We start from the raw sequence: 70609 nt of genomic DNA on the forward strand, positions 1-70609 counted from the left end.
AACTTGGATCCGACCTGCTGAACCAGGAAGAAGCAAGCTTCTTGGTCAGACAAGCTTCGTGGAGTAGAGGACATGTCACTGACATCGACATGGTGGCATTCAACGTTCACTGGCCTATTCCACTTCCAGCGCTTGTTGCAGGACTGATCGGTCAAAAAGCCCACGCATGGCATGACGGACGGCCAGAACATACCGGCGCAGAGCAACTCATGCTAGCGATCATCGGAGTCTCGTATTGTGCCTGGAACCCCAGAACATGTGCGCTGGGACTGACATCACTCCAGCAAATAAGACCATGGCCTCATCGTCATCTACGAGATCCTGGAACCGTTCCAGTAACTGTTCACAGCATAGATAATTGTCTTGAGGTTTATGAGCGAAAGAACATCGTCGTCCTCCGGATTCTGCTCAACTCAATGGTGAACCAACCCGTGAGTAACCTCCTTCATCAGTTGTCACGACTGCATATCCTGATGGAGCCAAAATTGTCTAGTGATTGGGAACGTCGACACCCGACCGAAATTCAAGGCGCAAAACATCATGAATCCGATCTTCCATCATTGCCACAGAGAACACCAGAGGAGCGATACATGTTTGGATTTCTCCTACAGCGTTCGGAACTCAATAAGCGGCAACTTCGGATTTTAGGGGACGCAGGCCAATGGCAACTGGCCTATGAGTTAGGTTTCCATTACCTAGAAGAACTAGACAATGGCTCCTCGACGATTTCATCTAGTTGAATGTGCAAGAGAGGGTAGTTTGAAGTAGCAAACATTTGTATTATATGCTTTAGAAATAATAGTATAGTTCCATGGAACTTTGTAAATACTTTGAATTAGGTTAACTTATTTTTTGAGAGTTTTGTTTACAGATCCGGAACTCAGAGTGCGTGGCAAAGAGAAGCCCCAAGAAGGATAACATCATCGAGGAGTGAGGGCTTGACGCGCGACTTCGCCATGACGCCCACTGAAGTCCTGATCGTGCAGTTTTTTGTTATGAATCTGATTATGTGTATATGTATTTGTACAGGTTATTATTTGATTCAATCCCTAGTGGACGAACTTCTTATGTTAGCGAATTTTGTGTTTACTTGTTTAGTTCAGCAACCCGTGGTGAGAGCTCTTAATAACACGAGTGACGAGCACGTGGTCTAATTTAGCTATGCCTTCAGCAAGGGGGGATGTCACAACCCAAGGGTGTGATTTTAGTTTGTGTGTGCTTCAGCACTGCTAAATTATTTCCCGCCACTCGGAGCTTTCTTTGCAGGGTGCATTTCTGATCTGCAAAGAGGGAAATGCACGGTGCAAAGGAGTTCCCACCACCCGCATGCAAATTTGTGTCCCACTATTGGCCAGTTCTAAATTATTCCTATGTGGCGGCTAGCGATTGGCTTGCTAGCCGTATAAGAGGCTTGAGTGGTTTCCGCCCAAGTTGGAGGACTCCACAACCATCTGGAGAGAGAAAAAGAGAAAGAGGAGGGCTTCACGTCTTGTGAAGCACTCTAAGCGCTGCGGAGCCTATCGGACCCAGTGCGTGTACCTTAAGAAGGCTATGGGGGTCTGATCAGCCTCTAGCCTCTCCCCGTCACCGAACGATCCCTCAACGAACCCCTTCCCTGCGCGCAAGTTCCACGGAGCCTAGCAGACTTCATGTGAGTGTATTCAGAGCTCTCTGCTTCGAGTTATTTTCTTCAGTTGACATGACGGGCTTGTGGTTTAGAGCCTTCAACCGGATTGGGCTAGAAGGTTCGCATGGAAGGAACTCTAGTCCGCCTCTCTTCTTTTCTGTCTGTAACCGCAACTCAAGCAAGTTTTCCTGCCTGCACCGCGACCATCTTTGGTGTAAGTAAAATAATCTTTAATCAACCGCTAAGCTTCCGTGCCTAATTCTAGCGCGCCGCCTGCATTCCCTGACCCGGTGTGTCCGGGCTGCTGGCCACAGCCCGCCGTGCGCCCCCGAGGGCCTCGGACCGCTCCCAGCCTGCACAGTATTCTGCATTGCCCTAGTGGCAACAGCTAAATGGTGTTTTAATCGTTGTTGTTGTAAATCTGTTCATGCTATGCAAGTTAAATTTATAGATCCCTCCCCGTTTCCTGATGTAGCGCATGTGGCTTTAGCATCTCAATTGTAGCCATCATAGTGCTTCAGCAAGCAAGGGGTGGAATGTGACAGCTGAAATTATGTCTATGTGATAAAGGTGCTTGCTGAAGGCTCTATGAAGATTAGACTGAGTATTTTTCTGTATTTGTTTAGATATTAAGCTATATGTTGTCGCTAAAAGTCTAATTCAAGTTTAAGATGTAGTGAGGCCTTGTATAAAGTAAGGCCTAGTAAATTTAGCAAAGCCTTGAAGTAGTAAGGCCTTGTGGCCTAGTTAGAAGTACCTAATCAAAGGAATGCAAAGCTTGTACTCCAATTGGTCAGTCTGAGGACAGTTGAAGTAAAAGGAATGTGAGTAGTTGTACGTTATCAGAACCGTTCAGAAGCTTTAAATTGGCTGGAATATCTGGAAACCATTCAGAAGGAAGATACAGCTCTGTGAAAAGGATTAGTTAGCTGTTGCCTAGATCAGTGGGCCTGTGGACCTCGAGGAGCCCAAGTACTGTATTCCAGGGTCCTTCCTGGTACCCTTTGGACAGTGCTGTTCAGGGATGCCTGACTTCGCTGAACTTTGTGGAAAGAGAAGCTTGCTGTGTATCAGGCATCAGAGGGGACTCCGATAAGTTCATAGATTCATAGATGTTAGGGTCGGAAGGGACCTCAATAGATCATCGAGTCCGACCCCCTGCATAAGCAGGAAAGAGTGCTGGGTCTAGATGACCCCAGCTAGATACTCATCTAACCTCCTCTTGAAGACCCCCAGGGTAGGGGGAGAGCACCACCTCCCTTGGGAGCCCGTTCCAGACCTTGGCCACTCGAACTGGGAAGAAGTTCTTCCTAATGTCCAGTCTAAATCTGCTCTCTGCTAGCTTGTGCCCATTATTTCTTGTAACCCCCGGGGGCGCCTTGGTGAATAAAACCTCACCAATTGAAGTTTCTACCCGACATTGAGGCTCTTCGGAGAGCAATGCAGTCACTGATAACCAGCAGACATTGCCTCTCATTGCAGGGCAGGAAACACCTCCTGAAACACCTTCCAATGATGAGCATACATGATGTCACCCTTCAATGGTTCCTGCTTCAACCCTGCAACATTCCTCCTTGTTGGCATCCCCGGGCTTGAATCCTTGCACATGTGGATCTCGGTCCCCTTCTGCTCCATGTATGTCATTGCCCTCCTGGGGAACTGCACCATCCTCTTCATCATCAAGACAGAACAGAGCCTGCATGAGCCCATGTACGTTTTCCTCTCCATGTTGGCCATCATTGACCTGGTCCTCTCCACCTCCACCATCCCCAAGCTGCTGAGCATCTTCTGGTTTAACACCTGGGAAATCAGCTTCAGTGCCTGCCTCCTCCAGATGTTCGTCATTCACTCCTTTTCCACCATAGAGTCTGGGATCTTCGTGGCCATGGCCTTCGACCGGTATGTGGCCATCTGCAAGCCCTTGAGACACAAAACCATCCTAACCAATGCGATCATCATGGCTATTGGGCTTGCAGCCGTGACCCGCGGAGTACTGTACATCTTCCCTCTGCCCCTGCTCACCACACGGTACGCGTGCTACCGGACCAATGTCATTGCCCACTCCTACTGCGAACACATGGCTGTGGTGATGCTGGTGTGTGAAGACATCACCATCAGCAACCTCTATGGCTTGGCCATTGGCTTCTTAGTGCTGGTCATGGACTCGCTTGTCATCCTCCTGTCCTACTTCATGATCCTGCGAGCCGTCCTCCGGCTTGCCTCCATTGATGCCCGCCTCAAGACTTTCAGCACCTGCGTCTCCCACCTCTGTGCCATCTTGGCTTTCTACACACCCATTGTGGCATCATCCATGACGCACCGCTTTGGGCGGCATGTGTCTCCTCACATTCACATCCTGCTAGCCAACTTCTACCTCCTTGTGCCGCCCATGCTCAACCCCATAGTGTATGGTGCCAGGACCAAGAAGATACGGCACAGGGTGCTCAAGCTCTTGTGTCCCAGGAAACACTTCCTCTGAACACCAGGAAGCAAGCACCTTCTTTGAGAAATTGCTTCAGCATGTCTTTATCTACTGCAGTCTCTGGAAAGACCAAGATCCACATCTACAACACAGTCATCATCTCCACTCTCCACTACGGATGTGAAACGTGGGTGATCAACCATTGTCATCTAAAGAGTCTGGAGAGGTATCATCAATGATGCCGCCCAAAAATCCTCCACTTCCAGTGGGGAGATCTCTGCACAAATGCAAGTGTCATTGTTGAAGCCAATGTTACCAGCATTGAGTTGGTGATCTTCAAGCACCAACTTTGCTGGACCAGATATTGTTTGCCTGTCTCTTGCCTCCCAAAACAAGAGCTCTACTCCCAATTTAGTAAGAGCAAAAGGTCTCACGGAGGCCAGAGGAAATGCTACAAGGACACACTGAAGACACCTCTCGAGAAAAGGGATGCCGACATCAAGAGTTGGGAAGAGCTTGCTGTCAACCAACTCCAATGGTGCCACAACCTCAACCAAGCAACAGCCCATTTTGAGATAATGTGTCTTGCCCTCAAAGCAGAGAAAAGAGAGTAGAGGAAGGAAAAGGAAAGGCTCCCCATCCTGAAACCTACTCTTCCCTCTAGAAAGACCTGCAACTTCTGTGGACAGATCTGTGGCTCAAGGACTGGACTCTTCAGTCACCTCCAGACCCATCAGTCAGCCATGGTAGAAATCAACCTCAAATTGAGGGATTGCTGATGACAATGACCTCCAAATGCTGCTTCTGCCCAGTTCTGCACTGAAGGGCAGTGGACAAAGGGGCAGATCTATGCACAAGGATGGTGGGTCGGTTGCATTGCTGGCATGCCCCAGCGGGGTGAACCCAGCAAGCACGGGGCACAATAGCTGTGGAGACACAGTGGCATGGACTTTATAACCACGATACCAAGTCCAAAGCGCTCCTGTGTAGGTACTCTGGTAGCTAGCACCTGATAAAGCCTTCCTGGCTGCATCTTCACTGCTCCAGTGATCTATCCAGGCTCACACAGGGATGTTATACATCACAGTCACACCTTCATCCTGCAATGTCAACATGCCTGTGTCTCGTACACATGGAGCATTTGATTACCCTTGGGGATTAAGTGCTGGTGAGGGAAAGAGGGGACCCAGGGTCAGTTCCCAGCTCTGCCACACTTCCCTAGTGTCCCTTGGTCAAGTCATTTCACCTAATTTGTGTCTATCACTCACATGTGAGCAACCAGACTCTCCTACTTGCTGGGGCACGGTGCAGGTAAAGGATGGGGTTAGTGGAAATCAGTGAAATTTGAGCGGAAATCTCCTTTTTAAATTTGCATTTGCAAGGTGCTCTGCTGCCATAGTAAGTGTCCTGATATAAGGACCTAGCACTTGGATGCTTATCTTGCTGGGGTGAAGGAAGGAAAAGGAAAAAGGAGGAAGGAGGACCCAGGAAACTCTAAGTCTATTAGTCTTACCTTGGTCCTGGGGAAGCTCTCTGACAAAATTATCCAGGAGCACATCTGTGAGGGACCAGCAGGGGACATTATGCTTAGGGGCAACCAACATGGGTTCATTAGAGGCAGGTCCTGTCAGACCAACCTGGTGGCCTTCTACGACCAGGTCACAAAAGCCTTGGATACAGGTGTTGCAGTGGATGTAGTCTTTCTGGACTTAAGAAAGGACTTTGACACTGATGTAGACATGCCATGGTTAAAAAACTGAAATAAAGTAAAAAATAAGCTAAAAAGCCTTGAGGCAAAGGCTCGGCAAGGCACTCAGTTGGCTTTCCACGCTTGAGAGGGTGGGCAAATCATCAGTCTGACTATCAATGTGCCTGAGCCTTATAAATGGTTTGATGTAATTTGTAGTATTTGTGTGTCACCTGGTGCCACCTCAACTACTTGGCTAACCGTCTTAAGCAACATAGTATTTGTCACAACCCAAGGGTGTGATTTTTGTTTGGGTGTGCTTCGGCACTGCTAAATTGTTTCCCAGCACTCGGAGCTTTCTTTGCAGGGTGCATTTCTGATCTGCAAAGAGGGAAATGTACGGTGCAAAGGAGTTCCCGCCACCCGCATGCAAATTTGTGTCCCACTATTGGCCAGTTCTAAATTGTTCCCACATGGCAGCTAGCGATTGGCTTGCTAGCCGTGTAAGAGGCTTGAGTGGTTTCCGCCCAAGTTGGAGGACTCCACAACCATCTGGAGGGAGAAAAAGAGAAAGAGGAGGGCTTCACGTTTTGTGAAGCACTCTAAGCGCTGCGGAGCCTATCGGACCCAGTGTGTGTACCTTAAGAAGGCTATGGGGGTCTGATCAGCCTCTAGCCTCTCCCCGTTGCCGAACGATCCCTTGACGAACCCCTTCCCTGCGCGCAAGTTCCACGGAGCCTAGCAAACTTTGTGTGAGTGTATTCAGAGCTCTCTGCTTCGAGTTATTTTCTTCGGTTGACACGACAGGCTCGCGGTTTAGAGCCTTCAACTGGATTGGGCTAGAAGGTTCGCATGGAAGGAACTCTAGTCCGCCTCTCTTCTTTTCTGTCTGTAACCGCAACTCAAGCAAGTTTTCCTGCCTGCACCGCGACCATCTTTGGTGTAAGTAAAATGATCTTTAATCAATCGCTAAGCTTCCGTGCCTAATTCTAGCGCGCTGCCTGCATTCCCCGACCCGGCATGTCTGGGCTGCTGGCCACAGTCCGCCGTGCACCCCCGAGGGCCTCGGACCGCTCCTGGCCCGCACATGGCGATGAGGATGGGATCAGGAGAAGGCACGCTGCAGCTAGAATTAGTTAAGAACTGCCCTTGGCACAGTGGAAAACGCCAAGTAGAAAGCTTTATGGAGCTGGAGGCACATATCGCTTACCACCAGGCGGGCGGAACGGGTGAGAGATTTATCAGCGGACGTCTTTCACTGAAGGGAGAAGAGGGAGCTTCCGAAGACGGAGCCCAGAAAGAGAGGGAAGTGTATTTGCACCCCGCAGCATTCGGGTGTATAATGAGTGATGAGCCGGTCCTGTTCAGGCCCCTCGACACTGTGTCCTTCGCCAGAGTCAACCCGGCGGGCGCAGTGAACCCGACCCTCACCAAGGAGTGTGCCCGTTGCCTAAGATATGCTCGGGAGAGTGAAGAACCGGTCCCAATTGACCGGTTCTCCCCCTTCATGCTGGTGTCTAGATTAAGGGGTTGCGAGCTTCCATCCGAGCTCCACGAAGATCTGGAGACGGAGGAACGTGCTGCGGATGAGAGGGTGGCCCCACAATACGACAAGGGGGGAGTACTGACTGCAACTTTCCGTACGATAACTGATTTAATGCAAAAGAATTTAAGTTTGAAAGCCCAGCTGCGTGTGGCCGTTCAAGCGGTCAAAGAAGTGGCTGCGAAAAAGAATCCTGAAACGCCATGACAAGATGGCGCCGAGCAAGAGGGAGACTGCGTGGAAGAACCGGAAGAGAAGGGTGGAGCTTCGGAGGAACCCGCGAGAGTTCGGTCAGCGACTCTGTCCACCGATGCAGCGTCACTTCCGGCGACCACGCCCACCAATTTAGCGTCGCTTTCAGCGACCACGCCTTCTTGCCGATGGAAGGGAGAATCGAGCGGAGGAGTGCATCCGCCCCTCCTGCCTGAAGTAATAACAGCAGCAGTGACTCCCGCAGCAGTAGTCCAGCCTGTAACAACAACTAACCGAGTTGCTACTGCCTACTATGCTCGCAGCAGAACTGAACTACAGGATTTGTGCAGAGAATCAAGAATCCAACCTGAAGAGACTCTAGCTGTGTGGTTGGGACGTTTGGTTGTGGAACTTGGATCCGACCTGCTGAACCAGGAAGAAGCAAGCTTCTTGGTCAGACAAGCTTCGTGGAGTAGAGGACATGTCACTGACATCGACATGGTGGCATTCAACGTTCACTGGCCTATTCCACTTCCAGCGCTTGTTGCAGGACTGATCGGTCAAAAAGCCCACGCATGGCATGACGGACGGCCAGAACATACCGGCGCAGAGCAACTCATGCTAGCGATCATCGGAGTCTCGTATTGTGCCTGGAACCCCAGAACATGTGCGCTGGGACTGACATCACTCCAGCAAATAAGACCATGGCCTCATCGTCATCTACGAGATCCTGGAACCGTTCCAGTAACTGTTCACAGCATAGATAATTGTCTTGAGGTTTATGAGCGAAAGAACATCGTCGTCCTCCGGATTCTGCTCAACTCAATGGTGAACCAACCCGTGAGTAACCTCCTTCATCAGTTGTCACGACTGCATATCCTGATGGAGCCAAAATTGTCTAGTGATTGGGAACGTCGACACCCGACCGAAATTCAAGGCGCAAAACATCATGAATCCGATCTTCCATCATTGCCACAGAGAACACCAGAGGAGCGATACATGTTTGGATTTCTCCTACAGCGTTCGGAACTCAATAAGCGGCAACTTCGGATTTTAGGGGACGCAGGCCAATGGCAACTGGCCTATGAGTTAGGTTTCCATTACCTAGAAGAACTAGACAATGGCTCCTCGACGATTTCATCTAGTTGAATGTGCAAGAGAGGGTAGTTTGAAGTAGCAAACATTTGTATTATATGCTTTAGAAATAATAGTATAGTTCCATGGAACTTTGTAAATACTTTGAATTAGGTTAACTTATTTTTTGAGAGTTTTGTTTACAGATCCGGAACTCAGAGTGCGTGGCAAAGAGAAGCCCCAAGAAGGATAACATCATCGAGGAGTGAGGGCTTGACGCGCGACTTCGCCATGACGCCCACTGAAGTCCTGATCGTGCAGTTTTTTGTTATGAATCTGATTATGTGTATATGTATTTGTACAGGTTATTATTTGATTCAATCCCTAGTGGACGAACTTCTTATGTTAGCGAATTTTGTGTTTACTTGTTTAGTTCAGCAACCCGTGGTGAGAGCTCTTAATAACACGAGTGACGAGCACGTGGTCTAATTTAGCTATGCCTTCAGCAAGGGGGGATGTCACAACCCAAGGGTGTGATTTTAGTTTGTGTGTGCTTCAGCACTGCTAAATTATTTCCCGCCACTCGGAGCTTTCTTTGCAGGGTGCATTTCTGATCTGCAAAGAGGGAAATGCACGGTGCAAAGGAGTTCCCACCACCCGCATGCAAATTTGTGTCCCACTATTGGCCAGTTCTAAATTATTCCTATGTGGCGGCTAGCGATTGGCTTGCTAGCCGTATAAGAGGCTTGAGTGGTTTCCGCCCAAGTTGGAGGACTCCACAACCATCTGGAGAGAGAAAAAGAGAAAGAGGAGGGCTTCACGTCTTGTGAAGCACTCTAAGCGCTGCGGAGCCTATCGGACCCAGTGCGTGTACCTTAAGAAGGCTATGGGGGTCTGATCAGCCTCTAGCCTCTCCCCGTCACCGAACGATCCCTCAACGAACCCCTTCCCTGCGCGCAAGTTCCACGGAGCCTAGCAGACTTCATGTGAGTGTATTCAGAGCTCTCTGCTTCGAGTTATTTTCTTCAGTTGACATGACGGGCTTGTGGTTTAGAGCCTTCAACCGGATTGGGCTAGAAGGTTCGCATGGAAGGAACTCTAGTCCGCCTCTCTTCTTTTCTGTCTGTAACCGCAACTCAAGCAAGTTTTCCTGCCTGCACCGCGACCATCTTTGGTGTAAGTAAAATAATCTTTAATCAACCGCTAAGCTTCCGTGCCTAATTCTAGCGCGCCGCCTGCATTCCCTGACCCGGTGTGTCCGGGCTGCTGGCCACAGCCCGCCGTGCGCCCCCGAGGGCCTCGGACCGCTCCCAGCCTGCACAGTATTCTGCATTGCCCTAGTGGCAACAGCTAAATGGTGTTTTAATCGTTGTTGTTGTAAATCTGTTCATGCTATGCAAGTTAAATTTATAGATCCCTCCCCGTTTCCTGATGTAGCGCATGTGGCTTTAGCATCTCAATTGTAGCCATCATAGTGCTTCAGCAAGCAAGGGGTGGAATGTGACAGCTGAAATTATGTCTATGTGATAAAGGTGCTTGCTGAAGGCTCTATGAAGATTAGACTGAGTATTTTTCTGTATTTGTTTAGATATTAAGCTATATGTTGTCGCTAAAAGTCTAATTCAAGTTTAAGATGTAGTGAGGCCTTGTATAAAGTAAGGCCTAGTAAATTTAGCAAAGCCTTGAAGTAGTAAGGCCTTGTGGCCTAGTTAGAAGTACCTAATCAAAGGAATGCAAAGCTTGTACTCCAATTGGTCAGTCTGAGGACAGTTGAAGTAAAAGGAATGTGAGTAGTTGTACGTTATCAGAACCGTTCAGAAGCTTTAAATTGGCTGGAATATCTGGAAACCATTCAGAAGGAAGATACAGCTCTGTGAAAAGGATTAGTTAGCTGTTGCCTAGATCAGTGGGCCTGTGGACCTCGAGGAGCCCAAGTACTGTATTCCAGGGTCCTTCCTGGTACCCTTTGGACAGTGCTGTTCAGGGATGCCTGACTTCGCTGAACTTTGTGGAAAGAGAAGCTTGCTGTGTATCAGGCATCAGAGGGGACTCCGATAAGTTCATAGATTCATAGATGTTAGGGTCGGAAGGGACCTCAATAGATCATCGAGTCCGACCCCCTGCATAAGCAGGAAAGAGTGCTGGGTCTAGATGACCCCAGCTAGATACTCATCTAACCTCCTCTTGAAGACCCCCAGGGTAGGGGGAGAGCACCACCTCCCTTGGGAGCCCGTTCCAGACCTTGGCCACTCGAACTGGGAAGAAGTTCTTCCTAATGTCCAGTCTAAATCTGCTCTCTGCTAGCTTGTGCCCATTATTTCTTGTAACCCCCGGGGGCGCCTTGGTGAATAAAACCTCACCAATTGAAGTTTCTACCCGACATTGAGGCTCTTCGGAGAGCAATGCAGTCACTGATAACCAGCAGACATTGCCTCTCATTGCAGGGCAGGAAACACCTCCTGAAACACCTTCCAATGATGAGCATACATGATGTCACCCTTCAATGGTTCCTGCTTCAACCCTGCAACATTCCTCCTTGTTGGCATCCCCGGGCTTGAATCCTTGCACATGTGGATCTCGGTCCCCTTCTGCTCCATGTATGTCATTGCCCTCCTGGGGAACTGCACCATCCTCTTCATCATCAAGACAGAACAGAGCCTGCATGAGCCCATGTACGTTTTCCTCTCCATGTTGGCCATCATTGACCTGGTCCTCTCCACCTCCACCATCCCCAAGCTGCTGAGCATCTTCTGGTTTAACACCTGGGAAATCAGCTTCAGTGCCTGCCTCCTCCAGATGTTCGTCATTCACTCCTTTTCCACCATAGAGTCTGGGATCTTCGTGGCCATGGCCTTCGACCGGTATGTGGCCATCTGCAAGCCCTTGAGACACAAAACCATCCTAACCAATGCGATCATCATGGCTATTGGGCTTGCAGCCATGACCCGCGGAGTACTGTACATCTTCCCTCTGCCCCTGCTCACCACACGGTACGCGTGCTACCGGACCAATGTCATTGCCCACTCCTACTGCGAACACATGGCTGTGGTGATGCTGGTGTGTGAAGACATCACCATCAGCAACCTCTATGGCTTGGCCATTGGCTTCTTAGTGCTGGTCATGGACTCGCTTGTCATCCTCCTGTCCTACTTCATGATCCTGCGAGCCGTCCTCCGGCTTGCCTCCATTGATGCCCGCCTCAAGACTTTCAGCACCTGCGTCTCCCACCTCTGTGCCATCTTGGCTTTCTACACACCCATTGTGGCATCATCCATGACGCACCGCTTTGGGCGGCATGTGTCTCCTCACATTCACATCCTGCTAGCCAACTTCTACCTCCTTGTGCCGCCCATGCTCAACCCCATAGTGTATGGTGCCAGGACCAAGAAGATACGGCACAGGGTGCTCAAGCTCTTGTGTCCCAGGAAACACTTCCTCTGAACACCAGGAAGCAAGCACCTTCTTTGAGAAATTGCTTCAGCATGTCTTTATCTACTGCAGTCTCTGGAAAGACCAAGATCCACATCTACAACACAGTCATCATCTCCACTCTCCACTACGGATGTGAAACGTGGGTGATCAACCATTGTCATCTAAAGAGTCTGGAGAGGTATCATCAATGATGCCGCCCAAAAATCCTCCACTTCCAGTGGGGAGATCTCTGCACAAATGCAAGTGTCATTGTTGAAGCCAATGTTACCAGCATTGAGTTGGTGATCTTCAAGCACCAACTTTGCTGGACCAGATATTGTTTGCCTGTCTCTTGCCTCCCAAAACAAGAGCTCTACTCCCAATTTAGTAAGAGCAAAAGGTCTCACGGAGGCCAGAGGAAATGCTACAAGGACACACTGAAGACACCTCTCGAGAAAAGGGATGCCGACATCAAGAGTTGGGAAGAGCTTGCTGTCAACCAACTCCAATGGTGCCACAACCTCAACCAAGCAACAGCCCATTTTGAGATAATGTGTCTTGCCCTCAAAGCAGAGAAAAGAGAGTAGAGGAAGGAAAAGGAAAGGCTCCCCATCCTGAAACCTACTCTTCCCTCTAGAAAGACCTGCAACTTCTGTGGACAGATCTGTGGCTCAAGGACTGGACTCTTCAGTCACCTCCAGACCCATCAGTCAGCCATGGTAGAAATCAACCTCAAATTGAGGGATTGCTGATGACAATGACCTCCAAATGCTGCTTCTGCCCAGTTCTGCACTGAAGGGCAGTGGACAAAGGGGCAGATCTATGCACAAGGATGGTGGGTCGGTTGCATTGCTGGCATGCCCCAGCGGGGTGAACCCAGCAAGCACGGGGCACAATAGCTGTGGAGACACAGTGGCATGGACTTTATAACCACGATACCAAGTCCAAAGCGCTCCTGTGTAGGTACTCTGGTAGCTAGCACCTGATAAAGCCTTCCTGGCTGCATCTTCACTGCTCCAGTGATCTATCCAGGCTCACACAGGGATGTTATACATCACAGTCACACCTTCATCCTGCAATGTCAACATGCCTGTGTCTCGTACACATGGAGCATTTGATTACCCTTGGGGATTAAGTGCTGGTGAGGGAAAGAGGGGACCCAGGGTCAGTTCCCAGCTCTGCCACACTTCCCTAGTGTCCCTTGGTCAAGTCATTTCACCTAATTTGTGTCTATCACTCACATGTGAGCAACCAGACTCTCCTACTTGCTGGGGCACGGTGCAGGTAAAGGATGGGGTTAGTGGAAATCAGTGAAATTTGAGCGGAAATCTCCTTTTTAAATTTGCATTTGCAAGGTGCTCTGCTGCCATAGTAAGTGTCCTGATATAAGGACCTAGCACTTGGATGCTTATCTTGCTGGGGTGAAGGAAGGAAAAGGAAAAAGGAGGAAGGAGGACCCAGGAAACTCTAAGTCTATTAGTCTTACCTTGGTCCTGGGGAAGCTCTCTGACAAAATTATCCAGGAGCACATCTGTGAGGGACCAGCAGGGGACATTATGCTTAGGGGCAACCAACATGGGTTCATTAGAGGCAGGTCCTGTCAGACCAACCTGGTGGCCTTCTACGACCAGGTCACAAAAGCCTTGGATACAGGTGTTGCAGTGGATGTAGTCTTTCTGGACTTAAGAAAGGACTTTGACACTGATGTAGACATGCCATGGTTAAAAAACTGAAATAAAGTAAAAAATAAGCTAAAAAGCCTTGAGGCAAAGGCTCGGCAAGGCACTCAGTTGGCTTTCCACGCTTGAGAGGGTGGGCAAATCATCAGTCTGACTATCAATGTGCCTGAGCCTTATAAATGGTTTGATGTAATTTGTAGTATTTGTGTGTCACCTGGTGCCACCTCAACTACTTGGCTAACCGTCTTAAGCAACATAGTATTTGTCACAACCCAAGGGTGTGATTTTTGTTTGGGTGTGCTTCGGCACTGCTAAATTGTTTCCCAGCACTCGGAGCTTTCTTTGCAGGGTGCATTTCTGATCTGCAAAGAGGGAAATGTACGGTGCAAAGGAGTTCCCGCCACCCGCATGCAAATTTGTGTCCCACTATTGGCCAGTTCTAAATTGTTCCCACATGGCAGCTAGCGATTGGCTTGCTAGCCGTGTAAGAGGCTTGAGTGGTTTCCGCCCAAGTTGGAGGACTCCACAACCATCTGGAGGGAGAAAAAGAGAAAGAGGAGGGCTTCACGTTTTGTGAAGCACTCTAAGCGCTGCGGAGCCTATCGGACCCAGTGTGTGTACCTTAAGAAGGCTATGGGGGTCTGATCAGCCTCTAGCCTCTCCCCGTTGCCGAACGATCCCTTGACGAACCCCTTCCCTGCGCGCAAGTTCCACGGAGCCTAGCAAACTTTGTGTGAGTGTATTCAGAGCTCTCTGCTTCGAGTTATTTTCTTCGGTTGACACGACAGGCTCGCGGTTTAGAGCCTTCAACTGGATTGGGCTAGAAGGTTCGCATGGAAGGAACTCTAGTCCGCCTCTCTTCTTTTCTGTCTGTAACCGCAACTCAAGCAAGTTTTCCTGCCTGCACCGCGACCATCTTTGGTGTAAGTAAAATGATCTTTAATCAATCGCTAAGCTTCCGTGCCTAATTCTAGCGCGCTGCCTGCATTCCCCGACCCGGCATGTCTGGGCTGCTGGCCACAGTCCGCCGTGCACCCCCGAGGGCCTCGGACCGCTCCTGGCCCGCACATGGCGATGAGGATGGGATCAGGAGAAGGCACGCTGCAGCTAGAATTAGTTAAGAACTGCCCTTGGCACAGTGGAAAACGCCAAGTAGAAAGCTTTATGGAGCTGGAGGCACATATCGCTTACCACCAGGCGGGCGGAACGGGTGAGAGATTTATCAGCGGACGTCTTTCACTGAAGGGAGAAGAGGGAGCTTCCGAAGACGGAGCCCAGAAAGAGAGGGAAGTGTATTTGCACCCCGCAGCATTCGGGTGTATAATGAGTGATGAGCCGGTCCTGTTCAGGCCCCTCGACACTGTGTCCTTCGCCAGAGTCAACCCGGCGGGCGCAGTGAACCCGACCCTCACCAAGGAGTGTGCCCGTTGCCTAAGATATGCTCGGGAGAGTGAAGAACCGGTCCCAATTGACCGGTTCTCCCCCTTCATGCTGGTGTCTAGATTAAGGGGTTGCGAGCTTCCATCCGAGCTCCACGAAGATCTGGAGACGGAGGAACGTGCTGCGGATGAGAGGGTGGCCCCACAATACGACAAGGGGGGAGTACTGACTGCAACTTTCCGTACGATAACTGATTTAATGCAAAAGAATTTAAGTTTGAAAGCCCAGCTGCGTGTGGCCGTTCAAGCGGTCAAAGAAGTGGCTGCGAAAAAGAATCCTGAAACGCCATGACAAGATGGCGCCGAGCAAGAGGGAGACTGCGTGGAAGAACCGGAAGAGAAGGGTGGAGCTTCGGAGGAACCCGCGAGAGTTCGGTCAGCGACTCTGTCCACCGATGCAGCGTCACTTCCGGCGACCACGCCCACCAATTTAGCGTCGCTTTCAGCGACCACGCCTTCTTGCCGATGGAAGGGAGAATCGAGCGGAGGAGTGCATCCGCCCCTCCTGCCTGAAGTAATAACAGCAGCAGTGACTCCCGCAGCAGTAGTCCAGCCTGTAACAACAACTAACCGAGTTGCTACTGCCTACTATGCTCGCAGCAGAACTGAACTACAGGATTTGTGCAGAGAATCAAGAATCCAACCTGAAGAGACTCTAGCTGTGTGGTTGGGACGTTTGGTTGTGGAACTTGGATCCGACCTGCTGAACCAGGAAGAAGCAAGCTTCTTGGTCAGACAAGCTTCGTGGAGTAGAGGACATGTCACTGACATCGACATGGTGGCATTCAACGTTCACTGGCCTATTCCACTTCCAGCGCTTGTTGCAGGACTGATCGGTCAAAAAGCCCACGCATGGCATGACGGACGGCCAGAACATACCGGCGCAGAGCAACTCATGCTAGCGATCATCGGAGTCTCGTATTGTGCCTGGAACCCCAGAACATGTGCGCTGGGACTGACATCACTCCAGCAAATAAGACCATGGCCTCATCGTCATCTACGAGATCCTGGAACCGTTCCAGTAACTGTTCACAGCATAGATAATTGTCTTGAGGTTTATGAGCGAAAGAACATCGTCGTCCTCCGGATTCTGCTCAACTCAATGGTGAACCAACCCGTGAGTAACCTCCTTCATCAGTTGTCACGACTGCATATCCTGATGGAGCCAAAATTGTCTAGTGATTGGGAACGTCGACACCCGACCGAAATTCAAGGCGCAAAACATCATGAATCCGATCTTCCATCATTGCCACAGAGAACACCAGAGGAGCGATACATGTTTGGATTTCTCCTACAGCGTTCGGAACTCAATAAGCGGCAACTTCGGATTTTAGGGGACGCAGGCCAATGGCAACTGGCCTATGAGTTAGGTTTCCATTACCTAGAAGAACTAGACAATGGCTCCTCGACGATTTCATCTAGTTGAATGTGCAAGAGAGGGTAGTTTGAAGTAGCAAACATTTGTATTATATGCTTTAGAAATAATAGTATAGTTCCATGGAACTTTGTAAATACTTTGAATTAGGTTAACTTATTTTTTGAGAGTTTTGTTTACAGATCCGGAACTCAGAGTGCGTGGCAAAGAGAAGCCCCAAGAAGGATAACATCATCGAGGAGTGAGGGCTTGACGCGCGACTTCGCCATGACGCCCACTGAAGTCCTGATCGTGCAGTTTTTTGTTATGAATCTGATTATGTGTATATGTATTTGTACAGGTTATTATTTGATTCAATCCCTAGTGGACGAACTTCTTATGTTAGCGAATTTTGTGTTTACTTGTTTAGTTCAGCAACCCGTGGTGAGAGCTCTTAAAAACACGAGTGACGAGCACGTGGTCTAATTTAGCTATGCCTTCAGCAAGGGGGGATGTCACAACCCAAGGGTGTGATTTTAGTTTGTGTGTGCTTCAGCACTGCTAAATTATTTCCCGCCACTCGGAGCTTTCTTTGCAGGGTGCATTTCTGATCTGCAAAGAGGGAAATGCACGGTGCAAAGGAGTTCCCACCACCCGCATGCAAATTTGTGTCCCACTATTGGCCAGTTCTAAATTATTCCTATGTGGCGGCTAGCGATTGGCTTGCTAGCCGTATAAGAGGCTTGAGTGGTTTCCGCCCAAGTTGGAGGACTCCACAACCATCTGGAGAGAGAAAAAGAGAAAGAGGAGGGCTTCACGTCTTGTGAAGCACTCTAAGCGCTGCGGAGCCTATCGGACCCAGTGCGTGTACCTTAAGAAGGCTATGGGGGTCTGATCAGCCTCTAGCCTCTCCCCGTCACCGAACGATCCCTCAACGAACCCCTTCCCTGCGCGCAAGTTCCACGGAGCCTAGCAGACTTCATGTGAGTGTATTCAGAGCTCTCTGCTTCGAGTTATTTTCTTCAGTTGACATGACGGGCTTGTGGTTTAGAGCCTTCAACCGGATTGGGCTAGAAGGTTCGCATGGAAGGAACTCTAGTCCGCCTCTCTTCTTTTCTGTCTGTAACCGCAACTCAAGCAAGTTTTCCTGCCTGCACCGCGACCATCTTTGGTGTAAGTAAAATAATCTTTAATCAACCGCTAAGCTTCCGTGCCTAATTCTAGCGCGCCGCCTGCATTCCCTGACCCGGTGTGTCCGGGCTGCTGGCCACAGCCCGCCGTGCGCCCCCGAGGGCCTCGGACCGCTCCCAGCCTGCACAGTATTCTGCATTGCCCTAGTGGCAACAGCTAAATGGTGTTTTAATCGTTGTTGTTGTAAATCTGTTCATGCTATGCAAGTTAAATTTATAGATCCCTCCCCGTTTCCTGATGTAGCGCATGTGGCTTTAGCATCTCAATTGTAGCCATCATAGTGCTTCAGCAAGCAAGGGGTGGAATGTGACAGCTGAAATTATGTCTATGTGATAAAGGTGCTTGCTGAAGGCTCTATGAAGATTAGACTGAGTATTTTTCTGTATTTGTTTAGATATTAAGCTATATGTTGTCGCTAAAAGTCTAATTCAAGTTTAAGATGTAGTGAGGCCTTGTATAAAGTAAGGCCTAGTAAATTTAGCAAAGCCTTGAAGTAGTAAGGCCTTGTGGCCTAGTTAGAAGTACCTAATCAAAGGAATGCAAAGCTTGTACTCCAATTGGTCAGTCTGAGGACAGTTGAAGTAAAAGGAATGTGAGTAGTTGTACGTTATCAGAACCGTTCAGAAGCTTTAAATTGGCTGGAATATCTGGAAACCATTCAGAAGGAAGATACAGCTCTGTGAAAAGGATTAGTTAGCTGTTGCCTAGATCAGTGGGCCTGTGGACCTCGAGGAGCCCAAGTACTGTATTCCAGGGTCCTTCCTGGTACCCTTTGGACAGTGCTGTTCAGGGATGCCTGACTTCGCTGAACTTTGTGGAAAGAGAAGCTTGCTGTGTATCAGGCATCAGAGGGGACTCCGATAAGTTCATAGATTCATAGATGTTAGGGTCGGAAGGGACCTCAATAGATCATCGAGTCCGACCCCCTGCATAAGCAGGAAAGAGTGCTGGGTCTAGATGACCCCAGCTAGATACTCATCTAACCTCCTCTTGAAGACCCCCAGGGTAGGGGGAGAGCACCACCTCCCTTGGGAGCCCGTTCCAGACCTTGGCCACTCGAACTGGGAAGAAGTTCTTCCTAATGTCCAGTCTAAATCTGCTCTCTGCTAGCTTGTGCCCATTATTTCTTGTAACCCCCGGGGGCGCCTTGGTGAATAAAACCTCACCAATTGAAGTTTCTACCCGACATTGAGGCTCTTCGGAGAGCAATGCAGTCACTGATAACCAGCAGACATTGCCTCTCATTGCAGGGCAGGAAACACCTCCTGAAACACCTTCCAATGATGAGCATACATGATGTCACCCTTCAATGGTTCCTGCTTCAACCCTGCAACATTCCTCCTTGTTGGCATCCCCGGGCTTGAATCCTTGCACATGTGGATCTCGGTCCCCTTCTGCTCCATGTATGTCATTGCCCTCCTGGGGAACTGCACCATCCTCTTCATCATCAAGACAGAACAGAGCCTGCATGAGCCCATGTACGTTTTCCTCTCCATGTTGGCCATCATTGACCTGGTCCTCTCCACCTCCACCATCCCCAAGCTGCTGAGCATCTTCTGGTTTAACACCTGGGAAATCAGCTTCAGTGCCTGCCTCCTCCAGATGTTCGTCATTCACTCCTTTTCCACCATAGAGTCTGGGATCTTCGTGGCCATGGCCTTCGACCGGTATGTGGCCATCTGCAAGCCCTTGAGACACAAAACCATCCTAACCAATGCGATCATCATGGCTATTGGGCTTGCAGCCGTGACCCGCGGAGTACTGTACATCTTCCCTCTGCCCCTGCTCACCACACGGTACGCGTGCTACCGGACCAATGTCATTGCCCACTCCTACTGCGAACACATGGCTGTGGTGATGCTGGTGTGTGAAGAAATCACCATCAGCAACCTCTATGGCTTGGCCATTGGCTTCTTAGTGCTGGTCATGGACTCGCTTGTCATCCTCCTGTCCTACTTCATGATCCTGCGAGCCGTCCTCCGGCTTGCCTCCATTGATGCCCGCCTCAAGACTTTCAGCACCTGCGTCTCCCACCTCTGTGCCATCTTGGCTTTCTACACACCCATTGTGGCATCATCCATGACGCACCGCTTTGGGCGGCATGTGTCTCCTCACATTCACATCCTGCTAGCCAACTTCTACCTCCTTGTGCCGCCCATGCTCAACCCCATAGTGTATGGTGCCAGGACCAAGAAGATACGGCACAGGGTGCTCAAGCTCTTGTGTCCCAGGAAACACTTCCTCTGAACACCAGGAAGCAAGCACCTTCTTTGAGAAATTGCTTCAGCATGTCTTTATCTACTGCAGTCTCTGGAAAGACCAAGATCCACATCTACAACACAGTCATCATCTCCACTCTCCACTACGGATGTGAAACGTGGGTGATCAACCATTGTCATCTAAAGAGTCTGGAGAGGTATCATCAATGATGCCGCCCAAAAATCCTCCACTTCCAGTGGGGAGATCTCTGCACAAATGCAAGTGTCATTGTTGAAGCCAATGTTACCAGCATTGAGTTGGTGATCTTCAAGCACCAACTTTGCTGGACCAGATATTGTTTGCCTGTCTCTTGCCTCCCAAAACAAGAGCTCTACTCCCAATTTAGTAAGAGCAAAAGGTCTCACGGAGGCCAGAGGAAATGCTACAAGGACACACTGAAGACACCTCTCGAGAAAAGGGATGCCGACATCAAGAGTTGGGAAGAGCTTGCTGTCAACCAACTCCAATGGTGCCACAACCTCAACCAAGCAACAGCCCATTTTGAGATAATGTGTCTTGCCCTCAAAGCAGAGAAAAGAGAGTAGAGGAAGGAAAAGGAAAGGCTCCCCATCCTGAAACCTACTCTTCCCTCTAGAAAGACCTGCAACTTCTGTGGACAGATCTGTGGCTCAAGGACTGGACTCTTCAGTCACCTCCAGACCCATCAGTCAGCCATGGTAGAAATCAACCTCAAATTGAGGGATTGCTGATGACAATGACCTCCAAATGCTGCTTCTGCCCAGTTCTGCACTGAAGGGCAGTGGACAAAGGGGCAGGTCTATGCACAAGGATGGTGGTTCGGTTGCATTGCTGGCATGCCCCAGCGGGGTGAACCCAGCAAGCACGGGGCACAATAGCTGTGGAGACACAGTGGCATGGACTTTATAACCACGATACCAAGTCCAAAGCGCTCCTGTGTAGGTACTCTGGTAGCTAGCACCTGATAAAGCCTTCCTGGCTGCATCTTCACTGCTCCAGTGATCTATCCAGGCTCACACAGGGATGTTATACATCACAGTCACACCTTCATCCTGCAATGTCAACATGCCTGTGTCTCGTACACATGGAGCATTTGATTACCCTTGGGGATTAAGTGCTGGTGAGGGAAAGAGGGGACCCAGGGTCAGTTCCCAGCTCTGCCACACTTCCCTAGTGTCCCTTGGTCAAGTCATTTCACCTAATTTGTGTCTATCACTCACATGTGAGCAACCAGACTCTCCTACTTGCTGGGGCACGGTGCAGGTAAAGGATGGGGTTAGTGGAAATCAGTGAAATTTGAGCGGAAATCTCCTTTTTAAATTTGCATTTGCAAGGTGCTCTGCTGCCATAGTAAGTGTCCTGATATAAGGACCTAGCACTTGGATGCTTATCTTGCTGGGGTGATCTGACCCCAGCTGACATCCTGCCCCTTGTGCAGTGCGCTTGGCCCAATGATCTCGCAAGGTCTCTTCCAGCCCTAATGTCTCTGAAACTATGAAAGCATGCAGCAAGACAGGAGTGAGTAGGTTAAGTTTAGGTGAAGATGGGTGTGAAGAAATACTTGGTATATCCTGTACTTGCTTAGTGGCAGCAGCCTCCACAGGGAACCTGCACCCACGGCAGTCCCTCCGAGCAAGTCTATTTTTGTAATTAAGCACCCTGTGATGAGAAAACGTCTGTGGGACTGCCAGGAACTGGTGCTGTCTCTCAAGCCTCCTCATGTGGTTTTGTTTTGAGCAGAGATGAGTGAAATCCTATTTTCTCTAATAAAGTCTCTGTTTGTCTTCACAACATGCCTCTGTGATGATCTGATATTGCCCCCCCTCCCCCCCGCACCAAAGGCAATGGGAGCATCCTGGGGGAGAAGAAGAAAGAGGCAGAGGAGGGTGCTATGAGGTGGTGCAACGTGGTGGCTTTAGGTCTAAAAATCAAGGGAGCGAGGCTGATGTCAGGGGAGGGCATGAGGCATGTGCAATGGAGGGGAAAGAAGCAATGCTCCGAATAGAGAAGCTGGCCTGCACACAGGTACAGCTATCCCAGGGGCTGGGGTATCCCCAGGGCCCAGGCTGATGCATGAAGCTGAAATACTCTAGCTATGGCCTATTCCTTGAGTCCTAAAGTCATCCCTTTCTGCCCACAGTTTGGGACACAGACGTGAGGCCTTGTAAAGAATTGATGCCCACGACCCATGACCACCATCCCTCAATGTAGGTGCTTCAGCTACCAAAAGGAGCCCCCATCAGGCTTGACCCATCCTCTCCTTTCCCCATCCATGCACTTTCCTAACCAAAACTACCACATCTGCCTTCTCACTCTCCGTCCCTCAACCCTCCAGAAACTGGTCTTCCAGCCCTCCAGCCTCTACACATCCAGCCCTTTTCCCCTCCTGTCATAACCACTGGGCCTGCCCTGCCTGGGACACAGACAGGGATGGGTTGGAGGCATTCAGACTGAGTGACTGTTGCCATGAAATTTAGCCCCAGATCAAGCTAAGAAGAGCCGGGCATACACAGGGAGCTTTGTTTGAAGGAGTCCTTCTGATTTACCTTAAGACAGACAGTGGTTTGGGATCTTCACAGGATCATAGGAAAGTCAAGCTGGAAGAGACCTTAACAAGGTCACATCCAGTCCATCCCCCTGCTCAAGGCAGGGGTAGCCCTGACTAAACCATCCCTGAAAAGTGTCTGTCCATCCAGGACTTGAAAATTTCCAGGGTATTTGAAGACTGTTATATAACCCCCATTAAGTCTTCTTTTCCCCAAACTAAACAACCCTCAATTCAATTCAATTTAATATTAAGGATTCTGGCCAGCTGCCATGCTCCCAAAGACACCATAACATATATACACCCATACTCAACAACCCTAGTTCATTCAGTCTTTTTTACTACAGCTTGCCTTCCAAGTCACTAATCATTTCAACTCTCTGTTGGACTTTTTCCAATCTCTCCACATCTTTTTTAAAACAAAGGACCCAAAACTAGACAAGGAACTCCAGGGGAGACCTCTCCAGGACTGAAGAGAGCTGCTAGTGGTGTCGAATCCACCTCATTTTGGGTGGATATGACCACTGGAAAGCACTGGCAGATGTGCCACAATGCTCTAGGGAATGTTTTCTATGGCCAAAAGAAGTCTAAAACCCTGCCCTGTAAGGAAGGATTGGTGGGGGGAAGCAACGTGTTGGCTTTTTGTTGGTGGTGTTATTTTGTTTGCGCTGCCTTCTTTGCTTTGCATTCATTTCCACCCCCAGCTTTGGGCCTAAGGGATGAACATCAGACCAGGGGGATACTTGGGTTAAGAGGGAGCTGTGGATAGCTCTAGGCTGAGTCTTCACCCAACATTGGTTCTTCTGCAGGAAACTCCATGCGGCGGCTACATCTTAGCTCCCATCCAGCCATCCAACCTGATTTGGACAGGACAGACTACCAAGGAAAGAGACCCTTGCACAGGTGGGAAGTTAACTCGTCTTTCCCATTGCCCTGTGAAAGGGATCCTGTATAGGGATAGAGGCCTGTATTGACTTTTCCTCTTCCTGATCTGTGCCTGTCTTGGAGAGGCTTTGGCAACACTTATATCAAGGTGAGGAGACAGAGGAGGGTGTGTTGACACCCCCATTAGCTTTTCCAGGGTTTAAAGAAAAGCTGTTCTCAGTGAGAGCAGATGACAGAACAAGGAGCAATGGGCTCAAGGCGCAGCAAGGGAAGTTGAGGTTGGATGTTAGGAAACACTTTCTCACTAGGAAGATGGTGAATCACTGGAACAGGTTACCCGGGTATGTGGTGGACTCTCCATCCTTAGAGGTGTTGAAGACCCAAGTAGACAAAGCCTTGGCTGGGATGATGTAGTTGCGGCTGGTCCTGCTTGGAGCAGGGGGTTGGACTAGATGTGGCCTCCTAGGGTCCCTTCCAGCCCTCATTTTCTATATAAACCTAAAGAAAGGGGACAGAAAGATGCAACTGCTTTTCTAACTCAGCATTGTTCCTCCACTGTTGTAAATCACTGTAGCTCTGTTGGCTTCACCACACCACAACTGATTTACCTCAGGTGCACAACTGGCCTCAGAGCTATTGACAATACAGAAGAGCTCCTAGGTATTACACAGAGCACAGACACCTAATTAACCCATGAACCAGGGCACTTCTTCCTTCCCCCATTCTGGCTATTTCCATTCACTTCATTCCCATCCTATCCATCTCCCACCATCTCCACTTCACTGCAGTGGCTCTCACTAAGGTCTCTGGTGACCACAGCCAGGGCTTGGGACAGAATTCAATCCTCTGTGTAGTAAAAGCAGACAACCCACCCAAGGAAGCATTCCTATAGGGTTTCTTGAGCTGGCCCAAGGCATGTTGGTGACAGCAGTGGTCATAGCATTGTATCATCATAGAAAATGCGGGTTGTAGGAACCTCAGGAGGTCACATCCAGTCCAATCCCCTGCTTCAAGCAGGACCAGCCCCAACTACATCATCCCAGACAAAGCGTTGTCTATCCTGGTCTTCAAAACCTCCAAGGATGTAGATCCCACCACCTCTCTCGGTAGCCTGTTTCAGTGTTTTACTACCCTCCTCATGAGAAATTTTTTCCTAACATCCAACCTCAACTTCCCTTGCTGCAGCTTGAGCCCATTGCTCCTTGTCCTGTCGTCTGCCCCCACTAAGAACAGCCCAGCTCCATCCTCTTTGCAACCCCCTTGCCGGGAGTCAAAGGCTGCTTTCAAATCCTCCCTCTGTCTTCTCTTCTCCAGACTCAATCAGCCCATTTCCCTCAGTCTCTCCTCACCAGTCATGTCCCCCAGCCCCAAAACATTTTCATTGCCCTCCTCTGGACTCTCTCCAATTTTTTCCACATCCTTTCTGTAGTGGGGGGCCCACAGCTGGACACAGGACTCCAGGTGTGGCCCCCCACTGCCAAATAGAGGGGAAGAGCTTAGGCTTGTGGGGAAGAGCTTGTTAGTTGCTCAGTAATATGGGCCCAAACCACAAACTTCAGACCTGGGTTCCCTGAAATTTCAGGGATGTTCTGAGAACCAATGCCGGCCCATTGCTAGTAACTAGTATCAGAATTACCAAGTGGTTCAAAGGCTCACAAGGGACCTTTCCCCCACCCCAAACAGCATTGTGAAATAACCCAGGTGTGTTTTTTTAAGTCCATAAGAAATACCAGACTGGGTCAGACCAATGGTCCATCGAGTTCAGTAGCCTGTCTTGGACAGTGGCCGAAGCGGATGCTATACACAGAGAGCATTGAACTGGATCTCTCTAGAGAGATCTAATCCCAATCCAATACCTGCCCTAGCATCCACCATGTATTGGATTAGAGATGCCAAAGGGAACATAGATTCATAGATTCATAGATGTTAGGGTCAGAAGGGACCTCAATAGATCATCGAGTCCGACCCCCTGCATAAGCAGGAAAGAGTGCTGGGTCTAGATGACCCCAGCTAGATACTCATCTAACCTCCTCTTGAAGACCCCCAGGGTAGGGGAGAGCACCACCTCCCTTGGGAGCCCGTTCCAGACCTTGGCCACTCGAACTGGGAAGAAGTTCTTCCTAATGTCCAATCTAAATCTGCTCTCTGCTAGCTTGTGGCCATTGTTTCTTGTAACCCCCGGGGGCGCCTTGGTGAATAAATACTCACCAATTCCCTTCTGTGCCCCCGTGATTAACTTATTGGCAGCCACAAGGTCGCCTCTCAACCTTCTCTTGCGGAGGCTGAAAAGGTCCAGTTTCTCTAGTCTCTCCTCGTAGGGCTTGGTCTGCAGGCCCTTGACCATACGAGTGGCCCTTCTCTGGATCCTCTCCAGGTTATCCGCATCCTTCTTGAAGTGTGGCGCCCAGAATTGCACGCAGTACTCCAACTGTGGTCTGACCAGCGCCCGATAGAGGGGAAGTATCACCTCCTTGGGCCTGTTCGTCATGCATCTGCTGATGCATGATAAAGTGCCATTGGCTTTTCTGATGGCTTCGTCACACTGCCGGCTCATGTTCATCTTGGAGTCCACTAGGACTCCAAGATCCCTTTCCACCTCTGTGCCACGCAGCAGGTCATTCCCTAGGCTGTAGGTGTGCTGGACATTTTTCCTCCCTAGGTGCAGCACTTTGCATTTCTCCTTGTTGAACTGCATCCTGTTGTTTTCTGCCCACTTGTCCAACCTGTCCAGGTCTGCCTGCAGCTGTTCCCTGCCCTCCGGCGTGTCCACTTCTCCCCATAGCTTTGTGTCATCTGCAAACTTGGACAGAGTACATTTCACTCCCTCGTCCAAGTCACTGATGAAGACATTAAAGAGTATCGGTCCAAGGACTGAGCCCTGCGGGACCCCACTGCCCACACCCTTCCAGGTCGAGACCGACCCATCCACCACGACTCTTTGGGTGCGACCCTCTAGCCAATTCGCCACCCACCGGACTGTGTAGTCATCCACATCACAGCCTCTTAACTTGTTCACCAATATGGGGTGGGATACCGTATCGAAGGCCTTCCTGAAGTTTAAGTATACAACATCCACCCCTCCTCCTGTGTCCAGGCGTTTCGTAACCTGGTCATAGAAAGAGACTAGATTGGTCAGGCACGATCTGCCCGGCATAAACCCGTGCTGGTTTCCCCTCAGCATAATTTGCCCTGCCGGGCTCTCACAAATGTGAGCCTTGATAATTTTTTCAAAGACTTTGCCAAGGATGGAGGTGAGACTGACTGGCCTATAGTTGCCCGGGTCCTCCTTCCTCCCTTTTTGAAAAAGTTGCTGATGTGAATTACTTTTCTCTGTCATTGTTTGTCTTGTTACTATGCGTAGTTGTGTTTTTATTAAGTCAATAAACCTTTCTTATTTTTCTACCCCGTCCATACTCTCAATCCTGAACCCTTCACAGGTGGCTGGGACAGTGGTGGTGGACAGGTCATTTTTGGCTTGGAGGGATGTGGGCAGTGGGGTTCTCCAGGGCTCAGTCCTTGGGCCCGCACTGTTCCATTTCTTTATTAGCGACTTGGACGAGGGGGTGAGAAGCACCTTATTTGAGTTTGCGGATGACACTAAGATGTGGGGAGAAGCGGGCACATTAGAAGGGAGGGACAGGCTACAACTAGATCTGGACAGGTTACAGGGGTGGGTGTATAAGAATAGGATGGGTTTCAACACTGACAAGTGCAAGGTGCTGCACCTGGGGAGGAAGAACCAGCAGCAGAACTACAGGCTTGGGAACTCCCTGCTCACCAGTGCAGAGGCAGAAAAGTATCTTGGGGTCATTATAGACTCCAAGATGAACACGGGCCACCAATGTGGGGACCCAGTCAGGAAGGCTAACCGTACCTTGTCATGCATCCACAGATGCATCACTAACAAATCCAAGGAGGTGATCCTCCCCCTCTATGCGACACTGGTTAGGCCTCCATTGGAGTACTGTGTCCAGTTCTGGGTGCTGCACTTCAGGAGGGGTGTGGCCAGCATGGAGAGGGTCCAGAGGAGGCCACCCGCATGATCAGGGGGCAGCAGGGCAGGCCCTACGAGGAGAGGCTATGGGACCTGAACCTGTTCAGCCTCCACAAGAGAAGGCTGAGTGGGATGTGGTGGCCACCTATAAACTTACCAAGGGGGACCAGCAGGGAATGGGAAAGACCCTGTTCCCCTGAGCACTACTGGGAGTAACTAGGAATAATGACCATAAGTTGACTGAGAGTAGGTTAAAGCTGGACAGGAGGAAGCACTACTTCATAGTCAGAGCTGCTAGGATCTGGAACCAACTTCCAAGGGTTGGTTGTACGCCCTGGGAGTCTTCAAAAGGGGCTAGATAATCACCTTTCAGGGGTCATTTGACCCCAGCATTCTTTACAGACTGTGGCAGGGGGTTGGAGTGGATGAACTGCTCAGGTCCCTTCCAACTATGAAACTCTGAAACTCTTTCTCACAAGGAGGGTAATAAAACACTGGAGCAGGTTACCTAGAGAGATGGTGGGATCCCTGGAGGTTTTCAGACCCGGTTAGACAAAACCTTGTCTGGGATGATGTAGTTGGGTCTGGTCCTACTTAGAGCAGGGGGTTGGACTAGATGTAACCTCCTGAGGTCCCTTCTAGCCCTCATTGTCTATAAGTCTATGAGTTATACTATAAGTCTATGAGTTCACCTGCCACCCAAGCAGGTGAATCATCAGTTGCTGGGTTTCCAGAACCTGCACCTTGTTTGGAGAGATCATCCTTCAGCCATCTTCACTTGCATTTCACCCTCTTGCTTTTAAAGCATCTCAATGACCTCTCAAGGTCCCTTGCAGCCCTATGTCTCAATGATCCTGTGATTGTCTCCAAACAAGCCTAGGCACTAACTTCCATGACCAGCACATTCGAGTTCACATCAATTACTGAAATATCGTTAGGTGACCTCATCTATCAGTTCTCACCTGTCAGTGTGACCTTCCCACTAGAGAGGGACACCTGCTTGCCAGGTCGTTGCAGTCTTTGTTTTGGTGTCCTGTAATACACAGGTTTTATCAATCTGCTTTTTATTTGGTAGCCTTGCAAGGCACCTGTAAGGATTAACAAGCTTCTTCCTCAGCATTTCTGTGCAAGCCATGTTAAGACTTCAGACTTACTGTACATAGCAACATGTCTGGTTCACGAGGCAGCCCCCACAAAGCAGTGCTGTGTATGCTGAGGCACCACTGGTTGGCTGTAGCAGAACCTTCACCAAGTGGTTCCTGCCCACCTCCATCTTCTTGGGGTACCCTCCCATTGTACCTTTCCTGCCATGCCTTGATGGAGATTTTGTAGTATTTGGGGAGGTTGCTGCAGGTCCTACTTAACCTTAGCCTTGCTCCTTGACTACTATACTTAACCTTATCCTTGCTCCTTGGCCACTAGCCTTGTTCCAGTTCCATTCACAACTTGAAAACTTTATTAGGACATGCAATAGCAAAGCCTTATTGTAGCAATAAAGACAGTGCTTATGCAGCTCCTGATTCAAGGGAAAAACAGGGCTGCTGGCCAAGCTTTTCTATTCCTTGGGGACTTTTGCTGAGTTGGTTTCTCTTTTTTGCTGAGCTTTGGAGATGTTCAAAGTCTCTTTGTTCAACCAGAGTGCATATCTGATACAGAGATTTTCCCTATTTGGTGCTGCTTCGGGGCTAAACCAAACCTTTTCCATTTTGCACCTAGCAGAGCTTTTCCTTATTTGGTGATACTTTGGAAGTACATCAATCCTTTTTCACTTCTTTGTGTTATGTTAATGAACCTTATTACTATGCATGCTGAACCCATGTTACCACCACCCAAGTCAAGCCCAGGTTCTGACATGACACATAGCCCATGGCCTACAGGTGCCACTTTGGCTTGATGGTCAGCCTGCTCTCTTCTCTTCAGCATAGACTAGATCCCTACCATGTTTATTCCTGTGCTGCCTGGGGGCTGCCCCTTGGCTGCTTATTGCCATATAGCTGGCTCCCCACAGCAAGCCTAGCTGGTTGTGCTTTCTCCTTAAAGTAACTGGAATCACAAAATCATAGAAAATGTAGGATGGTAGGGACCTTAGGAGGCCACATCCTGGGGGTGGTCTCAAAGGACAACATAATGCTGGGTGACATTTGGGATAAAACAGAGATTCACTCTGTTACTCCTTCCTGTGCAAGGCATGTGTGAGGCAGTGGGGTGTGCCAATGGGTGGGTGTGGGTGTTGGACTGACCACATTCGTTTTGGCAACTCCACTCTCCCCGACCCAGCTGGTGCAGTGGGATGGAGTCCCCCATGCCTATGTGATGCTGGGAGCTGGCTGGAGCTCAGTTTGGGCAACAGGGTGGTCAAAACCATAGTCTGAGTGGGGAAAGTGAATGGAAGGACTGGAGAAGGTCCTTTCAGTCTTGTGATGGAGAGAAAGCCTCCCACACCTACAGCACTAGCTTTCAGTGTCAGAATAGCTCTTTGATCCATTACAACAGCCATGGGATGCCGTTGGCAATGCTGGAGATCCTTTCCTTTCTTATTTTCTCTGAAGGCTCAGGAAGCAGCACTGGCCGGAAATGTTTCGCCCAACAACCTTTAAAGTCTTATTGGCAAGAAATACATGAGTTTTCTTTTCTCAGAAGGCACCTTGAAACCTTTATTACAGGATCATAAAGGACTGCACTGCACATTTCAAGGGATTCCTTTTATACATCATTCTGGGCCTTTTCCACAAGATCTGATATGCACACACTCAATTAAGTACAGCGTCATGTATACACCACGCACATTCAAAATCTGCACTGGTGAACAGTTTGAGGGGCTGCTTTGAATCTATCAAGCCCTGGCTGGTTTAATATTGGATTTTCTGGGATGTAGTCCCTTTCCAGATGAGAGATTGGCATGGTTCAGGCACCAAGCTATCGTGGAAATGGATAGGTTCATAAAAACCTAGAAAGCAGGGAGACATGATTGCCGAAGGTGTTCAAATGGCAGTGTTCTTTGTGAAAGAGCCCAGAGAGGCTTTTAGTTGAGTTCTGGGGGACAGCAGGGCAGTAGATGAAGTCAGTCTGACTTGAAGATGACCATCCTTATCATCTTTCATGGACTAATATGGGTAGCAACCACCTGTAGGCAGGTTAGTTCTTGAAGAGGACTAATTCTGTCTAGGGAAGTGATGTTGATCTTCATCTCATGAACAGACTCATATCTAAATAAGACGGTGGGAAAACTGAAATAAGTAAATGGTAAACTACAGACTACCAATGAATAGACATTAACTAAAATCAATTAACTGCAAAATCTGTCATACACGGACCCAGAAATGGCAATATGTGATGGGCCCTGTATGAAACCTAATTTCTCAAAGGTCTAGGGTTTAGTTGAAAAGGGTCTGTAATTGTGGTAGGTTCCCATTTCTCAGCACTTTGGCTAAGATCAAGTGTACATCCTGGCTACACAATTCATGGTGATATGGGATTGCTCCTGGGCTTTCCCTCCAGCTTGCTCCTTTGGGCTGTTGGCTAGGGGCAATTGAGACTGGGGGCATATGAACCCTAAGGCGTCTGAGTTTGGGGCTTGCATGTAGGATGCCTGCCATGGATTTGGAGTATCCGGAGTCCCAGGTCAAAGAGTTTGCCAGTGGTAGTGCCAAAAAGACATAAATGATTGAGCTTTGCTCAGTCAATAGAATTTGGAACCGATCTGGCTCATTTGTCCTCAGACACAAAATTCTAAAAATATTGTGTAATTATGTGTGGGAGCCTCTGGAAATGCCCCTGGGACCTCCACAGTGGTCCACATGGCGTATGGGAGGTGGCATTTTTACCTCTGTCTCAGTTGTCCTCAATGGTGTATAATTTTATCACTTTGCTGATGTTCCTGTGCACGTTGCTTAGATGCCATGAGCTGAACCAGCCTTCCTCCCTCTGAAGAGCTTCAGGACACCATCCCTGATCTGCTTGATCTTCACCCCATAAATAATGGGGTTGAGCATGGGGGGCAGGAGCAGGTAGAGGTTGGCCATGATGATGTGAGCATATGGTGCGATGTGGTGTCCCCCAAAGCGGTGTGCAAAAAAGGTGAAGAACGCAGGTGTGTAGGTGCTAAGAATGGCACAGATGTGGGCTGTGCATGTGCTGAAGGCCTTGCTGCGTGCTTCCTTGGAGGAGAGGCCCAGCACAGCCCTCAGGATCATGACATAGGAGAAGGAGATGCAAAGAATGTCAAGACCCCCGACCAGCCCAGCTGCTGCGAGGCCATAGATAGCATCAACCCTGATGCTGGCACATGCCAGCTTCACTACAGACATGTGGTCACAGTAAGTGTGAGGGATGACATTGCCTCGGCAGTACGGCAGTCTTTTGGCCCATAAGGGGAAGGGGGCAGCTACAATCATCCCCCTGAGGAAATTGAGGAGCCCTGCAGCAGTGATGATAGGATGCGTCAGGATGGTGGTATACCTCAAGGGGTAGGAGATGGCCACATATCGGTCCACGGCCATGAGCATGAGCACGCCAGACTCCATCCCTGCAAAGGTGTGGATGAAGAACATCTGGACCAGGCAGGCATTGAAGTTAGTTTCCTTGAGCTTGAGCCAGAAGATGCACATCGCTTTGGGAATCACAGTGGTGGTGGCTGCAATGTCAGTGATGGAGAGCATGGAGAGGAAGTAGTACATAGGCCGATGCAGAGTCTCCTCAATCCAAATGAGGTAGAGGAGGCCGCAGTTCCCCACCAAACCAATGAGGTACGCAAAGAAGAACAGGATAGAGATCCAGATGTGAGCTGCCTCCAGGCCTGGGATGCCATTCAGGATGAAGGTGGAGGTGGTGAGGCCAGTGAGGTTGGAATCTGCCATGATGGGTGGATGAAGATCATGTTTCTCTTCACAGCTGGTTTTTCTCTCTGGGCAGGAGAAAAATATGGAAGATGATGCACTGACAGAAACAACCTCCTTAAAACCTGACAACCAAACACCCCAAACCCTTGAGGGGCATTGCACATTGTGTGCACATGAGGGTTGGGGGGCTGCGGTCACGTTGCTATTGTTGGCTAGATATCTTCTAGATTTCAGACCCTTCAAAATGTTCCAAAACGTTCATGTTTCAGGCTGGTTTCCCAGCCACACGGAGACTGATCTTTGCCTGGCAAAGATTGATTTGGACCAAGTTGGAGCAAAAAAGTATGGCTGGGTATTTGTGTGATGAAAACAGAACACTGCAAAAGGCACAGGGATGCTTTCTTTTTATTATTGGTAATTAATTAATTTTTTTTCCTAATGGCTCCCTGGCAGACATTACAGTTCAGATGTGACTAATCAATTAATCATGTCTTAAGTAGTGACCTGGCCACACATTCATGCAATTAGTAGAACCATAAAACAGAATAAGCCAGAAAGTTATTACATAAAGTATGTGTAAAAATTTTATGGCTGGTTTCCATTGCACCTTAATTTGAACACGTGGCCAGTGCTGGTCAGCTGACTGGCACTCCCAGCCATGGGAGGACACCAGAGCAAAGGGCCCTGATGTGCTCGCATGTTTGGGAGGGCCAGCCAAGGAGGGGTAGCCAGCTGACTGGCACTTTGAGCCACAGGAGCACGGGGCACTCAGCCTGCTACTGGGTAGGGCAGGGGGAGTCCAGGATCATGAACCAGGGTTTCCCCTGCATCGACAATAAGGTGCAATGGGATCCGATCCCTGACACCACAATTGCATCTACTGCCATGCATGTGTGATGTCATCTGCAGTTGTCAGTGTCATTGTTGCTGTTTTCGGTTTTGGGTGTTATTGATGTGTCATTAGTGCTGAGGTCTCGGGCACCGAGGGGTAGACAAATTGCAGCCAGGAGATGCCAACACCCATCTTGACTTAACACCCACAGGCTTGGTTCTGTGACAATGATTCTGCCAAGTTCACTGTCTACAAGCGCAGCCATATCATGTTTTGTCCTAACAAGTACATCAGACCTGGAGCTAAGGCATTTGAACTGTGACAAGGTCATTGACACAACACCATGCAGGCTCCCCAGGGGTGCTACAAAATTCCCTGCTTTCCAATTCTTCTTTTACACAATGATCAAAACATATGACATATTGCTTTCCATCTTTATCTTGCACATCTCAAACTGGCCTTGTTTCACATTCTGATCTAGGTGTTCCCATTCCAGCCTTATCATCCTGGTACTGAACTATCCTACCTTGTACCATCATCTTTCCCTCTCATCTCTTGGTAGGAATGCACATCTGGCCAACATGCTAAGTTTTGTTTAGGAGAGGAGTTCATGCATTGGTGAGGTTTGCTGGTGAGGCCTACTCATATTAATGCTTTAGTAAAACCTTTGATCAATGCTTTAGCAAGGCTTGCATTGTTAAATGGCATGGCAGGAGTCATGACTGTTGGGGGTTACAGAAGTCTGTCAGTGGCCGAAGAAACACACTATTGTACTACAGAAAGGTCAACAACATGCCCGTTTCATAGGGTTCTGCATACTGCATGCTTTGCAGCATCCCCATGAGAATGATGAAGGTAGGTGTGCATTTTTACACTGTGTCAAAGCTTCAAGGCAAGCTAACCCTAGAGCAGGGAGTACTATATAGCTGCTACATGTTCAAGGGGTGTTGTTGCAGTGAAATGAGAGAGAGAGGATCTTCAGAACCCTCTTACTAGTTTTTACAGTGATAAACTCATGGGTGGATCTAGGATTTGGAAAAGGAGGGTGCAGATCACAGAATCATACAAAATGAGGGTTGGAAGGGAGCTCAGGAAGTTACATCTAGTCCAGCTCCCCACTCAAAGCAGGACCAGCCCTAGCTACATCATCCCAGACACAGAACTGTTGAGCTGGGCCTTCAAAACCTCCAAGGATGGAGACTCCACCACCTCTTTGGGTAACCCATTTCAGTATTTTACTATCCTTCTCCTGAGAAAGTTTTTCCTAACATCTAACCTCAACTTTCCTTGCTGCAGCTTGAGCCCATTGCTCCTTGTCCTGTCATCTGCCCCCACTGAGAACAGCCCAGCTCCATACTCTTTGCAACCCCCTGGAGGGAGTTCAAGGCTGATATTAAGGCACTTCCTCATGTAGAACACATCACATATTTTCCTCCAATTTAAGAGAAACCAGAAGCCTTATTAGGGAGCTAGGGCCACATTATTCAGTTTAAGATCAAAGCCCAAACAAATGTGCACTCATTTACTTTAAAAACAGCAACACAACAAAGTAGGCAAAAATTGCCAGAAGCTCTTGCATCACTAGATCTGTAGTCATTAGAATTAAATGTACGTCTCTTATTCAGATCTTAAAACAAAACATAGTCTTCTTGAGTGTCTTGGCACTGCCCCAGTTCCTCAGCTGCTCATTTCTACACCTGAGTTAATGTGAGCCCACCTGAGTTAAAGTTTTTAGCTAGAGCTAAAACAGTCCACAGAGCAGTGAAATAGAAGAGTGACATTCCCAGGCATGGCAAACAGACAGCAACATTGCAAAAGAGAGAATAGTTTGGTGGAACATCAAGACCATTAAAAAGGAGAAAGGGTTGTTAACACCTGTGGAGTGGAGAGAGATTAGCAGGAAGCAGGGAGTTTACAATGAGCCACAAAGCCAATCTCTTGGCACTGCCTGAATAGAAATGCTGCTGCCCCTCCCAGCAGTTGGTTTTCAAGTTTGGGTGGAGCAGGAATCAAAGCGAAATGTCCCACTTTGATCCCTGGGTAAGCTATCCTTTCTTTGGTAGCTATTATTCTGTTCCTGGCTCCATGTGCAGTCTCAGGGATTGTTCCAACCCTGTAGCAATATTGTAGTCTTGGCACCTTTGAGTCTGAAGAATTTCCACATAAAAAAACCTGACAGACTCTGCATCCCTTAAGGACCAAAGTCTTTTGTGGCAGAGTTAAATCCTTTCGCTAGTAAATATCCCATGAAACTCTCTTCAGCAGCATTCGCATCTCCTTCTTTCTGCAGGTGTCTGGCTGCTGGGCACGCTCCAGGTTCATGCACCAAGCTGCCTTTTTCTTTATTGCAAAGAAATCCTGGTGAGGCCATGCTCAAAAGTCAGGTCATGTCCCAGCTGATAATGTGGGGGGCATCCTTTTAACTAAGTCCCGTTGTGAACTTATGAGACCAATGGCTCTACCCTTTAGAGAGGTGCATTGGACAGAAAGTTTAGCCAGTGTTGATTAGTTAGGTGCATTTTAACTGAAGATGCCCTGATCAGCCAAAGGGGAAAGACAGGCATTTCTCCTTTTGTTCAGCAAATGGCTGAACCCATGATCAGAATTTTCACCTTTGTCTAAAGGCTTTAGTTCAGAATGGTTTGACTCCCTGCTCTGTGCTCACTCCTCCAATTTAAACTGCTTTACCAGGTTGGGAGACCACAATTACCTGACCTGAAAAGTCACATACAATCATAGAGAAGTGGGGCGGGAAGGGAGCTCCAGAGGTGACATCTAGTCCAACCCCCTGCCTGAGGCAGGACCATCCCTGTTCAAACCATCCTACACCCACGATCACCACCAGCTATGATCAGAAAACACAAAATCTGTTCTAGGGACTTTAAAGTACCAGGAGTAAAATGTTGCTGCAGCATTTGGAGAGTCCCTGCATTTGCACATAGAAACAGGAGGAAAATAAAGGTTGCATGGATGACTGAATATCTGGAATTTCCTAATTCAGAACTCCACCTCTGTACTGGCTGCCAGGCTAAGACCGGCCAGAAACCCACCCTTGGTTATTCATCTGGTAGCTTTCCAGCACTGGCTATAACTGCTTACATCTCAGCACAAGCCACATGCAATCCTGTGGGACAAAGACAAGGTACACGATAGCCTGAAAGGTTTTTTCTGTTCCACATATGTCTCAAATGAAGAACCTGCTGCCAGTTCTGGAGGTGGCAGAGGGTCTCAGACAGAAAGGCTGCAAGACCCTTTCCTACTGGAAAGGGTAAAGCAAGGGCACTGCTCCCACAATACAGCAAACTCTCCATGAACAGCATTTCACTCACTGTGGAAATGCAGAGGAACGGAGCAACACACTGTAGCAGAAGTTCAGAGCAACGTTGCTGATTGCAGCTACAATTGCAAGCAATTGCACCCTGCCTCCGTTCAGGATGAACTTGCTCATGACAGCATGGTCACCACCTTTCCTTTGCCTGAAGGGTCCTGAGCTCTTTCATAGCCAGAGCCTTGTCTTGATGTCACACCCAGAAGACCAGAATTGGACTATCCACTGCGCAGGGGGCAGCTCTGCCTTTCATCCTGCATTGGGAGTTGTCTTGAGTCTTTTGGTCTCAATTCCTCTGGCTCACAGAAGGAGATAGAGACATACTTGATGGACAGGGAGACTGGAAGAACAGCGTCACAACAACCCTTGCTGTATTAATAACCTCACTTACCAATGTCCAAGGTGGCCTGAGTTCCCCGCTTCGCATAGGTTTAATGATTCCCACATGTCTGTATGATCTGGGGAGTGGTTTTAAGGCATCTATGGGTTTCCATTCTTAGGAGTCGCAGGTGTTTTTGGGCCCAAAGTGGTTTGTTACTGGATGGAGAGAGATCAACAAAGCATCCCTGGTGGCAGGGGGGAGTGGGGTGGGGGTTTGTGGGGTGGCTGCAAAGGCAGGGCTAGAGTTGAAAAATTTGCTGTCTTGAGAATGATTTATGAAGAAGGGAAATTGCAGGTTTTAACTCATTCTTGTGTCGTTGGGTGCATGGAAAATGTGCCTTGCCTGTGCTGACCTGCAGTTTCCTGCATTTCTGAATGCAAAGACTTTCTTCTGATTGCAGTAGAGTGGCCTGTTTAGATGAGCAGCTTAGGACGGCATGAGAGGGGCTGGGAAAGAGAGATCTAGCTGGACAACTGGGATGTTAAAGGGATGTTTCTCCATCCTCTGTCCCTTCGCCCAATGTCTAGGGGAATGGATGCAAGACTCTGCTGCTCTCTGTTTCCCAGCTCTGCCAGAGATCTGTGCCAGTGTCTGCAGTAAAGACAGGCCAGATGCATGGTCTGCACCTCCTTCACAAGGTGCAGCAGACACTAAGAGGGATGTGATGTGAGATTTCTGTTTTGCATTAAGCACAGTGTGCACCCTATTCATTTCAGTGTTGTTGGGGTACATCACGCTCAGACTCCTAATGCTGGACAATGCCAGTAAAGACATGAAGAAATACTATGTTAGCCCTGGTTCACATCCTCTACCGTGTCTGCTGTCAGTAGACACTCTTTACATTAACAGGAAACAAATGGCCATGTTCAAAATTTCCCAGCTGCGTGCAGTTTTACATACCTTTTAGTTACTCCTTACCATATTTTACCATCCCCCTGAGATGAGGCCTATAGGGCTGGAAGGAAGAGTCTGGGTCATCCAGTTCATCTCTCCTGCCATGTTGCTCTCTGAGAAATTCTGCCTTAAAATCTCCACTGTGGAGTTTCTGAAATCCCTTTTTGAATTAAGAACCCAGGTGAAAGCCCTTTTTGCACTATACCCTAATAAAAACCCTGATTGATGTTTGCTCTGTTTCAGCAGGAGCCCCCCAATCCCTGTTGGTGATGGCTGAAAATTATGTCTATATGGTAAAGGTGCTTGCTGAATGCTCTGTGAGGATCAGACTAGGTGTTATTTGTCATTTATTCATGTATTGCGAGCTGTATGTTGTTGCTAAGAGCTTAATTAAAGTTAAAGTTTAGTGAGGCCTTGTATGTAGTGAGGCCTTGTAAGATTAGTGAGGCCTTAAAAGTAGTAAGGCTTTGTATGTAGTGGCGCAGTTAAAATTAACCTTATCAGAAAAATGCAAAGGCTTGTCCTGCCATTGGTCAGTCATAAAGAAAGTTTGTTGTGAGTGGCTGTGAGTCCACAGCATATCTCAGAAATTATAACTTGGCTAGCACATTTGGAAATTATCAGAAGGGAGATGCAGCATTGTAAGAGAAGCTACTAATTTAGAAATTAGCTGCTGACCTGGATTCTGTGGGCCCGTGCATCTTGAGGAGCCCAAGGACTGAATACCAGGGTCCTTCCCGGTACCCCTCGGACAGTGCAGATCGGGGACATCTGACTTTGCTAAGCTTTATAAAAGAAGAACTTGTCATGCATCAGGCATCAGAGGGGACTGCCAATATGTTGCCAACGTGAATTGTTACTGTCTGTCATTGGTGTCTTGTTATATTACGCGTAGTTGTGTGTTTATTAAGTCAATAAACCTTTCTTACCTGTTTACCCCTGACCACTCTCTCAATCTCGAACCCTTCTTTGGCAGCTAGAACACCTGTTGACCCTGGGTTCCCCGTATTACATTTCACCATCCTCTATTCCAGGGGTTCTTGAAGAGAACTTTAGGTTGGATATTAGGAAAAACTTTCTCACTAGGAGGGTGGTGAAGCACTGAAACAGGTCACCCAGAGAGGTGGTGGCTTCTCCATCCTTGGAGGTTTTTAAGCCCTGGCTAGACAAAGACTTGGCTGGGATGATGTAGTTGGGGCTGGTCCTGCTTGGAGCAGGGGCTTGGACTAGATGTGACCTCCTGAGGTCCTGTCCAACCTGAATTTTCTATGACTTTGTGATTCTTAACTGTTTTCAAGCTCGATCCAACACCTTCTACCGTCCATCTCTCTCAGAATCCTTCTTGAGAGTCTTTGGCAGAGGAAAATCTCAAATGTTTTAATTGATCATGATGAACAAAAAAAGAACGCTTAATGCCATACACAGTCACAATCAGCAAAGGAGATAAAGGCAATCCTCTAGCTCATCCTACCACTGGAGCACTGGTGGATGCCAACTCAGTCTGCCAGAGAAAGGATTTGGTCAGGGAATTTCTAGTGAATTTGGCAGGGATTTAGAAACAAATATAGCAATATTCAGTGAAAAGCCTCTTGGCGGCACACATGTAGCACCTAAATGTACGAAGTGATTCCTCCATGGGGAGCATAGCCTGGTGGGAGCTGTAGTCCAGAGGTATCATGGTCCTTTCTCTCCTATGGGCTCAAACCCCTGACTGGACTGCATCCCTTCATTCCCCAGTGCTCTCCTCTCACATGGAGTGGCAGGTGCCTCAAGAAAGTCATTGAGTTTCTTCATTTTCATGCTTTCCATTGACTCCATGACAAAAGCATAGACATAATGGGGGCACAGAAGGGAATTGGTGAGGTTTTATTCACCAAGGCGCCCCCAGGGGTTACAAGAAATAATGGCCACAAGATAGCAGAAAGCAGATTTAGATTGGACATTACGAAGAACTTCTTCACAGTTCGAGTGGCCAAGGTCTGGAACGGGCTCCCAAGGGAGGTGGTTGGGAGTCTTCAAGAGGAGGTTGGATATGCATCTAGCTGGGGTCATCTAGACCCAGCACTCTTTCCTGCCTATGCAGGGGGTCGGACTCGATGATCTATTGAGGTCCCTTCCGACCCTAACATCTATGAATCTATAATGGTACTAAGCCAAGCAAACTCTCCTGCCACCCCAAACTCCTTGTTCCTTTCATTTGCCTTTGCCCCACACCTGGATTTCCTTTCTCCCTTTAAGTTATTCCTTTCCCCAACTACAGTCCCATATTCTGCCCCACACATTCTCTGGTATGCCATCCAGGCCTTCACACAGTGATCCAGTGTGTACTGCCATCTTCCCTGAGGACTGTGATGAAATGTGATGAGTATTTATAAGGCGAATGTGTGAACTCCCTCTGGGTTTCTCCATTTGACGTGGTCACACCTATTTGTACCTCTGTTTGTGTCTGATGAGATTTGTTTCTTCTCATTAAAGGAATCTGTGAGGAAAGAAATTGGGTGGACATTTGTGGATAAGGAAAACACAGATGTTTTTAACCTTGTCCAGGCTGGTTGAGTGCCTTGCTTTTGTGGACATCAGATCTTATGTGCTACTGTATACCCCAAAGCTCCCACGAGTTAGTCATAATATTAGTAGAATGGCTATTTCAACTAGCAGCTCACAGGTACATGAAGAGGGGTGGGGAAGGTACATCTAGCTGGAAAATAGGTATGCTAAAAATTTAATGGGATATTTCTCTAACCTCTGATTCCCTAGCCCCATCTCTGCCTGCGATCTGCGCCTAAGTCAGTAACTTCTCACTGTAATGTCCTCAAAATGGAGATGAAGAGCAGCCACCTCCTTCATAGGAGGATGGAGACAAAATCATTAGGGTCTGACAGAGACATGTGAGACGAGTAGGATAGGGAGATGTGGGCATCTGCTGTCTGTGGGTGAGATCCCCAACACCTCTGTGCTCCCTGGATCTGGCCAGTCTTAGCAGCCAAAAAAGATGGGTCCTGTTTCCTTAGGAGTCCCTGAACTACATCAGACTACAGCTATCAGTCTGTTGGCTGTAGACACGGTCCGCGACTGACAGACCACACTCACCAGTGCAGACTATGGACCTAGCACAAGCCTGAGTTAGGAAGCAGCTTGAGCTGGTCTACACCAGCAAGCTTGCATTTAACTCCCAAGCAGGGACAGGACACTGGTGTCAGTGAAACTTTGGTGTCGCCCATGATGGTGCTGCTTCTGTCTTGTGCTCTTGTCTGGGCTGGCATGGCCAGGGGGTATCTTGCCTTGAGTGGGGGCTAGGCTAGTTGCCCTTCCAGCCCCATTTCTATCTGTGTTTCTGAGTTGTACCAGGTGATGGCTGTCACCATGTGTCCGCTCCTTGCCTATACTGGGACAAGCCCTCATTATGCCTTCTCAGTGCTGCAGGACAGACCCAGTTCAGCTCCTCGGTGCAGGGAGCATGCAGCAGGACTGGGCTTGGGAAGGGTGGTGGAAACAGAAAGCCCCTGGGAGAGCTTGTTTGTAGCAGACCCCAGCCTGGCCCCTCCCCACCACCTCTGCAGGGGCAGGGAGCTCCACGGGGGAGCGTGAAGGGAGGATATAGCCGGCACCATTGGCTGCTAGCACTGTGGCTGCCTGCTCTCCCAGCTCCTCTGCTCGGCTGGGCTGGCTGGAGGGGGACCCCCGTGCCATTGGTGGCTCCTGGTGAGTGAAGGGCTCTCGAGCAGGGGCTGCTACATGCATTCCTGGAGGACTGAGCCAGCCAGGTGGGGCCCCTGCAAAGACCCCAACCCCTCACAACCTGGCTCTGTTCCCAGTCTCCAGCAGATCAGGGAAGCAGCAGCAGCTGCTCTGGGCTCTGTGGGTGCCCAGGAGCTGCCAGGCTGCTCTCTGCCAGGGTCCGGCCACTCCAGCTGCTCCTCTCTGGCTGTGACCAGAGCTGGCAGCTTCTGCAGAAGGGAAGCAGTGGTGAGATGACCTCCCTGCTGGCGAGGTCTCCCGCTTTCATCGTATTGGTGGAAGGAGCATCGGCCTCTTGGATGCAGCTAGTCCAGTGTTTCTTAGTCTGGGTGCTGGGGAGTCCTGGGGTGCTGTGAGATTCTTTGAAGGGTGCCCGAGGTGTGGGGATGAGTGAGGTGTGAGGACATAAACTGAATAGGTAAGCCGGGTTGTGGCTCATCCCTGCCTGGACAATCCCCATATAGCTCAGGCCCTGGACAAGGAGGGAAGCGGTGAACCATGTTGAGATGGGTGCCATGCAGTTCACACAAGGCATGGAGAGGGGTCATGAGCCCAGTGACTGGTCTCTGGTGTGCTGGACACAACTGTGTTTGGACTAAAAACTTCTTCCCTGTTAGAGCAGTGAGTCAGATGCCCACGAATAGGGTAGACACTCCATCACTGAAGGTCTTTAAAAAGAGACTAGACAGCCACTGCTTGGGGATGATCTAGCTGTAGCAATGCTTGTGTGCTATTATGGGGATTTCCCAGGCTTCTGGGCTCTTCTGGTTGCTGCATAAATCCTGGAGGGAATTTTTTCCCCTCTCCTGCTGCATTTTTCAAGACTTCCTCAGAGGTGCTGGGTGCTGGCTTCAGCCCAGGCTGGGGATGGGGACTGGGCTGTGCCAGTGCTCCTGCTGGGACCAACCCCCAAGGGTCCTAGCTAGAGGGTCTTGTCCCTCCACTCAGGCTCAGACTGACGTTGCATTTGGGGGCAGGAAGGGATTTCTGCCCTGGTCAGACTGGTAGACTGGGGGAGCTTTGCTTTCCTCTGCAGTAGGGGCACAGCCTCTGCCTGGGAAGAAGGATGTTGGCGGCCACCGTCCCTCTGCTTCTCCTGTGGCTGGTTTGAGTGTGATGCCTGGTGCTGTGTCAGGGTCAATTACAATTTTGCTAAGAGGTTGGGCACTGGATGTGTCTGGGCTGGTTTGGACGGGGCTGATCCAGACTCAGGTAGGGGTTGGACTAGATGTGACCTCCGGAGCTCCCTTCAGCCCCACTGCTCTGGGATTTTATGGGATGAAGAACCGGCTGGGATGTCAGGCCACACTGTTGCTTTGGGTGTCCTGCCTGCAGCTCCTGACAACCACTTTGCTCTCCCACTGGGACAGCTCCTGGGCTCTGGGGGCAGGTCTGGATCCCCTGATGCTCAGGGCAGTGGGGGCTGTGGTGTGTGTCCTGCCTGCTGTCCTGCACAGCATGGGTCAGGGGCTGCCCGAGTCACCTCCTGCATCATGTCCACGTACTCTGCCCAGTCTAGAGCCCATCATGGGGACAAACGACCAGTCTCCATGGTAAAAGCTCTGCAGACAGGGAAGATGCTACGACCCTCGTGGAGGCAGCGCTGAGACATGTTTTGTTGCCTTTGCCTCTGCTGAGGGAGAGTTGGCTGGGTTAGGCTGAAGTCAGTGAGCAGGCAGGCGAGATGTGCACCTCTATAAAGAATAACTAAATAAGATCTATATAGAGAGAGCACAAGCTATCCCTGTTCACAACCCAAGTTTGCTTCATTAGGTGCTGTGAAAGGACCTGCAGAAAGCAGAGAGTAAGAAGGAGAGAGAAATTAGAATACCAAAGACAAGGGTGGGTGGGTGGGAGGGATGGAGAGAGAGAGGGGAGATGGGATGGTGCCAGGAGAGACAAATTAGGAGGGATTCTGTTGGCCACAGCTTTCATAGAATCATAGAATCCTAGAAGTCGGGTCGGAAGGGACCTTGTAGATCTTCAAGTCCGACCCCCTGCCTGGGCAGGAGGGAAACTGGGCTTAAGTGACCCCAGCCAGGTAGGCATCGAGCCGCTTCTTAAAGACCCCCAGGGTAGGAGCCAGCACCACTTCCCTTGGAAGTTGGTTCCAGACCCTAGCCGCCCTGACTGTGAAGTAGTTCCTACGGATGTCTAATCTGAACCTACTCTCCAACAACTTGTGGCCGTTATTCCTTGTCAGCCTGGGGGGCGCTAGGGGAAACAAGGTCTCCCCCAAACCCTTCTGGTCCTCCCTAGTGAGTTTATAGATGGTCACCAGGTTCCCTCTCAGCCTTCTCTAGTGAAGGCTGAACAGGTTCAGGTCCCGTAGCCTCTCCTTGTAGGGTCTGCCTTGCTGTCCCTGGATCATGCGGGTGGCCCTCCTCTGGACCCTCTCAATGTTGTCCACATCCCTCTTGAAGTGGGGTGCCCAGAACTGGACACAGTACTCCAGCTGCGGCCTGACCAGTGTCGCGTACAGGGGGAGGATCACCTCCTTGGATCTACTTGAGATGCACCTGTGGATGCACAATATGGTCCGGTTAGCCCTGCCGACCGTGACCTCGCATTGTTGGCCCATGTTCATCTTGGAGTCAATGATGACTCCAAGATCCCTTTCTACCTCCGTGCTCTCAAGAAGGGAGTTTCCCAGCTTAGAAGTGTGCTGCTGGTTACTACTGCCCAAGTGCAGCACCCTGCACTTGTCCGTATTGAAACGCATCCTGTTTTTGTTAGCCCACCCCTGCAACCTATCCAGGTCTCGCTGCAGTCTTTCCCTCCCTACTAGTGTGCCCACCTCTCCCCAAATTTTGGTATCATCATCCCCGATACCGGCCCATCACAGATGTGCTCCTTGATGATCTTCTCAAAGAGTCTCCCCAAGATTGAGGTAAGACTGATGGGCCTATAGTTGTCCGTGTCCTCCCTCCTCCCTTTTTTAAAGATGGGGACCGCATTGGCTATCTTCCAATCATCTGGCACCTGGCCTGGGCACCACGAGCGCTCGTAAAGCTGTACCAAGGGCCCTGCAATAACCCCTTTCTTTTGGGAACTTTTGCTATCCTCAGTTCCTCACCATCCTCCCTTAGCCCATCCTTTGCTCATAAATGACTGATTTCTACGTGGCTTCCTGCAGGTCCAGTCAGAGCATTGGAGGAAGAGTGAATGCCTCTCTGAATTGCTTACACTATGAGGTGCACCTGCCTTGCCTTGTCCTTCTCAATCAGGGGGGACTTTCCCTTCCTGGTAGTCAGGATGTTTTCACCACTGCTTTCGCTCCCCCTGAGCCAGGCTGGGCTGTGACACACTGGCGTCTGGCTCAAGTGAGGGATTGTTGTAAAACCTCTGGGTGCTGCTCCCAGTCCTCACTGCCCCTCCTTTCTCCTGCCAACTGGCTCACAGCTGGTTGCAGCGTGGTCACTTCCCCTTGGAAAGCCCCGAGCAGGGAGGCTGCTGCTTTGTCCTGATTCTCCTGGCTTGGCATCACACCAGGTCAAATCGGGGTGCTTCTAGGGGATGCTCTGTGACCAGTTCCTCTGTGACCAGATGACCCCTGTGAGTTATAAAGCCTCCCCTGGCTGGGTAGCGATGCCCAGGGTCTTCTAGCCCTGGTAGCAGGAGCTCTCCGGTGTGCATCCCTCTCCCCATGGCAAAGCTATTCTTGCTTTGCCAGTGCAGCCCTGCTCCCTCGCGGGGTTTGTGCTGCAGCAGATGCAGCCTAGTGTGGACACCACGCCATGCCCGTCTGCGGTGTTCACTGTAGGACATGACCTGAACCCGTTCCAGGCTGTCAGGGACTCAGACCAGCAGGACAGGTCCTGGGGAGCACAGATGTCATAGGGAGTGTGGACATCAGAACAGGAGCTGCCATGGGTCCATCTTGCCCCATGTCCTGTCTCACACAGCGGCAGGGAGCACATGCTGCATGGGAGGTGAATGGGGCACATCCAGATATTCCCACTCCCATTGCAGTTTCCAGCAGTCCAGAGGCTGACCCTGTCTACTGTACTCAGTACCTATGGCTGGATCTTTCCTCCAGGAGTGGGTCCAATCCTCTTGTGACCTGGATTAAGCGATCGGCCCCAACAAGGTCTTGCGGCAGTGAGTCCCATCTGGTAATGACGCACCATCTGGAGAACTTCCTCGTGTTTATTTTAAACCTGCCAGTAATAGCTTCAGTTCCTGCCCCCCAGCTCTAGGATGGAGAGAGGCAGGGAATAACAAATCCCCATTGACTTTCTCTGCCCCACTGTAAATTTTGTGACCCTCTGTCATGTCTCCCCTCAAGTATCTCTTGTCTAAGCTTAGTCCTGGCCCATGTAGCCTCTTCTCACATAAAAACCCCTCCAGACCTCTGATCATCCTTGTTGCCCTTCTCTGGACCTTTCTAGCTCTTCTATAGCTTGTTAGAGGTGCGTGGACCAAAATGGGGCACATCGTGTGAGGCACCGTGGGTTTATAAAGGGGAAAAGAGATATCCTGTTTGGGTTACCATTCCCTTCTGGATAATTCCTCATAGTTTATTTCCCTTTCTGACAGCTGCATTGAGTTCAGCAAAGCATCCATAATGACTCCAGTGGCTCTTTGCTGTGAGTCTGTCCGGGATATTCATTCCCATGTGCATCCGTTTGCACTTCTCAACATTGAGTGTCATTTGCTCTTTGCCATGGCTGGGCTGTGGTACTGCAGAGAAGGACCTGGGGGTGACAGTGGACTGTAAATGGAGTATAAGCCAATGATGTGCTCTTGTGGCAAACAAGCCAACAGCCTCCTGGACTGTGTCTTTCCATTCATCCATGTATGAGTATGTTAAACAGTACCAGTGCCAACACAGCCCTGGGCGACCCACTGGTTATTCCTTTCCATTCTGAAAACTGACTCATTATCCTCATGCTTTCTTTTCTACCTGTAGGCCAGTCTCTGAGCCGCAAGAGGACCTGTCCTCCAAGCCCATGGCAACCCAGTTTCATTGACAGCCTTTGATACAGGGCTTGGTTGTAAGTCTGTCTGAGATAGGAAAGTAGGGGAATGAATGGCTGTGAATGTGAGGGTTTCCCAGACCAAGGCTTCTGGTGCCTGGGAGAGTGTATCATTGCACACAGGTGGGTCCCCCAACATAACAGCCCATGGGGATAGGGGGGAGATGATGTAGCCCTGGGGCAAGCCCTCATCGAGTGCTGGTGGTACAGCAAGCTGGATTAACCCTGACATGCAATTACATCCCTGTCTTTGTTTGCAGAAGCCAAGTCCCAAGGATGTTGGAAGCATGCAGCAAAACATCCATCCATAACATGACTGCTGCTCACCCCTCCAGCTTCATGCTGACCGGCCTCCCCGGGCTGGAGCGGGCCCACTTTTGGGTGGCCTTTCCTGTGGGCCTGGTTTACATGGTGGCACTGCTGGGGAACTGCATGGTGCTGGCGGTGGTGAGGGCTGAGTAGAGCCTGCACACGCCCATGTACTACTTCCTGTGCATGCTGGCGGCCGTGGACCTGGTCCTGGCCACATCCACCGTGTCCAAGATGCTGGCCATCTTCTGGGCTGGGGCACGGGAGATCAGCTTCCATGCCTGCCTGGCCCAGATGTTCTTCATCCACACCTTCACCGCCACAGAGTCAGGGGTGGTGCTGGCCATGGCCTTCGACCGCTACGTGGCCATCTGTGCCCCACTGCACTACACAGCTGTCCTGACCAGCCAGAGGGTTGTGGTCATAGGGATGGCTGCCCTGGCCTGGGGAGTCCTCATCATCCTCCCTGTGCCCTTCCTCACCCTGCGGCTGCGCTACTGTGGCCCCAACATCATCTCCCATGCCTACTGTGAGCATATGGGTATTGCCAAACTGGCCTGCACCGATATCCGTGTCAACCGGCTCTACGGGCTTGTCATTGCCCTGCTGGTCATGGGCTTGGACCTGCTGCTCATTGGCCTCTCCTATGCCCTCATCCTGCGGGCTGTGCTGAGCCTGCCTTCCCACAAGGCTCGGTTCAAGGCCTTTAGCACCTGCGGCTCCCACCTCTGTGTCATCCTGGCCTTCTTCACACCTGCGCTCTTCTCCTTCATCACCCACCGCTTTGGCCATGGTGTCCCCCTCTATGTCCACATCCTGTTGGCTGTGCTCTATGTGCTGCTGCCCCCCATGCTGAACCCCCTCATATATGGGGTGAAGACCAGGCAGATCCGGGACCGGGTGCTGCGGTTGTTTTGGCCCAAAGGGACCAGAGCTGAGCAGTAGCCAAGCTGGGTGTGGAAATGGGCATGGGGTTCAGCTCCCAGGGGCGGGCGATGACCAGAGCTGTGCCAGCACTACAGGCCACAGGCAAGGGGCATAGACCCAGTGGAGCCCTGTGCACACACATGGGTGATCTGGAGTCCTGCATCCAATGCTTCACTGAAAATCATTTAATTATGATGATGAGCCAGGAAATCAGGTGACTCCCTCAGCACTGCCAGACACTTGGTTTTAAACTTTGGGTGGAGCACGAATCAAAGTGAGGTGCGACTGCCCCACTGCTCCCCTACCTCCAGATCCACCTCTGTGCACACCACAAGCCATGGCAGTTTTTGTGTTGGCTGTGCATTTGCAAAATAAACCTTGTGTAAACTCAAACTCATGCTGTCTCTGTGCCTGCCCCAAGCAGAGGGAACAAGATGCCTTTTAATTAGAAGAAATGATCCTGGCATTGCCACAGATGTGGGACAGAGCAGGGGTGGGGGTCATTGGGGTGGGAAGTGGGATGTCCTGTGTGTGGGACATAGCAGATGGGTGCATGCAGGGGTGGCAGGAGGGGCTGGGGCAGGGGGGTTGGTGCTGGACCTCTGCATTGCGCCTTCTGCCTTCAGTTTAGACCTGCCCCTGGGCTGCCCCTGGAGCCTGCAGTGAGGTGTCAAATTGGCCCCAGGCTGAAGTCCTGGTCTTGCCCTGAGAGCTGTCACAGGCTTTCTCTGGCCCTGTGAGGTTCTCCATGCCAGGTTGTGCCCACACACAGCAAACCCCTTGGGCCTCTGCTGACCAACTGTTGGAAGGGGGCTCCAGAGGTCACATCTAGTCCAACCCCTGCCTGAGGCAGGATCAGCCCTGTCCAAACCAGCCCGGACAAATCCACTGTCCAACCTCTTAGCAAAACTAGAAAGACACAGCACCATGCATCACACCTGAACTGGCCACAGGGAAAGCAAGGGGACCGCGATGGCCAACGTTCTGCTGCTGCAAAGGTTGTTAATATACGCTCATGATATCCCACGGGGAGGCCATGACCCTTGCTACAGAGGAAGGCACCCCCCCTCCTTAGCAAGGGTCATGGCCTCCCCGTGACCCTTCTGTAGCAAGGGTCATGCCCCACCCTGGTCTGTACTAATCTGGCCACGGGGGAAAATTCCTTCTTGACCCCAAATGTGGCATCAGTCAGACCCTGAGTGGAGGGACAAGAGCCTCTAGGCAGGATCCTTTGGGTTTCAGTCCCAGCAGGAGCATTGGCATAGCCCAGTCCCCATCCTGGCCTGGTCTGTAGACAACCCCCAGTGCCTCTGAGGGAGGTAAAACCCTCCCCCCAGACATGTGTAGCAGCAGAAGGGGGAAAAATTCCTTCCCATCCCCATGTGCAACTAACAAAGCCCCCAAACCTGGGAAATACCCAGAGTAAGCCATAAGCATTGCTACACCTAGATCATTCCTGACTGTCCAGCTTCTTTTTGAACATCTCCAGTGCTAGAGACATCATCCATTTCCGCGGTGTCTATTCACTGCCTCCCTGTTCTAACAGGGAAGGAGTTTTTCATGAGAACCAACCTAAATCTGCTTCGCTGCAACTTCAAGCCATTGCTCCTTTTCCTCCTCTCTGCAGTGATAGAAAAGGTGCTCTCTCTCTTCTTTATGACTCTTCAGGTATTTGTAGACTGTTCGTATGTCCCCTCTTAAGCACCTTTTCTGCAATCTGGTTATGTCCAGCTCCTTTAGCTTCTCCTCATATGACTTGCCTTCAAAGTGCTGTATCATTTTTGTTGCCTTCAAAGTGCTGTGTCCTTTTAAAAAGTGGATCCCAGAACTGAACACAGTACTCTAGATGAGGTCTAACCAGTGCTGAGCAGAAAGACACTTTCACCTCCCACATGCAACTCAAAACCACATCAGCCTCACACAGAAGACTCATATTAAGTCTGTGATCTACTAAGACTCCCAGATCTTTCTCCATAGTGCTGCCCTCCAGCTAGATGTCACCCATTTTGCTCTTGTGTTTTTGATTATTCTTCCCAAAGTGCAGGACTTTGCATTTGTCCTCCGTGAACTTCATTCTGGCAGTGATATACCAGCTTTCCAATTTCAAGATCCTTCTGAATTGTGCTTCCATCCTCTGATGTGTCCACAATCCATCCCAGTTTTGCACTGTCTGAAAACGTGGTCAAGATGCTTTCTATGCCAATCTCCAATGGTTAATAAACATGTTGAACAGTACCAGGCCCAGGACAGACCCCTGTGGGACTCCAATCAAAACCCCCTGCCATTCTGATATAGACCCACTGTGAGAGTTAAGCTATGCCCGCAAAATAAACCACCATCTCTTGTTTTAATCTGAACTGGTTAATTTCCTTTATTTCTCGCCCACCGCGACTTTGATGGAATAAGATACAGAAATAAACACAGTCCTGAGAGATGAGGAAGATATCGTGTCTGCGGTTCAACAGAAATAACTCTTCTGCGCAACTATTATGTCTCTTTTAGATAAATTACATCTTATATATGTATTTAGTTCCCTCTCTCTTTGAGAACTCTCAATTTCTTGGTTGCTTGCCCCGTTCTCCTCTGCACAGGTCCCAAGCGAATAGCAATCCTAAGTCACCTTGTTTTTACTACTGATATCAAAATTGTGGGGTTCTCTTCCCTTTGTTAGTTTTCATCCACTCTCATTCCATTCTCTTAATTTTAAGTCTCTGGGATGTTACTCGATGTCTTCAGGTATCAGACTCACCGACTCAAAGTCCTCCTTTGTTAACTCACTTCATCTTCCCAGGTAAGTCTTTCTCCAGGACCCTTCTTATATTCCCTTTTCTCTTTCTTGTAGTTTCTCCCTGTTTCTCCTGGGTTGCTTTCTTCTCTTTTTCCAGCTAAATCTGGGTTACTTCCCCTTTAAATCCTTCCAGCCATCTGCTGCCTCTCTCACAGCTAGCACTCATCCCTTCTCCCTTCCCACCTGCTGCTCTCTTTGTTTATGTTTTCATCCAGGTCTCTCCCCCATCGGGTAGCCCCGCCCCTTTTCTCCTAGGACTGGTTGCTACGGTAAGTTTTTGGCTTTCCTTCACTCCCCCGAAGTTCTGTTTGGGGCAGACTTGGTGCCCAGTCACACCTGTTAACAAGTACCCTTTGCTTGCAGCTATTGAGCCTCTCATTCCACATTTGTAGTTGTGTCTTCTTGGATGTGGCATGTGGCAAGCCAGTAGGGGGTGCTCCTCTGTTGAGCCACCCACCTCCCTGTGCCCAACCACCTTCTGACCACCTTCCAGGCTCCTAGAGCCTCCCTGGGGGCACATCATGTCCATCCAGCCCCCTTCCTGGAGCACACCTGATAGCCTGGGGGTAACGCTGTCACCACCCAGGGGCTGAACCAATTCTGGCCTTGTGCCCCCCCTGGGAGACACAGGCCTAGAAGTCCGTGAGGGGATGTGACCCACTGCAAGAACTTGGGGTGCTTCCCTTAGTCTAAAGCAAAAGTTGTAGTCTTCCTTAGTCAGCCAAGCCAAGGGGAACACAAGGCATAATATAGACCCACTCCCAATAAGTTTCCCATGCTAGGTATAAAGGAGAACTTTACTGGTTACAATGAGTAGGTTTGGAATAGGGTACAGGGTACAGCAATTTCAGGGAAATCCCACAGAGCAAGCAGGGTGGCTGGGTAGCCTTTGATTACGCATCTGAGTTACTGCAAGCTATAGATCTAGTTAGATCTCAGGTAGCTTACTCACAAGTGTCATCCAGAGGCAGGTGGAGATTCTCTCTGGAGGCAAGCAGTTCATTGATCATGAGTTTCGAGAGAAAGAATAAGTTTCAGATGGTTCAGCTTGTCTCTGAGTTTTCTTCATGGCTGTTGCCCCTCCTCCTGGGCAGTTGTTCACTTATATAGACCTTATGACCTCATTTACCTGATCCAATGAGGACCAGCACCTGTTGGCTGCCAGCCAACCAATTTGAAATGCATCACTGGTTGCTGGGTAGACTGGCAGGGTCCTTAATCTCCTCCCACTCAGGTTGGCATTTCTTAGAACAATAGGGAGCTTACGCCCCGCACTCAGCTGTGTGAGGCCAGTCACATAGGCAGAGGGAGCAGGTTTCCCCGCTCCCTCAGGAATGTATCCAGCTCAGGTTACAACTCAGGGTCACATGAAGAGATGGGGCAGAGGAGTCTGCCCTCTGCAGTGACAATGGTAACCAAATTGTCAGGTAGCAGAGTTTGGGGAGAGACAGAGATGGTATTCTGCCACATGGCATCGAAAGGTTGGGTGCTGGTGAGGAAACTCCTGCATAACTTCAGACGTTTGTTCACTGAAGGATGGTTATACAGCATAAGTCTCACATCTTCAGTTTGTCTATATTGTTCTATCCCACTGGACACTGCTACCCTGATGCCAGGCAGAGCGAGGCCAGCCAGAAGGTTCACACTGCTTAGGCTGGTAGGCTTCAGACATCCTGTGATACATCAGTAGCTATCGTTCAGAAGGGGGTCAAGGTGCTTAGCATGCATGGATCTCTCTCGTACAAGACATGCATACTCAGAAGAGGAGAAGCTGAGAGCTAGAGCAGTCGTTTGGATTTGTGGAGGCTAGGTCCCCATTTTGAGTTGGTGAGCTTATACAAAGTGTTGTTTCAAGTGCTCACCTTTGCTTTTGTCTTCATGATTTGTTCTTTGTTTGAGAGAGTCTGATTGAGGGTGACTCCAAGGCAAACTGGATTTGTACACTAGGAGAGTGTGGTCCCAGACCATGTAATGTTCAGTTGGTGGTTGACCTCATGGTTTTTCAGATGGAAGGCACATATTTGTGTTTTAGCTGGGTTGGCGTGTAATTGGTTATCAGTGTAGTATGAGGTTAGACCAATTAATGCCTCACTTAGGGATTCTTTGACATGGTCAAAGCCAGTGTTTTGAGTAGTTATACACAGGTGATTTGCATAGATAAAATGTTTTGTTTCCAAATTGATTGGTTGGTCAATCACACAGATGTTATGTAACAGTGGTACAAGTATGCTTTCTTGGGGGCGGCCATTAATCTGCCACGTCCATCTGCTTTGCTTCCCACCCAGTTTGACAAAACAAGTCTGTTTTTGAGCAGGGTTCATGTCAGCTTGGTAAGGTGTAGATCTTTTGTCATTTCCAGGGTCTTCAGCCTTTTCCATATCATCTGTCACTAGGTTGCCTCCCTCATACAGCAAGGGACCCACACTTTCCCATATATTCCCCTTGTTGCTGATATCCTTGTAGAAACCTTTCTTGCTACCCTTCACATTCTTTGCTGCTAGCTGCAACTCCAGTTGTGCTTTGGTCTTCCTGATTTCATCCCTGCATGCCTGAGCAATACTTTTATACTCCCTCCCAGTTGTTTGTCTAAGTTTCCACTTCTTACAAGCTTCCTTTTTGTGTTTTAGTTCACTGAACAGTTCCCTACTAAGCCAAGCTGGTCTTCTGCCATACTTGCTAGTCGTCCTGTGCATGAGGAGGATCCTTTCCTGTACTCTCAGTAAGACTTCTTTAAAGCAGAGCCAGCTCTCCTGGACTCCTCTCCCCTTCAGACTGGTTTCCCAGGTGATCCTGCCCATCAGTTCCTTGAGGGAGTCAAAGTCAGCTTTTCTGAAGTCCAGGGCCCATAATCTGCTGCTCTCTATCCTTTCATTCTTCAGGATCCTGAACTTAATCATCTTGTGGTCACTGCTTCCCAAGTTGCCATCCACTACTACATTCCCCACCCATTCTTCCCTGTTTGGGAGCAGCAGGTCAAGAAGAGCATGGCCCCTAGTTGGTCTCTCCAACATTTGCACCAGAAACTTGTCTCTAACAGTCTCCAAAAACTTCCAGATTTGCCTGAACACTGCTGTGTTGTCCTCCCAGCAGATGTCAGGTGATTGAAGTCCCCCATGAGAACCAGGGCCTGTGATTGGGAGATATTCACTAGCTGTTTGAAGAAAGTGTCATCCACCACTTCCTTCTGGTCTGGTGGTCTATAGCAGGCCCCCACCATGACATCACCCTTGTTGCTGTCCCCTCTGACCCAAACCCAAAGACTTTCAACAGGCCTGTCTCCAGTTTTGTACTGGATTTCTGAGCAATCATACAGCTCTTTTACATAGACTGACAGGTGAAGGCAGGTGTCAATGCTCATGATGGAAGTTACTATGAGGTCCTTACACAACAAATAGTCTCTTGATATTACCCAGATTGCTATCAATTTCTAACTATCTGTCCTGACCTGTTAATGGAGGAGCTTCTCTGTCAAATGCTGGAGGCCTGAACTTTTTTGAAATCAGAACCTAGAGCCATACAGAACCCATACAGTCAGTGATCTCCTAATATTGGTAGAGGAGGATTAGACCTCTCAGCTGATCCATTTGCAGCTGTTAGGGCTTTCCATGGTGGGGTCCAGAACACTTTTTTGGGAAGTCAGCCTTCCCTGGCTTGAGGGAATGGAGTTCATGGCATTTATTCCCCTCAGGGAGAGCCAAGAGAACAATTTCTTGAGAAACCTGCCTGTGGGGTGATAAAGTAGTTCAGCCTGTCATCCCTTCCTCTTCAAAGGGTGTGTGAAGTGGCTGGGGCATAAGTAGATGGACATGGGAGCCCTGCAACTCCGTCCTACACAACATAGCTGGCGTGGTGAATGGAAGCCCTTCTTTCCAAGGGGAATTGGGAGTTGTTGGAGATCAGTTTGAGAAAGAGGGAAATAGAGATCCTAGTTTGGAGACAGGCAGATGGACAGACTGGAAAAGTTTCTTTCAGACTCACAAAGAGTGTGTATAACTGATATGTACCACACACATTCCCTTCTTGGACCCTGTTGTGTTCATATGGACTCAGATATTTTGGTCCATTCTTTTTCCTTCGACAGCCCAGAGAGGACTGGATGGCCTAGGGGTCCCTTTCTGTCTGTATTCCTGGGAAGTAGCAGAGCCCAAGACTGCTTGTTTCCATTTGTGTCTTGCAGATAAGGAAGACAAGCTCTTTCCTTTGCAACATGTGATCTTGGTGGTTAAAAACATAAGAATGTAAGACGTGCCAGACTGGGTCATACCAATAATCCTTCTAGCCCAGTATTGTGTTCCTAATAATGGCAAAAATGGATGCTTTAGGGGAGAGAACACTGAACTGAATGTCTCTAGAGTGATCTATCCCCTATTCAATACCCACTCTAGCATCTATCATTATTGGTTTAGAGATGCCAGAGAAAATATCTCCAATTATTGTTCCGTATCTTCATCAATGGTCTGAAAGATGGGGTGTTTGTGGTTTGTCAGCAAGTTTGTGGCTGACACCTAGCTGGGTGAGGAAATTATACACTGGAGATTAGGGCTAGGATTCAGAGAGACCTTGACAAATTGGAGGATTGGACCGAAAGAAATATAATGAAGTTCAATAAGGACAAATGCAAAATCCTGCGCTTAGGATGGAAGAATCCCATGCATGGACAGTTTGGGGGCTGAGTGATTATGCAGCAGCTCTGCAGAAAAAAGGACCTGGGGGTGACGGTGGAGAATAACTGAACAGAAGCCAGCAGTGTGCCCTTGTTGCCAAGAAGGCTACCGGCATCCTGGGCTGCATTGGTAGAAGCATTACCAGCAGATGGAGGGCAGTGATTCTTCTCCTCTATTCAGCACGGGGGAGGCCACCGCTGGAGTCCTGTGTCCAGGTTTGGGTTGCCCACTACAGAAAGGATGTGGACACACTGGAGAGAGTCCAGCAGAGAGCAACAAAAATGGTTTGGGGGCTGGGAGATGACTTGTGAAGAGATGCTGAGGGCTTATTTAGTCTGGAAAAAAAAAGACTGACCTGGGTGCAGGGAGGGGGCGAGGAGGGGGGAGGAGCAGGGTTATTACCAGGTTTAACTACCTGAAGGAGGGTTACAAAGGGGATGGAGTTAGACTTTTCTCAGTGGTGACAGATGACAGAACGAAGAGCAATTGTCCCCAGATGCATTAGGGGATGGTTAGATTACATATTAGGAACATTTTCTCATGAGGAGGGTAGGAAAGTACTGGAACAGGCTATCCAGAGAGGTTGTGAAATCCTTATCCTTGGAGGTTTTTAAGACGGGGTTGGACAAAACCTTGCCTGGGATGATTTAGTTGGGAATGGTCCTGCTTTGAGCAGGGCTTTGCACTAGATGACTTCCCGATGTCCCTTCCAACCCTAATTTTCTATCATAATATAATTTTAATAGCCGTTAATCAATCTATCACTCCTGAATTTATCCAGCCCCTTTTGAACTTGCCTTTGCTCTCTTTCTCCACTGTCTCTGGTGGCAATGAACTCCACAAGTAACTATGCATCATGTAAAAAAGTACTTTCTCTTGTTAGCATGAAACATATTATCTACTAAATGAAGCTGGTGCCCTATAGAAATAGCATTCTGGGACTTGATGACCAACAGGTCCCTCTTCACTTGGTACACATACTTCCTAGGTTTATAGAGCTCTCTCCTATCCCTGGTCAGCCTTATCTTTTACAAACTGAAGAGTCCCCATGTTTTTAGTCACTTCGCTTGGTGATATCTTTCTGCAGCTCATCTCCATCACCTTGGGACTTGACTACTCAGAATAATTTGGTATCATCTGCAAATTTGATTTCACTGTGCACCCCCAGAAACATTTTAGGTACTTGAAATGAAATCTCTTTGGTGGAAAGTCCTGGATTTTTTAAGCTTCCCATTAGGCTAATTACTGTAACAGCAAGGCAGAAATTTAGCACGCACGTGAGCATATATGGACATCCTGTTGTGTTTCTGGTTCAGCAAGATCTCTAAATTTAAATGGAAAATTAAAAAAAAGGAATAAAAAAACACTACTCTGGGCATTTTAATATTCCCCCACAAATCTCTGAACCCTTAAATGTCTAATGCGGGGCCTGGGAATTGCAATATGATGACTGCTTATATGAGAGGAAGTACACAAAGACAAGTGATATAAATAAAAGGTTTGTTTCCAGAGATGTTTAATATGTGGAGGAGTTTCAGAAAATATTGGAGGTGTGCTGGTCCTTCACAATATAGCCGTCAGAGTATGAAGAACTGGCTTTCTAGTTCCTGGCTTGGTTGGTTTCTTTCCTTGTGTGCAAATTTTATCACTTTTTATCCTGTCCCAGGGGTATCTCTGAAGCAGCCTTTCCCCTGATAAATATCTTGAGAAAGCTTTCCCGAATCTGCTTGGTCTTTACCCCAAAAGTGACAGGGTTGAGAATGGCTGGCAGGAGCAGGTAGACGTTGGCCATAAGGACCTGAATGTGTGGTATGACTCTGTAATTCCCAAAGCGGGGTGTAATGATGGAAAAGATGGCTGGTGTGTAGGTGGTGATCATGGTATACACATGGGCTGTGCAGGTGCCAAAAGCCTTGCTGCGTGCTTCATTGGAGGAGAGGCCGAGCACAGCCCTGAGGATCATGATGTAGGAGATGGAGATGCAGATGATGTCTAAGCCTCCGATCATCAGGGAGACAATCAGGCCGTAGACAGTGTCTGTCCTGATACTGGCACAGGCCAGCTTCACCAAAGACATGTGGTCACAGTAGGTGTGAGGGATGACATTAGTGCGGCAGTATGGCAGTCTCCTGGCCAAGAAGACAACTGGCATGACCAGCATCACCCCCCTGAGGAAGGTGACTGCTCCTGCTGTGGTGATAACAGAATTGGTCAGGATGGTGGCATACCTCAGTGGGTAACAGATGGCCACATATCTGTCCAAAGCCATGAGCATGAGCACACCAGACTCCATCCCTGTGAATGTGTAGATGAAGAACATCTGGGTCAGGCAGGCATTGAAGTCAACCTCTTTGAGCTTGAACCAGAAGATGCATATTGCCTGGGGCACCACGCATGTGCCCATTGCAATGTCATTGAGGGTGAGCATGCAGAGGAAGTAGTACATGGGCCTGTGCAGAGCCTCCTCGATCCAGATGAGGTAAAGGAGGCCACAGTTCCCCACCATGGCAAAGAGGTACACGGAGCAGAATGGGATAGCAATCCATACGTGAGCTTCCTCCAGGCCTGGGATGCCACTCAGGATGATGGTGGAGGGCATCATTTCAGTGAGATTGGCTACTTCCATGATGGTGGCTGAGGATGGTGGTCCTCCTCACAGCAGGTCTTGCTTCCTGGGAAGGAAGAGAATATGGGACATAAAACAGTGACAGAGGCAGTAATGAACTTTGAAAATATCCTTAGCATCACAAGGCAATGCATTTTCTGTGCATATTAGCATATTTGTGGGAGTAATCATTAACCCATCAGGAAGCCAGCTCTAGTGAAGGGGCTGGGGGAGGAAATAGTTTCCATTATAACCCCAGGGCTCCAGTCCCTGAGATATTTCCATAACTCACTCCTTTTGCCCAGGATTTAACTTACGAACCTTTGCCTACAGGAGATTTTGTTTGGAAAAGCTTATGAAGAAATTGCGTTTGGGGGCACGTGTCACAGAGATAGCACTCACAAGCAAGGGGCAGAAATTAGAGACCAAGATACCATCCCCAAGGGAAATTCCCAAAATACTAGAGTCCAGGACCAGTCAGGCAGGGTTGGAAACCAGGTAACCAGAGAGCACAGGATCAGAGAGGCTTAGCCCAAGAAACCTGCAGTAGAACTGTTGATTGGTCTTTAGCCTCTTGCCACGGGTGCACTAAATGGGGAGGCTGTCACTTAGGAGACCCAGACAGTGGCCAGCAGGTTCATTAGCTAGGGTACAGCTTCAAGTCAGAGCCTCCAGACAGGTGTGGCCAGCTAGGTAATTAGCTCAAGCGGGTCTGCCTGTTATAGCTTTGGACAAATCTTCTAATGGCCAGTATGACATTGGTGCCAACTTCAGTTTTGCACTTGTTTAGCCCTGCTAACTCTGAGCTTCCTTTCGTAGCACCCCAAATACCATCATAAGGGTAGATGACACTTGAGGGGTGATCCTGCCTTGAGCAGAGGGGTGGACTTGGTGACCTTCTGGGTGGTCCTTCCAGCCCTACTCTTTTTTGCTTCTTTGCATAGGTTACTATGATCTTCCTCTGAGCTGCGTGCAGTCTGGAATCTGACCCACAGACCCACCTCATCAGACCTTCCTTCACCTGCCTTATCTGTACTGTGGCTGTTTGGGGGAGGCTGTCCCTGACTCAGTGGAAGAAGGGGTGGCCCACCAGCATCCCTGGTATTATCTGTGAACCTTTCTTCTCCATTTGCAATGTCACTTATCTACTTTTCTCTAGTTCCCATCCCAACAAAGTCAGTGCTTCATCTCCCTTCCTTTCTTTGTCTTCTGAAACCAGGGTTTCTTGGAAGCCTGGTCTCTGCTTCTCTATAAGACAGTAGGGCTGTGCAAGGCTTTGGATGGAGCTTCAGATCCAGAGAAGCTTTGGACTCTTTGGGGTCCGAAGCAGCATGTCCGGGTCAAAGCGCTGGCCTCGTTAGGCTTCCCGAAGCGGTTCAGAGCTCCAGAAGAGCTTTGGAGCTGCCTTGGAGCTGCCTCGGAGATCCGTCCATAGGGTATAATGGGGAAACAATAAAATATCTATAACTTGGTTGCTTTTTGTCTGATTTGGATGAAATTTTCAAGAAGATTGGTGCAGGGGTTTGGGGGGAACGGCACTCCAAATTCATGGAAGCAAAACTCATGTCACGCCTAGGCATTACAACATGGTGAGGTGAAAACCACAGGGGCAGTAGCTCTTACTGAGGCCACAAAGCCTGCCAAGTTTCAAGAAGATCGGTGCTGGGGTTTGGGGGGAACTGCCCCTCAAGCTGCGGACAAGCAAAACTCATGCCCTGGAGGAAAACTTGTGCCCCAGAACCCCCCTGCACCGATCTCCTTGACAGCTGTGACACGAGTTTGGCTTCCAAGAATTTGGGGCACAGTTTCCCCCAAACCCCTCCACCGATCTTCTTGAAACTTGGCAGGTTTCATGATCTCAGCAGAGGCTACCATCCCATCCCTGCAAGTTTCATCCAAATTGGACAAAAAACAACAGAGTTATAGATATTTCATTGATTCCCCATTATACCTTTATGGCTGGATCTCCGAGGTGGTTCTGAAGCTTCGGACCTGCTTCGGCCAGATCGAGGTGGAAACCCGGTCTGGAGCTTCAGATTGGATCACGGTCATCCAAAGTGGCTGGATCCAAAGCTGGATTGGATTGCTGCCGACTCGCACAGGCCTATAAGACAATATATGTAGAGAAACTTACCACTACCTATTGTATAAAGTGCATATGAGAAAATTTAGCATCTAACCTGATTTCAACACTGAGGTGTAGATATAGAAAAAGAAGAAGTCTTCCAATGAGAAGCCCACTCACCAAAGCCCAAAGTGATCTGTGTTGCTTGTTCATAGTTGATCATGAGATTGGCATAGAGCTCCCACTACTTGGAAATGTGAGGAGCATTTATAAGGTCTCTGTGTAGGCTCCCTTTGGGTTCCCCCATTTGGATAGTCACAAGTGTTTGTGCCTGTCATTGTCCCCCATGAGACTTGGTCCTGGAGAGCAAAGAAACTAGTGAGGAGAGAAATTTGTGGATAAGGAAAACACAGAAGTGTTTAACCCCTGGTTGGGTGTATGGAAATGTGCTTCACTTCTGTGGACACCTAATTACCCGTGCCACTGAATTCCCCAACTAGCCATGAGATAATCCTTATCCCCATAGAATGGCTATGGACACCAGGAGCTCAGAGTATAGGACAGGGACTGGGAAAGGGAGAGGTAGCTGAAAGGTAGGAATGTTAAATGCAATATTTCTCCAACCTCTGACCCTTTAGCTCTGCACCTTTTCTTATCTCATCCACTGATTTGTCTTGAAGTCACTGAACTTTTCTACTGGAATCCTGCAGCTTCCTTAAAATGGGGATGAAAAACACCCTCCCGCTCTCTCCTTTACAGAAGGGAAGGAGACAAATCCATTGAGGCCTGACAGATCTGTGTTAGACAATGAGGACATGGGTTGTGTGTGAGAGCCCTAATGTCTCTGGGCTGCCAGAGTCTGGCAAGTGTCAGCAGCTGAAATACAGGCAGGGCTTGAGAAAGGCCTTTCTTGTGGGGCCTTCAAGATGGCCAAAACCAGAAAGTTTGGGGAATTTCACAGCAAATTTGTTCTTCCCTTTCAGTTTGACTTCATGGATGGAGGTGTTGGGAGGCATTTGGCCAATCTAGCAGTGACGTAACGGGGGTCTCCGGTGCACTGGGGCCAATGCTTGCATTTGCACCCCCCGCCCCCTCCCTGCCCTTCTTGGCGCAATACTTAAAGTCATATCATGCTATAAGAACTCTGAAGGGCCAGACTGGCACCCCCCCCAGGCCGTCACCCTGGGGTCATGGTCCCCTTCCATCCCTCGCATCAGTCCACCACTGCAATCTAGCCCGTCAGTCCTCTGTGAAGCATTGATGCTGGGATAGCCCTGAATGCTAGGGGCTTCAAGAAGAAGTGGAAATCAGTTTGGGATGGGATGTGGTATATGTAGAGGAGAGAAGACAGAGGGACGTGTTTGAGAGAAGTGGTGTGGTGCCTCTTCCTATACAGTCTCAGAGAAAGATGACAAGGAAGGGCAGAATAGTAGTTCTCCCTCCTGAGGGGATAGGAAGAGGGTCCCCTTCACACCAGGAACATGAAGGCCACATTTTTCAAGTTGAATTTCTACACCTTGTGTGATCTTACCAAAACTGTTGATGGGTAGCTTCACTCAAGGAGAGAAACCTTTTCAATGGGTGCTGAAAGAAACAATTTATTATTATTCTAAGAAAGAGTGTAAGGATTTTGTGAAGTTTGGTTGAGCCCGACTTGGAATTTTTGGACCCTGAAGGAGTGCGACACAACTCTTTTGCTGGACTGAAATGTGTCCTGTCCCTAGATTGGGAAAGTGGATCATCTTTGACCTTCCACTGTTTCTCTCTCAGGCCTCCTCATCTCGAATATTTATCCCTGGAAAGTCCCCTCAGTGATGGGGGTCTGGCTCAAACTGCAAGTTGTCCAATTAGTCTTTTGTCACTAGATTTGTCTTCTTTAAGATGGCACTATTCAAAGATGGAGTGTATGCCATCTTAAATACCATCCAGGGCATCATTCTCATGTCCTCAGTACCCGTGAGGCACCTCAGGACTCACACATCTCTACTGCATACCAGGTATGCAGCTATATAGCTGGCCCACGAGTATCCAAAACGTATTCCTCCTCCTTCTGGTCATAGATGTCAATTGGAGAGGGTTCTTCTCCCCTCAGCCAAATAGCCGGGGCTGCCCTGGGGCATGAGATAGGTTGTGTGTTGACTATGAACAGGTTTATGACCCCATGGCAACTCCAGGCTTCATAGACACGTCTGACTTTTTGTCTCTGAGGGTAATTTCCAAAAATAATAGCTCATTCTTAACTAGATTTCATCTCCTTAGAGGAATTATCTGCAAGCAGGGTGGAAGACCTCAGATGGGTCTGATCATGTGAATCCTATTCTCCTTTGTTAACAGTTGCTAAATTGCATCCACAGAAATTACAGCTACTTCTCTAAGTCCTTAAGTAATTCCTTTCCTGACATTTTCTTTTCCTGTCATGGAGTTGCTCTGGGTGCTACTGTGTGTACTAGAATACTTTTTTGAAATAAAATCTTCATATTTTCCCAAGCAGGAAGCAACTGTGACCACCTGAGACCTGAGATCCTGCTCCTGCCTTTGTTTCAAGGTAATTTGCATCATCACAGATCCTCACAGGAGGAGAGAGGCTCCATTACAGCTATGAACTGACTGCCCAGAGGAGTTTTCCATATATTGATTCCTCTGTGAAATCCTGTGAAATATGAACTTTCATTTTTATCCAGGAGAACTTTTACAATTTTTTCTACAATGCCTAAAGAAAGGTGCTTGTGCCTGAAAGCTTGCAATTAAAGATTTTTTTTTTTTTTGCAAAAAACTTGTTGGTCTAATAAAAGATATCATCTCTACTATGCGTCCTGATTGCCTTTTTCTCCAGATGAATATGGCTACCAACTGGATACCTAGAATAACTCATGCACCTTTCCCTCCAAAATCAGCCTGCCACAATTGGGGTGTGTTTTTTAAGTGGGAGAGATTATTTTTCCTCCCTGGAATAGAAGCTTGGAGGTGCTGTGATGTAATGGCTACTATTTCTCTTATTGTCAGCAAGCAGCTGAGTTGGAGTAGAGTGCTAACCCTCACACAGCTAATAAGATATTGGCTATGAAAGGGTTAATACTGTAGCTTATGCATCAAGCACCAGTGGAGTTGTTTGAAGGTGAGTGAGCTGCTGCATGCAGTTGGCCATGATTCTTGAAAAATCTTTTTTTCTAAAGTCTGCCTTCCAAAAAGCAAGTGCATGTCTTAGGATTGCATTTAATGAGAGAAAAGACAGGACAACATGTAGAACTAGAAAGGTCAGCCATTTTCGTCTGAATTCCCAAAAAGTAGCAGCGACCCAGAGTGCTTGTTCCCTTTCATGTCTTGGGGATAATGAAGACATGCCCTTTCCTTTGCAACCTTGGGCCTTGCCACCTCTCTCATCATGTTGTAGAAGATAAGAACATAGGAAGGACCACACTGGGTCAAACCAATGGTCCATCTAGCCTACTAGTACATCTCCAACAGTGGCAAAAATGGATGCTGTAGAAGGAAAGTATTGAACTGGATAACTCTACAGTGATCTATAATATATTCAATATCCTCTCTGGCATCCACAATTATTAGTTTAGAGATGCAAGAGAAAATATCTCCACCTGTTCTTTTCAACAGCCATTAATAGACCCATCATCCATGAATTTATCCAGTCCCTGTTTGAACCTGGCTCTGCCACCACCTCCTGTAGCAGTGAAGTCCACAGCTTGACTATGTGTCACCTGGGGTTATCAGTGTCATTGTTGCTATTGGCTGTGTCAGGTGTTATTGATGTACTGTCAGTGTTGAAGTCTCAGGCACTGCTTTGCCAGCAAAGTTGCAGCCAGCCAATCCCAACACTAATCTTGTCTTAAAGCAGGGGTTGTCAACCGGAGGTCTGCATACCCCTGGGGGTACTTGGAAAGGTGCTAAGGGGTATGCACGAGTGGGTGGGGATGAAGCGCCACCGCTGACCACCCTCCACCACTGCGTTCCAGGATCAGGGGGGCGAGGGCAGCAGCTCTCCTCTCTGGGCTGCACAGGCGCTACTCGCTTGGCTGGACAGAGGGGTGGGGAGCTCACACACTGGCCACTGCTGCAATCCACCACCATGCACCACTGCTGCTGCATGTCGCACATGCTGCTCTGCCGGGTGTGAGGCCTGCCAGCAGCCCGTGGAGCCATATGTACAATGAGCTGTGCAACTTGCAACTGCTTCCATCACCCATCAACCTGTGCCACCGCCACATGCAAGCCTCTCACCCCGACTGACCACCACCACCAGAAGAGGTACAATTCCTAAAAAAGGTTGAAAACCCCTGTCTTAAAGTGTGACCACAGGTTTGGTTTGGTGACAAAGATTTGGCCAAGTTTATTGTCCAGGAGCACAGCCCTAACACATTTTGGCTTGAGAGGTATGCTTTATTTCCTAGTCTGATGTACTTGTTAGGCCAAAACCTGTGACAAGGTAGTTGGCGCGACACTACGCAGGCTCCTCTAGGCTACAGCAAAGTTCCCCTGATTTCCAGTTCTCCTTTTATACAATGATCAAAACAAATTATATATTGCTTTCCATCTGTATCTTGAATGTCTCCAACTGTTCTGCACCATGGGTTTGTTTCACTTTTTGACTTCAGTGTTCCCATTCAAGCCTTATCCTCCTGGTAATGGACTATCCTACTTGATACCATCATCTCTTGGCCGGAGTACTCATCTGGCCCACATGCCAAGTTTTGTTTACGTGAGAAGTTCATGCATTAGTCAGGGTTGCTAATGAGGCCTACTGTAGCCAATGCTTTAGCGGAACCTTTGTGTGAGCAGCATATATTGATCGATGCCCTAGAAAGGCCTATGTTGTGTAAAGAAGTGCTTTGTTTTGTTAGTTTTCAATCTGTTACCTACTAATTTCAGTGGGTGCCCTTTAGCTCTAGCATTCTGGGATTTGGTGATCAACAGGTCCCTGTTCACTTAGTCCATAACCTTCATGAGCTTCCAGATCTCTATCCTATTCCCCCACAGCCTTATCTTTTCCAAATGGAAGAATCCAGCCTCTTTAGCCACTTGGTGAAATCTTTCTGTAGGTTCTCTCCATCACCTTGTAACTTGACTACTCAGCATCATTTGTTGTCATCTGCAAACTTGATTTCATTGTGTACCCACAGAAACATTTTAGGGACTTGAAATGAAATCTCTTTGGTGGAAAATCCTGTTTTTTTATGATTCCCACTAGGCTTTGGAACTCATTTTTTACTCTTCAGATTTCAGGAATAGGTGAGAGCAGGAAAAGCAAGTGCGAATGGAGTGTGATTGTTCTTATCACTATTAATCAGCTAATTTCGTAACGAAGAATGGCAGGAACTAGACATTCACATGAGCATCTATGGACATTCTGTTGGTTTGAAGTTCAACATGAACTCTGAATCTAAAAGGCAAGCTGAAATCTGGAATAAATAAACACTATTCCCTGCAATATAGTATTCCCCCAAAATCTCTGAACCCCTAAATGCCAAATGCAAGGCCTGGGTATTCCAGTATAATAACTGATTATATGAGAGGAAGTACACAAAGACTATATATATATATATATATATATATATATATATATATATATATTTATATATTTATATATATATATATAAAGGTTTGTTTGAGGAGTTGTTTAATATGTGGAGGAGTTTCAGTAAATATTGGAGGTGTGTTGGTCCTTCACAACATTGCCATCAGAGTGTGAGGAACTGGCCTTCTAGCTCCTGGCTTGGTTGTTTTCTCTCCTTCTGTGCAAGCTTTATTACTTTTTATCCTGTCCTGGGGAATCTCTGAACCAGCCTTTCCTCTGATAAATATCTTCAGGAAACTTTCCCGGATCTGTTTGGTCTTTACCCCAAAAATGACAGGGTTGAGAATGGCTGGCAGGAGCAGGTAGACATTGGCCATAAGGACCTGAATGTATGGTATGACTCTGTAATCCCCTATGCGGGGTGTAATGATGGAAATAAATGCTGGTGTGTAGGTGGTGATCATGGTACACACGTGGGCCGTGCAGGTGCCAAAGGCCTTGCTGCGTGCTTCATTGGAGGAGAGGCCTAGCACAGCCCTGAGGATCATGACGTAGGAGAAGCATATGCAGAAAATGTCTAAGCCCCCGATCACCAGGGTGACAATCAGTCCGTAGACAGTGTCTGTCTTTATACTGGCACAGGCCAGCTTCACTAAAGACATGTGGTCACAGTAGGTGTGAGGGACGACATTAGTATGACAGTATGGCAGTCGCCTGGCTAAGAAGACAACTGGTATGACCACTATTGCTGACCTGAAGAAGGTGACCAGCCCTGTTGTGGTGATAACAGAATTGGTCAGGATGGTGGCATACCTCAGGGGGTAACAGATGGCCACGTATCTGTCTAAGGCCATGAGCATGAGCACACCAGACTCCATCGCTGTCAATGTGTAGATGAAGAACATCTGGGTCAGGCAGGCATTGAAGTCAATCTCTTTGAGCTTGAACCAGAAGATGCACAGTGCCTGGGGCACCACACATGTGCCCATTGCAATGTCATTGAGGGTGAGCATGCAGAGGAAGTAGTACATGGGCTTGTGTAGAGACTCTTCAATCCAGATGAGATAGAGGAGGCTGCAATTCCCTAGCATGGCAATAAGGTACATGGAGCAGAATGGGATAGATATCCAGAGGTGAGCTTCTTCCAGGCCTGGGATGCCATTCAGGATGATGGTGGAGGGGGTCATTTCAGTGAGGTTGGCCACTGGCATCATGGCTGAAGGTCATGGTAGTCTTTGCCCCCTGGAAAGGAGAAGAATATGGCACATAAAGCCATGATAGAAGCAGGAATGAACTGTGAAAATATTCTTAGCACCTTCAATGCACACACCTGGGAGTAACCCACATCCCAGCTGAAGCCAACTCAGGTGAAGTGGGTGCAGGGAGATACTTTGCTTTATAACTGCAGGGCTTTTGTTCCTGAGTGCTTTGCAAAACACTTTTCAAAACTCTTCCCTTTTGGGCAAGATTTTCCTTGAGTACCTTTGTCCTCAGTTTTTGTTAGGAAAAGCTTATGCAAAATTTGTGTTTGGGGGCACGTGTCACAGAGATTGCACTCACTAACATGCTACTTCTTTAATCAATTATTACTAATTATTCTAAAAAACCTGACAGTTCCAGTAGGACAGTTAACAAATGGACTATCTGCATGTGCTATAAACCACTGGTCCAATTCTGTTTCCCCCAGTGCATCTAAGTGGCACTCACATAGTGTAAGGAGGAGGGCATAGGGATCTGGCCTAGTGGTTAGGCCACTGAGGGAGGGCATGTGTCAAATCAAATGCTGAATCAAGGGACAGGAGTCAGGGACCACATTCTCACTTCCAGAAGTGGAGTCTATATCCTAGGCCGGGCAAGGGGCATCAATCAGAGACCAAATTACCAGACCCAAGGGAAATTTTAAAAATAGCAGAGTTGAGGAAGAGAGTCAGGCAAGGTCGGAAACCAGGTAACTAGGATCAGAGAGGCTTAGCCCAACCGACCTGCAGAAGACCTGTTGGCTGGCCTTCGGCTTGCTGCCATGGATGCATTAAATGGGAAAGCTGTCACTTAGGAGACACAGATAGTGGCAAGAAGGTTCATTAGCTGGGGTCCGACTGCCAGTCAAAGCCCCCAGATAGGTATGGCCAGCTAGGTAATTAGCCCAAGCAGGTCTGCCTGTTATCACTCTTGACTAGGGTGGCTGTAACAGGGGGCCTTCTCCGGGCCGATTTATCTGTGGCCCACTCACATGTTTCTGGGCTAACCACCTGCCTTCTTGGCTGCCATGCCTTGTTGTTAATTAATTAATTGTTGTTAATTAAGTAGGAGGCTTCCCATTTCTTGCCCCGATGCCAGGGGGCACTATCTGTGGCTCTGTACCTCCCCTACACCACAGCCCATGCCTCAAAGATGGCATCCTCTGTTGTCAACATCACCAGCCCCACTCTGGGCCCCAAAATCCTACTATTTGAACCCCACCTGGATCTCTCCACTCAGGCAGCCTACTCCACCCTCATTCTAGGCTGCATAGCTCCCTAAGCAGCTCCCCTTTATGAGTGTGGTCCCCCCAGGACCTTTGGCTACACTGTCCCTGACCTCACCTCAAGGCCAGTCTGAACCCCAGGCCCTCAGGTCTGGGTGTCCCTTGTGGTGGGCCTCTGGCCCTTGCCTCTGGCCCTTCTACCCTTCCAGTCCTGGCCCCAGCACTGACCAGTCAGGGATTTCAAGACAGGTTTATGAGTCTAGAGCCCCAATCTCTTGTTGGGGTCCACCTTCTGGACCCTACAAGGTTGTGAGGAGCTGGGGTTAAGGCACCCCGAACTGCCTTTCACCAGGGCGATAACTGGCCTGGCATTTCCTGGGGGCTTCTGCACCACTGAGAGCCCCACCAGGCCACTCACCCCCAGCAGGATGCAGTTTTAGGTCATACTCAGGACCAGGAGCCTCCTGACCATCCCTTACAGCTCCTCTCTTACCTCCAGAGTGATCCATGAAGCCTCGCAGCCAGGTGACTTTGCTGCACCTCCAGCCAGCAGCAAAATGTCCTGTTTATATGGGTGGCCAGAGCTCTAAAATGGCAGCCGCAAGTAAGCACCTGCTGGCTGCTTGGCCCTAGGTCTTACAGTGGCAGGCACAAATAGTGCCCTGCCACAGTGGCTATCACAGAGGACAGTCCAGTGGTCCTCTGTCCTCTTTGATATGAACCTGGACACCTTTATGTCCTCCATTTTCTCTTGAAGAGAAAAATAGAGGACATAAAGGCATCGAGTTTCCTATCGATAGAGGACAGAGTAGCAGAAAACCGGAATGTCCTCCATGATGGCCACCCTACCCTTGATATGTATCTGCTAATGGCCAGTATGGCACTGATGCCAAGTTCAGTTTTTCCCATGCTTAGCCCTGCTCACCCTGGGTTTATCTTCATAACACCCCAAATACCAGCATCAGTGTAGATGGCATTTGTACAACACGTATTAATGGCAGGACCGGCATAGAACATATGCTCACAAGAATTTGGTTCAAATACCTCCTATTTGGGGTCACTTCTATCTATCAATCTATCGATCTATTGATTTATCTTTATAGAGATATATACATGTATCTATCCATCGATCTATCTATATATAGGTATATACATATATCCATCTATCTATCGATCTATCTTTATATAGATATATACATATATCCATCTATCTATCAATGTATCTATCTATTGATTTATCTTTATATAGATATGTACATATATCTATTCATCAATCTATCTTTATATAGATATGTACATCTATCTATCCATCTATAAATATATACATTGATCTATCTATTGATTTATCTATATATAGCTATACATACAAATGCCATTTGCAAGCTGTAAATAAATCTAAGCATATGAAGAGGAGCGGGCCAGGATCTCCCTCACAGGTGCGTGATGAGAGTGAAATGCCTCAGGCCTTGGGGGTCTCAGGAGATCATCTCTTTGAGGCAGGTTTTTTCAGAGAAACTAGAGGGATTTTTTTGGGACATGGATGGGCTTCCTGCAGGCATCGGGGAGAGCAAAGTGCACCTTGTAATCCTGATGTGATGTGAATACAAGGAACATTGATATTTTGGAGATTAAAAAAAGAGAATTCTGTTCTTCAAATAAGGATGAGCAGATGAGGAAAGCAGCAGGATAAACTGGAGGATCACTCTCATCGAAATAATTGAAGATTAATTGGGATTCCTGAGGGCTGTGAGGGAGCCAATATGGTCCGTTTCCTACACCACTTCCTGCCAGAAATCCTGAAACAAGATCTCTCATGGCCTCCAGCTGAGATCGACTGAGCTCACTGTGCAGGATCGATCCTAACCAGAGTGGGCTCAAGCCCGGGACAATTATATTAAAATCCTGCGATTTTCTGACAAGGCTCATCTGTTGTCACCAGCTAAAGGGATAGGCGATCTTATGTTCAAAGGACATAAACTCTCAGTATTTAGTGATTTCTTGAAAAGCTGAGCAAGAAAAGAGCAGCCTTTAATTAATCAAGGCAAGTGCTTCATGGATCAGATGTCAAATATGACATGAAATAACCTGCCATTTTTTCCTTGAGGTTAGCGGGAAAGGAGAAACATTTCACATCTTCCTCAGAGACATGGGAGGAGCTGGAAAAAAATCTTGTCCTGATCTAATATCACGAGAGCGAATGGAGATTTCTTGAGGAATGTTTTTTTTTATAATCTATTTATTTATTATTTATTAATTTTGTTCTGAGGTATTGTGGTGGTGAAATACTGCTGCTGGAGTCCAGAGGTACCGAGGGGACAGCTTTCCCTCCATTTTGTGAGGTAGTGAGGGGACAGCTTCCCCTCCATTTTGTGAGGTATTGAAGGAACAGCTTCCCCTCCATTTTGTGAGGCCCTGGGCAGGCAGCTTTCCCTCCATGTGAGAAGCTTTCACAAGAGCTGTTTCTGAAGAGGAGGACTCCTGGACTAATTATATCAGAAGAAGCCAAATCCAGGATTTATTTACTTTAATTATAGAAATAAACTTGATTGCGTGTCACAACTGTGTTGCCAAAGTCCAATTGTACGTCTTTGTACAGCTGGTAGGTAGGTTGTTGCTTGCCAGATGTCGAGTGCTCACGGGGTCAATCAGATAGTAATGTTGTTTTTACTTTAGTGTGTATCGACACAAGCACTCAGCAGACTAGAGTACGATATAGTATATTACACCACGTTTTATTGCCACTATCTTTACTGCTTTGCTTAGTTAATACATGGCTGGATGCTTCAATAGCAATCTAATAGTTTTAACTAGGTTGTGTGGAGTGGGGAAGTTGGTTGTATTAGTATAAGTCGTCAATGAATGTGCCAAGCTAGCGGGCTATTATCCAGGGGTGGGGGTGGGGATTGTTTGTTTTTCGGGGGGGTATTTATTTTGTTCATGTATTATTTTTTTTAAAACGTTCTGTTATGTTTCCTCTTTGTTCCCAGG

General features: G+C 48.7%; 6 protein-coding genes and 1 pseudogene across 6 annotated transcripts; 4 read left to right on the forward strand and 3 right to left on the reverse strand.

Annotated features, from left to right (window-relative positions):
* The first annotated feature begins 3152 nt into the window (after positions 1–3152).
* LOC132249572 (olfactory receptor 52M1-like) lies at positions 3153–4106 on the forward strand. The gene has a single exon (XM_059724957.1). It carries the CDS (start codon positions 3153–3155, stop codon positions 4104–4106), a length of 954 nt encoding a protein of 317 aa, XP_059580940.1.
* A 6926-nt stretch (positions 4107–11032) lies between these two features.
* Positions 11033–11986, forward strand: LOC132249576 (olfactory receptor 52M1-like). The gene has a single exon (XM_059724959.1). It carries the CDS (start codon positions 11033–11035, stop codon positions 11984–11986), a length of 954 nt encoding a protein of 317 aa, XP_059580942.1.
* A 6926-nt stretch (positions 11987–18912) lies between these two features.
* Positions 18913–19866, forward strand: LOC132249578 (olfactory receptor 52M1-like). Its single transcript, XM_059724963.1, has one exon. The coding sequence runs from the start codon at positions 18913–18915 to the stop codon at positions 19864–19866; it is 954 nt and encodes a 317-aa protein (XP_059580946.1).
* An 11305-nt stretch (positions 19867–31171) lies between these two features.
* Positions 31172–32137, reverse strand: LOC102571469 (olfactory receptor 52N2). Its single transcript, XM_006259542.2, has one exon. It carries the CDS (start codon positions 32135–32137, stop codon positions 31172–31174), a length of 966 nt encoding a protein of 321 aa, XP_006259604.2.
* Positions 32138–46575: 14438 nt separating this feature from the next.
* Positions 46576–54538, forward strand: LOC132249579 (olfactory receptor 52E8-like; annotated as a pseudogene).
* A 2067-nt stretch (positions 54539–56605) lies between these two features.
* LOC102569838 (olfactory receptor 52N1) lies at positions 56606–57586 on the reverse strand. The gene has a single exon (XM_006259535.3). The coding sequence runs from the start codon at positions 57584–57586 to the stop codon at positions 56606–56608; it is 981 nt and encodes a 326-aa protein (XP_006259597.2).
* Positions 57587–65306: 7720 nt separating this feature from the next.
* Positions 65307–66371, reverse strand: LOC102571918 (olfactory receptor 52N4). The gene has a single exon (XM_006259544.2). The coding sequence runs from the start codon at positions 66369–66371 to the stop codon at positions 65307–65309; it is 1065 nt and encodes a 354-aa protein (XP_006259606.2).
* Positions 66372–70609: the final 4238 nt, after the last annotated feature.

The sequence above is a fragment of the Alligator mississippiensis genome, chromosome 1, assembly GCF_030867095.1.
Source record: "Alligator mississippiensis isolate rAllMis1 chromosome 1, rAllMis1, whole genome shotgun sequence".
Taxonomy (NCBI): domain Eukaryota; kingdom Metazoa; phylum Chordata; order Crocodylia; family Alligatoridae; genus Alligator; species Alligator mississippiensis.

Bases quoted from the DNA above. Each gene is read 5' to 3' on its own strand.
- LOC102571918 (XM_006259544.2), bottom strand. From the start codon at position 66,371: ATGATGCCAGTGGCCAACCTCACTGAAATGACCCCCTCCACCATCATC.
- LOC132249576 (XM_059724959.1), top strand. From the start codon at position 11,033: ATGATGTCACCCTTCAATGGTTCCTGCTTCAACCCTGCAACATTCCTC.
- LOC102569838 (XM_006259535.3), bottom strand. From the start codon at position 57,586: ATGGAAGTAGCCAATCTCACTGAAATGATGCCCTCCACCATCATCCTG.
- LOC132249572 (XM_059724957.1), top strand. From the start codon at position 3,153: ATGATGTCACCCTTCAATGGTTCCTGCTTCAACCCTGCAACATTCCTC.
- LOC132249578 (XM_059724963.1), top strand. From the start codon at position 18,913: ATGATGTCACCCTTCAATGGTTCCTGCTTCAACCCTGCAACATTCCTC.
- LOC102571469 (XM_006259542.2), bottom strand. From the start codon at position 32,137: ATGGCAGATTCCAACCTCACTGGCCTCACCACCTCCACCTTCATCCTG.